General features: G+C 36.6%; 1 protein-coding gene and 2 pseudogenes across 1 annotated transcript; 1 reads left to right on the top strand and 2 right to left on the bottom strand.

The window, feature by feature from the left end:
• Positions 1 to 15,296: 15,296 nt before the first annotated feature.
• LOC105746582 (olfactory receptor 56B1-like) lies at positions 15,297 to 27,112 on the top strand (annotated as a pseudogene).
• An 11,197-nt stretch (positions 27,113 to 38,309) lies between these two features.
• LOC101419228 (FGFR1 oncogene partner 2-like) lies at positions 38,310 to 41,822 on the bottom strand (annotated as a pseudogene).
• A 13,315-nt stretch (positions 41,823 to 55,137) lies between these two features.
• LOC101419663 (olfactory receptor 52N2-like) lies at positions 55,138 to 56,100 on the bottom strand. The gene has a single exon (XM_004463189.1). The coding sequence runs from the start codon at positions 56,098 to 56,100 to the stop codon at positions 55,138 to 55,140; it is 963 nt and encodes a 320-aa protein (XP_004463246.1).
• Positions 56,101 to 72,089: the final 15,989 nt, after the last annotated feature.

Here is a 72,089-nt window from a genome sequence, read left to right as displayed (position 1 = left end):
CATTCCCTAGTAAGGGACCATGACATTATATTGGGCTTCAAATTTCGGGGAGTTCTGGATCACAGAGTGTTTCAACAATGGCAATGGAGGGATACTGGTATGGGATACCAATGACAGGTGATATATGGCTGATAGGGAGCTGTACATATGTTCTTAATCAGCATTTCATTTCTTTCATCTTTTTTGTACTGACCTCTGTTTTTGGCTTTATGATAATCCCAATATTATAAAATGAGTTCTAAAGTTTTTTCCTTTATTTTTTCCATTTCCTAAAGTTGTATTATAAAGTATTCCTCAAAGGTTAGAAATTTTATGACTAGTCTAGGACTTAAACTCTATTAGAGCACCCGCCAACTTTTTTGAGAAGTCTTGACTTGCAAAGACTAAAGTAGACTCTTTTATAGGAAAAAGTGGTCAGGGAAGGGTGAGATGAATAATAGGTCAACTCCTACAATCAAGGCAATTTCTGTAGCAATGACTTAGTAGTAATGACTTAGCCTTAATGGGTCTGAGAAAAGAGATAAAACAAAAGAGAGTTACTGTAATACAAAATTGTGTGGGATGGAATATAAACTATAATGTAACCTATACTCCAGGTTGGTGGCAATGCTTCAATGTAAGTTCATCCGTTGTAACAGATATACCACATTAATGAAGGATGTTTTTAATGTGTGAAGCTCGGGGAGGGGGATGGGCAGGAATATATGTAAATATCCTATTTTTTTATGTAACATTTATGTTAAATAAAGCTTTTTTTAAAAAAATTAATTATAAAAAAGAAAAAAGAAACAAAATGAAAAAAGAGAGAGTTTCTATAGCATATAGTGAAGAGATTTAAAATGGAGTTGGGATCCATTCAAGAAGTTAGTATTATAACTGAAAAGGTATGCAGAACTAAAATCAATAGGGTTTCAAGGAAATCTAGTCACCATGAACCAATTACAAGATGAAGATATCAGTAAACTGTCTAACCTGAAGGACAACTGGAAAGCCCCAAATATCCACCAATCGTAATTCTTTACAAACAACTTAAGTAATCTTTTTCTTTAAAATATTTTGCTTAAGTGTCCCAAGACAGGATATTAGTTTGTGATGCTACCCAGAATTGTAATTCTAAAACCTCAGCTCAGTTTATTCCTTGATCAACAGGTCAAAATTCTGCAGCTAAGAGGAATATACTTTTTAAAATATTTCAGTTAATTTATTCCTTATTGAACAAATAAATTCTTCCCTATTTCTTGCATTTTTAAAAATTTTAATTAACATTTATCATTCATACATGAGCATACATAAACAATAAGTGTATATTAAAAGTTTTGAGCTTACAAAATAAATGTGTATATTATCATAAAAGGCACAATAAACATTGTGAAGACGTTAATTTTATCCAAATTGATTCAAAGATTCATCATGGTACCAGTAAAAATTTCAAAAGCGTATTTTACAGAAATAGAAAAGCTAATTACCAAATTGAAAGGGAAAGGGTCCCGAATAGTCAAAAACATCGTAAAAAAAAAAGCATAAGGTTAGAGGACTCACACTTCCTGATCTGTAACAGTACTATAAAGATGCAGTGGTCTAAACAGCATGGAACTTGCATAAAGATGGACACATGGATCAATGGAATCTAATTGAGAATTGAAAAATAGGCCCTCATCTCTATGGTCAACTGATTTTTGATAAGGCTACCAAGTCCACTTTTCTTGGACAGAACAGTCTTTTCAATAAATGGTGATGGGACAACTGGATATGCATAACAAAAAGAATGAAAGAAGATCCCTGTCTCACAACCTATACTGAATCAACTCAAAATGAATCAAAGATCTAAATGTAAGTTGGGACCATAAAACTTTCAGAGGATAATGTAGGGAAATATTTACAAGACATTGAAAAAGGCAGAGATCTCTTAAACCTTACACCCAAAGCCTAAGCAACAAAAGAAGAAACATCTTGAGTGGACTTGGACAAAATGTAATATAGTTGAAACTACATTATTACCCTTTCTATTTATTTTTTCTTTGTTTCCTGTAGCTTCTGATTATGAGTGGATGCTGTCTTTATATGTGGATGAATTATTTTATCTTAAATTGTAAAGCATTGTATAATAACCGCCTTTACATCTTTTATTGCTGTTGGTGAAAACATAAACAAAACCTTACTTTTCATTTTGACATATATATTTGTATATACAAATATTTATTTTCTGAAAAACCAATTCCAATACTCTATTTTTGTTCTGTGATGTTCATCTTTATTCTGCTTTTATTATTTGTGATATTTTATTTCTACTTCACATATGAAAATGCATTAAAGTTTAATTAAATAAAAATCTGATATTTTACAAGGCCACCAAGCCCACACAATTTGGAGAGAATGGCCCATACAACAAATGATGCCTGGAGAACTGGATATCCATATCAAAAAGAACAAAAGAGGATTACCAACTCACACCTTATACAAAAATCAACTCAAGATGGATCAAAGACCTAAATATAAGAGCCAAGACCATAAAGACTTTGGAAAGCAGTGTAGGGAAGCATCTACAGGACCTTGTAATAGGAAATGGCTTCACGAACTTCACACCAAAAGCACGAGCAGCAAAAGAACAAATAGATAAATGGGACTTCCTCAAAATTAAAGCCTTCTGCACCTCAAAGGAGTTTGTCAAGAAATTGAAAAGAGAGTTTACACAATGGGAGAAAATATTTGGTAACCATAATCTGATAGGAGACTTATAACCTGCATATATAAAGAACGCCTATACTTCGAAAATAAAAAGACAAACAACCCATTTAAAAAAATGGGGAAAAGATTTAAACAAACACTTCTCCAAAGAAGAAATGCAAATGGCTAAAAAGCACATGAAATAAATGCTCCAAATCTCTAGCTATCAGGTAAATGCAAATCAAAACTACAATGAGATACCATCTTACTCCCATAAGATTGGCAGTTATGAAAAAAACAGAAGAGTACAAATGCTGGAGAGGATGTGGAGGAATGGGAACACTCATCCACTGCTGGTGGGAATGCAGAAGTTCCAGCCATTCTGGAGGACAGTTTGTCGGTTTCTCAAAAAACTAGCTATAGATTTGCCATATGACCCAGCAATTCCACTGCTGGGTATATACCCAGTAGAACCAAAAACAAGGACACAAACTGATATATGCACACCAATGTTCATAGCAGCATTATTCACCATTGTCAAAAGTTGGAATCAATCCAAATGCCCGTCAACAGATGAGTGGATCAATAAAATGTGGTATATACATACAATGGAATACTACTCGGCTGTAAGAACAAATACACTACAAACACACATGATAACATGGATGAATCTTGAGAACCCTATGTTGAGTGAAGCAACCCAGGCATTGAAGGACACATACTACATGACCTCAATGATATGAAATAAGTAAACCAAGTTGCCTCAGAGAGCTAGAGACTGGATGATAGGCTTAAAGGAAATTGGGGGGTAATATTGCCCAAGAAATTGGGGGGAGGTTGGGGCAACATACGAAGATAGGAGATTGTCTGGTATTTGGTTGAGAGTATAATGCTGAGAAAACTTCTTCAAAAATATAATAAGGAAGGTCACCTGTTTAAGATGCTGAAAGGGGATAATCCAATGCAGGACAGGCTTGTAGGGAGTATGTGAGTGCTCATTTTGCCATAGTGAGTGATATCATTGGATAAAGACCCATATAATGAGACTGAAGGTATACCCACATCCTGGGGGAGGACTGATGTTCTCAAATAGAGGTAATTGTATGTCTTGAGAGAAATGGTGGCTCCAAGTGCATTAGGAGAGTTGAGCATGTCAAGCCCTCAACACTGTTGCAAGTATTTCTGAACATGGCCCTTCAAGCAATGAAGATTGACTGTCACTGTGGGCCCTAAGGGGAGGGGGAAAGAGGTATTGAATAAATGGAACCAATGTAACTGTGTGGGCAATAGAACTGTTCCACACAAGATTGCTCAACGATGGATATAAGACATGTTAAATTACACCAAAAATGTATAGGGACTGATAGGCTAAAATGTAAATCATAGGGTAAAACATTACTAAAAATTTAGAAAATTGTATAGTCCAAAATATAAACCACAATGTAAACACAAATGTTACCTTGTTTGAAAGCTATTGTCTCAATATCTGTACATCAGTTTCAGTAAATATAGTATGAATATGTAAAAAGATTATTGCTGTGGAAGGGAAAAAGTTTTTATGTTTGATATGTGGGAGTACTGTATATTGTATATATGAATTACTGTGATCTAAAACTTTTGTGAAGATAAGCTTAATAATTAGGAAAAGAAAAAAGAAAAAGAAAGGACGTAGACACTGAGGAAAAGACGGAAGTAGTTACCTTGCCAATTTGCATACAGGGCAACACTTATTGCAGCCATGGAAGGCAAAATGTCAAAAACAAAGCTTTTGCATTTTTAAATTTTTTGATACCCCAATTTATTTTTACCTTATTTTTTATAAATTAATATGTATTCTATAGCTAACCTTTAAACTAATCACTATATTCCATTTTACTATTAATGAAACCTGATAATATATTGGGCCTCATTTTTGAAGAAGTTTTGGATCACAGAGAGGTTCAACAATGGTGGGCGAGGAATACTGGTGTGGGATGTTATTGACAGGAGACACATGGTTGGTAGGGCATTTATCCAGAGTACATAAAAATGATTGGATATTTTGATAGTGGTTACAATTAAAAACAACAACTGAGGGAGTGCTGAGTTCCTAGCCAGGGGAGCTCTATCACAGTCCCTAAAGGAACAGCAACAATCCCCCAAGTGCAACAGCAAAGAACAAAAAGGAAGGAAGGTCCAACAATGAGCCCTTGATACTACTGACTATGCTTGTAAGCCTGTGCACCTGAAATAAGAAGGCTTAGAGCTGCAGGGTGCCTAACAGTTACTTCCTGAGAACCTCTGTGTTGCTCAAATGTGGTCAGTCTCGAAGCCAAACTCAGCATGTAAATGTGTTGCCTTCCCCACAGTGTGGGACTTGACTCCTGGGGATGAGCCTCCCTGGCGCCAAGGGATTACTACCAAGTACCAGCTGATGATGTAACTAGAAAATGACCTTGAATAAAAGGGCCAACTTGGATCAGCAGAATACCTTAGTCTACATATAATACCAGGAGTTAAAAATGCTTATTGTCCTGAATAAAAGGGGGAAATGGAAAGGACAAATGTGTTTATATGGCTATGAGTCTCCAAAAAGAGCTGGGAGGTTGTCAGAGGGGTTGCCTTTATGCACACCTCAGCAGAGTCCCAGAGACAGATAAAGTAGGAATTGGTTCTTCTGAGGGCTACAGAGATCCCCAGGTTCTATGGTCATGGCAGATAGAGTTCAGTGCCATCTCAGTTGGCCCTACTTTGGAGTTTGCATTTCTGTGTGATGGAGCTGGACTCAGATGTGATCTTTGTCCACAAGACTCTCCTGTTACTTTTACTGGAACTGTAGTTGGTGCTGGGGTTTAATGTATACCCAGGGGACCTGAATCTCTGTACTGACCAGATAGCCAGGCCCTGAGCTTCAACAGACTTGGAACTCCTACACTCTGGTTTATTGGACTTACCCCACTCATCTAACATGGAGGTGAAGAAGGTCAACCACCACACTAGGGAGCCAAGAGTGCCTACAACTGAAAGCAGGAGGATTTCATCCAGCATCCATGTGGAATCTAAGTCCCCTCTTGATATAGATGTGGAGTGGACACAACCATTCTAAGATCCACAGGATGGAAGAATGGAGTATGGATTAGATTGGACTTACTGATATTCAATTCATGAACTGCTGTGATTAGTAATCGAAGAATATGTGGCATTGGTGTGGAGAAAGTGGCCATGGTGGCTGCTGGGAGTATGGAGTGGGAGGAAGAGATGTGGTGTGGGGGCATATTACAGACTTGGAGTTGTCCTGGGTGGTGCTGCAGGGACAGTTACCAGATATTGTATGTCCTCCCATGGCCCAATGGGTGGACTGTGGGATAGTGTGGGCTATGATGTGGACCATTGACCATGAGGTACAGTGGTGCTCAGAGATGTATTCACCAAATGCAATGAATGTCTCATGATGATTGATGAGGTTGTTGTTATAGGGGGAGGAGTGGGGTGAGGGGAGTGGGGGGTATATGGGGGGCCTCATATGTTTTAATGTAACATAAAAAAATAAAGACAACAACAAAAAACACTAAAAAAAAAAAAAAAGAAATAGGGAAAAGAAGGTTGTGAGTCAATGCCCATATGGGCAAAGTATATGATAAAGTGGAAATGAGTAGCTGTGCAGTGAAGGAATATAACAAGATATAGTGATACATTGGGTTGGGTGGTGCAAGTTTAACAGGAGGTTAGGGTGGGGAGGGTGGGTTGGATCATCTATGAAACTAGGGAGAGGACTGGGAGAGGGAGCATGTGAACACTGGGTATTGGCAGGTACTTCGTTGAAACTACAATGTTGGGAAAGCTCTCTTGGCAATATGACAGGGAAGGGTAACTGGTTTTGGATGTTGGATGGGGGGCATTTGGAATGGGGCACCCATGGGGCAGTCTTCTAGAGAATGAGCAAGGGATTATTTTGTCCTAGTGTTTTGTTTTGGTAGATGGAGACCCACATGGTGAGCAGGGTTTATTTGGACTCCCATCCTGGGGTGGCCTGATTTGTTCTCAAGTGGGGGGGGGGGGGGCGGGAGTGTCTTTTGAGAGCATGAGTGGTTCCTAATGGGGGAGAACAAACTTGTGTGTCAATTCCTTAGTGTTGTTGCAGTTATCTATGAACCTTGTCCTTCAAGGAATTAAACCTGGTGGTTGCCATGAGCCCCAGGGAGAAGAAGAGGGAGAAATGGAATAGATGGAAGAGGGGGTATTTAGAGGGCAATGTAGGTGTTCCGCATGATCCTGCAGTGATGGATACAGGACATGTTAAATTTTATCAAAAATTTTATCAAAGTGTATGGTCTAAAGTATAAACCATAATGTGAACCATTGACCATTGTTGGTAGCTATGTATCAATATTTGTGCACCGGTTATGGCAAGTGTACCATTCACATGTAAAAAAGATGTTGATTCAAAAACAGGGAAAGGGGAAAGGATATTCAGTGTATGGGAGTCTCCCATATACTGTATGTGACTTTACCATAATCTAAAACTTGTTTGAAGACAAATTGAAAAAAACAATAGGACACTGGAGAAGAAATGGAAGAAAATCACCCTGTACAAACAGGATGACAGATATTATGGGGATGAAATGCAAAATGTCAAAAAAATTTTAATATGTTATTTTTTAAAAGCCCAATTTTTTCTTACTTTATTTTAATTTCAGTTTTTGAAAATTATTACATATTTTGTTTCTTGTTTTGGACCTGTTATTGCTGTTTCATTTTCCTAATAATTGTATTTGGTGATATTCTGGGCTTCACTTTTGAGGTTTTGGATCACAGAAAGGTTTTAGCTGTGGCAGGGAAAGATCATTGGTGTGGGTGTTGGTAATGAGGAATGAACTGGAGGAGGTTCACCTGGGCATACATGTAGGGTATGTGCATGTGTTCAGGTGTTCATGCGGCATTGCCACAGTGGGTAGAAATTCACACAACTGAAAGAATATTGAATTCCTATCTGGGGAGATCTGCCACATTCTCTAATGGAACAGTAACAATCAGCCAAGTACAGCGACAATGACTAGTGCCCATTGATGGGCCCTTGATATTAATGACTATCCATATGAGTCTTTGACCTTGAAGTTGCAAAGCTGCCTGGTGTTGTAGGGTGCCTAAGAGTTGCTTCCTGGGACCCTCCTTATTGCTTGAATGTGGTCTTTCTCTGAGCCAAACTCAGCCTATAAATGCATTACCTTTCCCCAAGCATGGTACAAGTAACACCTGGGGATAGCCTCCCTGGCACTGAGGGATTACTACTAAACAGTAGCAAGCAATGCAACTGGAAAAAACCCTTGAATATAAGGGGGAAAAGGTAAAGACAAATGAGTTTATAGCGACTTCAAAATGAGTCAGGTGGTTTCCCAGAGGTAGTGCTTATGCACATCTCAGCAGGATCTCATAGGTAGCCAAAGTACATACCACCCCAGGTAGTGGGGCTCCTGAGTGCTCTGGAGACACTCAGGTCCTACAGTCATGGCAGTATCTCTGGTGGTTTGTGCCTTGTCAGTGGGCACTACTTTGGAGTTTATGCTCCTTGGTGTGGCAGATTTGGACTCATATGACTTCTCTACACACATCACTTCTGTCCCCTTTATTAGAACCTATAGTTGGTGCTGGAGTTTGTAGGTGTACGTCCAAGAGACTTGAATCTCTGAGTGGTTCAAGTACCAGCTGGGCCTTGAATCTCAATGGAGTTGCAACACCTACTCTCCAGTTCATTGTACTCACCCAGGATGACTAACAATGAGGTGAGGATGGACAAATACCATACCAAGAACCAAGAGTGTCTACAACTGCAAGCAGGAGACTCCCATCCATCAGCCATAAAGGACTGAATCTCCCTCTCAATTAGAGGTAGAGTGGGCATCACCATCCCAGAATCCTCAGGACTGGGTAATAAAAAAGAGTGGACTTACTGGTATTCTACTGTAGAATTATTGGGATTCCTGCAGTGGAGGAAATTACATCATTGATGTGGAGACAGTGGCTACTGGAGGTGCTAGAGTTAGGAAGAGGTTCAGAGAAGTATAATACGGAGGCAATTTCAGGATTCAGAGTTGCTGTGAGTGACAATGTAATGACAGATATGGATCATTACATATACGGCCATAACCTACAGAATTGAGTGTGAGAGAGTGTAAATTACAATGTAAAACATAATCCATGATTGGTGGACATGTTGCAAAATGTGTTCATCAATTGTGATGAAGGCATCACACAAATGAAAGAAGTTGTTGCTGTGAGGAAGGGTGAGAGGTGTGGGAATGGGAAATATAGGAATCCCTTATTTTTTTTTTTATGTAACATTTTATGTAATATAAGTATCTGTTAAAAATAAATAAAAATATATATTTAAAAATAAAATAAACTAAAGGAAAATAGTGGAAAATTAATTTTAGGTATAAAATATTCTAAACATGAACTTTTTAAAAAAATTATGAGAGCATACATATATTCAGAGACATTTATACCATAAAAGAAACGCATGAGAAGGACAATTTTAATACATAGAAATCAAATGAAGGCAAGGAGTTTTGTCTGTTTTGTTCATTTTGTTTTCTTAGTATCTAACAAGTGTTTGGAATAGGAGCTTTAAAAATATTGATTGGAATGATATTATATAATAAGTATTTACGATGTTTTTGAGGGGTGGCAAACTGAACATGTATGATCATATGGGTAGTGCATTACTTTTTCTGCCCTCCTCCAATTTTAGAATTATAGGTGAAAAATGAGATGTTACTAAAAGTCCTTTCCAAGCTATAATTGTACTACCACAGTAATTAATGTACATAGTCCATTCCATTCTTTTTCTCTTTCTTCTACCATACAGTTAATCACCTTTTTTCAGTATATTTTATTAGAGAAGTTTGGAGCTTACCCAAAATTCCAGCTAATCATTTGAGTTTGAACTTGACTGGCCCCTGTGTGACAAACTGAGAAAAGAATAATACAGACCCACTAGTTATTTCTTTTCTTCATTTTCTTAGGTAAAAATCACTGCATACTATAGTAATAGCTATCTTTGTAATTAACATATTAAAAACATTCATATTATTTTACTCAACAACCCAATAGGACAGCTCAACAGGAAAGATATTATGCACATTTTGCATGACAGGAAAATTGATGTATATAATATAGGCATACAGTCATTAAGTAACAAATGTGAATTTTAACCCCAATCAATCTAATTTATAATCATGAAGTATTGCTTCTATTAATATCTTATGTCAAAGCCATTGATAATGAAACAAAAGAATCAATTATTCTAATATAGGAATTATTATTCATTAGTGAATTCTGTGAATGTTTTGTTCTATTGTCTACTCAGTGGGTTGTATATTAGAAATATCTCTAATCACAAAGTCAGAAAATGTGATTTTAATCCAACCATATCTCTTCTAATTATGTATTTTAAATACATTATTGAAGATTATTAATCTCAATTCATTCTTCAAGTCAAGACGAATATGTTAAGTATATTCAACAAATATTTATTAAAATAATGTTCCAGATATTAACTAGTATTTGGAGATGCAGCATAAAAATAATAATAGATTAGAAGTTGGTGCAGTGTTCCATAATTCATTATACAAGAAGTACTCATACCAGAATTACTTGGAATATTTGCTTGAAATGCATATTCCTAGGGAAGTGAACAGATAAATGCACACCAATGTTAATCGTGGCATTATTTGCAATTGCCAAAAGTTGAAATCAACTCAAGTGTCCATCAAGAGATGAGTGGATAGACAAAATGTGGTATATACATATGATGTAATGTTACTAATCTGTAAAAGTACTGACACATGCAACAACATGGATGAATCTTGAAGACTTTATGTTGAGTGAAGTAAGCCAGTCTCTAAAGGACAAATATTGCCTGATCTCACTGATATGAACCAAGGATATTGAACACACACACACACAGAATCTGGAAAATAGGTTACCAGGAGACAGAGAAGGAATAGAGAATGGTGAGCTGATATTCGATTTGGGTGGAATTACCTGAAATGTTTCATAATTACCTGAAATGCTTATTTGAAATGCATATTCCTGCGGAAGTGAACAGATATATGCATATCAATGATAATTGTTGCATTATTCACAAATACCAAAATTTGGAAGCAACCCAGATGTCCAATTTAGAGGTTTCTCCCTTAAAAGGTTTGTAATGATTAACTGATCGCAAAGGTTACAATGATTAACAAACAGTGACTTTCATTCCCATGACATAGAACAGTCCCCCATCCAGAGCCTATGTGTTCAGAAATAGCTCATTTCCTCACAAAAATAGACAAAGGAGCCACATGGCACCACCAGCACCACCCTCTCCCCGCATTCCTAGAATTCACTACCCTTAGCCCAGCACCCCCTAGCCATACAAGGGGAAAACAGTGTCTCTACATTTCCTTACTGCCCCTCAGCTCTTACACAAGCCCCGAACCCCTCCTGCTGACAAATCATTTTCCAGCCAATAGATGTGCTGTATAAATTCATGACCACCTCTGCCAAGGGCAGACTGACAGACCCTGGCCATGCTGGCAGGGAGCCTGAAGTCTATTCTTCAGACCCCATCCATTCCATTGGGAGAGCTTCCCCATAAACTTTCTGCCTGCAATCATTCATCTCCATTTTCCAGTGAGGCCTTTTTTCTCCTACATTTGATGCTGAAATCCATGACTGGGATAACATTCAGAAAGATTCATTGGTTAAGAATCTTTACCCTGCCACTGCCGAGAACCCGTCCAACACTGGACACAGAATCATACCTGGGTGAGTCAAAGATTTCTCCAGCAGAGGATCCTGCTCTACATCAGTGATCCTCACCATCCCCAAGGGCCATGGCAGGCAGGAGGCTGTTGTCCTCATGTGAATAGACCCCTTGGCTCTACAGACATCCATTCCCAAGTGTGGTCTCTCATTTCCTTGGGTGATTTCCAACTGATTTGGGGATGCCTATCTCACTCAGAATCTCCCCTGTTCTTTTCTAGAAATCCTTAGTCTCACTCAGCACCATAAAACAGAATTCAATTTTGGCCCCTCCAAAAACTACACCTCTGGACTGTCTCCTTCACAACCTTAAAATTCTATCCTGAGAAGGCGACATCAGACCTAAAAAACTCATTTTCCATTCAACCGCTCTGTGGCCACAGTGACAAATTGAACAGTGAAAGTCAATGGCCAGAACACAGTACTTTCAATTTTCGGATTCTCCAAAACTTAGAAAACTACATCCAGGGCTGTGGTGGATGATCTGAGGTTCCTTAAGTTTAGGCTTTCTCTTTCCTTCTTTTCTGCCTTCAACCTCAGGGAATGAACAGCCCCCCTCCCTCTGCCAGTCCTGTTCTTCTTATGAAATTCTTCTTTTATACCAGAAATGACCTCAAAAACATTCATCTCCTTCCCACCCACCTCCCAAGTCTCCTGAAAATCTTGACTTTAATCCAGCAAACCAAGCTCCTCCTGCACCCTCTTCCTATGTGCTTCCAACTTCATCTCCATCCTCACCCTCGCTGCCACCTTCTACCTATCAACCCTCCTCCCTGCCATCTTCTGCCCATCCTTTCTCCCTTCTTCATGCCCATTCACAAGGACTATGTCCCCTCCCACTTGCTGTCCCCCTCCACCTCCATAAACACAAAAGTTAATCCCTCTACACCTCTTAATTCTACACAAACATCAATATCCCTCTTACCTTTCAGAGAAATAGCAGAAGCTGAGAAATAGTTACAGTACACACTCCCTTCTCATTCAGATTTAATTCAGGTAGAAAACCGGTGAAGCTAGTTCTCTAAAAATCCTGCCACATACATCAAAGAATTCCAACTCTACCCACTCTTATGATCTCACATATCAGAACACATATATTATCCTTATCTCTTCAACTACACCTGAAGAAAAAAAAACACATTTGAATTGTTCCTATTGCTTTTTCAGATTCCATGCACATTCAAGACCCCAATTGATACTCAGCAGGCTCCAGCACACACTCCAACCACTAATTCCACCCCAGGACTGTCAGCCAGTGTCCACTGACCTTGCCCACATGACCCACTTTTTAACTTGTATAATAGAAGGCATGAAAAAGACTGCCCCTGAGGCAGTTAATTATGATAAAATTAGAGATTTCACAAAGGCTTAAAGAAAATCCAGCCACTTTTATAAATAAATTATTTATTTATTTTATAAATAATAAATTAACCGAGTCCTTCCTTAAGTATACCAATTTAGATCCTGAGTCAGACTCTGATCAGCTATACCTGCACACCCACTATCACACAATCTTATCCAGAAGTTACAGAAATTAGAAGGCCCTCAAAGCCCTCAGAAAAATCTGACTGAAGAAGCTTTCAAGGTCTTTAACAATAAAGAGAAAGCCAAAGTAGAAAAACACGAGATCTGGCTAAAGCCTCCCTTCTAGCTGCTGCCCTCAGGTCTAATTTTCAGAAACCTAATCACTCTTCTTCTCATCAGCCACCTCCAGAATCCTATTTTAAGTGCAGAAAGGAAGGGCACTGGGCACACTTCTGCCCCAATCCCCGGCCTCCACCAGGGCATTGCCCCGTATGTCATCATAAAGGTCGTTAGAAATTGGACTGTCCTGAAAATCCTGTTTCCAGGAAAGTTCCTCCAGCACACCCTACCAGCCCAGAGCTGGAATCCTCCTTTCCAGACCTCCTCAGATTAACAACAAATGACCAACAGGTCCCTGGTACTAGAAGTCCCTCATCTCCATCAGTAAATCCAAGCTGAGGATTAGCATCAAAGTTAGAAGTAAACTGATCTTTTTAATTGACATGGGGGCCACATATTGAGTCTTCCTAGAATATTCAGAACCTTTATCCACTTCCTCAATCTCTATTGTTGGAGTTAATGGCACCCCCCCCCCCATTCTCCTTTAACCATCAAATCAGTAATATGCTCATTAGAGAATTTTACATTTTTTCATCAGTTCCTTGTAATCTCTACTTGCCCTTCACTTCTTTTATATCATGAAATACTGTACAAACTCCATTCCTCCATCTCCTTTACTCTCCTGTCCTCTCAAACCAACTTTCTTCTCCTTTTGTCCATCACACCCATACCTTCCCCACTTTCCTTCTGATATCCCTCCCATATTGCAAACGAAAGTACATCCCCATGTCTGGAACACTAGTTCCCCTTCAGTCACAACACACCACCTCCCTTATCAGATTAATCTTTAAAAACCTCTACTTTTTAACAAACTTTCCTCAGTATCCCCTTTCCATTAGCACCTAACAAAGCTTAAAACCCACTATCTATAAACTCCCTGCTGCAAGCCTCCTACAACCAACCAACTCACCTTTTAACATCTTAATTCTGGCAGTGAAAATACCAACTGGTAGCTGCAAAACCTTAAATCCATTCATGAACCACACAGCCTATCATTCCTTTAGTTCCTAACCCATAGTCTTGTCTCACATAACCCCCAAAACTACACATTACACTGCAAAAAATCTCAAAAACACCTTTTATACTATTCCTCTAGATGAAACTTCCCAAGACTTCTTTGTTTTTATGTACATAGGCCCCCAAACCCCATGAACCCTTAACAACTAACCTGGACAGTCTGAGATTTAGAGATAGTTCTCACATCTTTAAACAGTCCCTGCATCGAAATCTCTCTAACCTCCAGCTCCCCTCTAGTACCCTCCTCCAATATTTTGATAACTTACTCTTCTGTAGCCCCTCTTTAAAAACCTCTGTAGCTCACACTATCATTCTGCTTAACTTTCTCAGAGATAAGGGATATTGTGTCTCCCCAAGCAAAGGGCAATTTTTCAAAACTGAAGTAACCTATCTAGGTCTCTACCTCTCTCCTTCACATAAGCATCAATCCATGGATTGAATCCAACTCGTCAGAAACTATCCTCTCCCACAAACAAAAGCAGACCTCCTTTCTTTCTTAAGGCTTATCAATATTTTCTGCCTCTGGGTCCCAAGACTTTGAGTCTATTTCTAAGCCCCTCTACCAAGCCACTTCTGACCACCCACATGAACCACTCGATTGCCCTCTATCAATCAAACATTTCATCTGTAAACTTAAAAAAGCCTTAGTATCTACACCTGCCCTAGTCTTTCCTAACCCCACTAAATCCTTCTCCCTCTATGTAGATGCTCAACACAAATATATTCTAGAAATCCTAATGCAACCTTATGGCCCCAATAACCAAGAGTTACTACCTATTTCTCCAAGCAGTTAAATCCTGTCACTCTTAGCTGGCCTACTTAGCTTAAAGTCCTCACTGCTGTCACAGAGGCACCTGTGCACTCATAAATGAAACCTGTAGCTTCTATATTAACAGAACAAAACAAGAAGAAAAAATCACAAATTTTAAAAGAAAACATAAAAATCATGCAGAGGGTCTGAGATAATAGCTATGGAAATCAATTATGGCTATCCTCATTCCTTTCTTATTTCTCTTCACCATGAAATCAATTCTTTCACCCCTCATAACACCACTACTGATATTACTGTTGCTTCTTCTCTTTAGTCCTTGTCTCTTATAGCTTCTTGTCTGATTCACATGCCAAATCGTATAATAAAAAACTCAAGAATGTGTAAATGGTATCTTTCCGCTGTGTGAACAATAATGCCAGCTTCTTCAGAACCAGACATCAGAACCCATGAGGTAAGATGGAAAGAAACCCCTTGCCACCCCTTAACAGCAAGAAGTAGCTAGATGGAGTGAACACCCCCTCACATTTCTGTCCAGCCTAGCACCTTACACCCCTACTTAGGTCCCTTTATACATACACACACACACACACACGCACACACACGTATCTGTAAACATCTTATCCTTCTTTCCTGATATTAAATGACAAGTCCATTTTGCTGAGGTAGATTCCTGCATGTCTGCATTTGAGTTGTGGAAGGTGGCTCTTGTCACACCTCGTTTTTTCTAGGCACGTGTCTAGGGTAATTCATACATCTCTCACTTTATTATTACCAATCTCTTTTTCTGTCTTCCAAATAGCTTATAGCAGTATCTAAAAATGCATTATTTTTCTACAACTTTACAATAAGCAAAAAAGATTTAAAAATTAAACAAACAAAACCCCAACTCTAAATGCCAAGAACTCATCCAACTTCTATCCTATATTTGCTTTGTTTTATATTTAAACATCCCTGAAGTCATTCTCTGTGTTGATTTCTTCCTTTAATAGTCTCTCCTTTCTTCTTTAACCAAAAGTATGACTTTTTTGGCACATGTACTACAAAAATAAATGGTACTCTCAAAAAAGTCATTTATAACTTCCAGGAAACTGAACACATTAAATACAACTTAATTAACTAACTGAATAAATTTTAACTTCTTCTTTGTCCTCAGTAGTTCAAGGTATAGTCATAGCTCCTTGGATGGCTGTGGTAGCTGCCTATCTGATTTACTTATATTTATTCTTGCTACTTTTTATTGGATCTCTGAATTGTTTCTGTCTTAATTCTCTTTAAAACCTTTTGGTGTCCTCTTATTATTTTAGAATAAATTTGCTGATATTTCTATGTCCCATGTTACCTCAACAGATTCATCTTATATCACATCCCATTTCCACCAAATCTAGGGAATCCAGCAGCATTTATCCTCTTTTATTATATTGAATATGCCATGACTCTTCTCATTTCAGCATCTGCAAATTCCTGAAATTTTGCCGCACACACACAGTAGTTAACTACTACACAGGTATTTGGATTAGTGCATACCAGTATTTCTTCAGGCAATCCACCAATGACACCAAGACTAGATTAATATCCCTCATTCTATGATCTCATACCTCTCTGCACTTTTGCTTTAAAATGCACACGCCAAACTATGTTGTTTGATTATTTATTTAGTATTTAGTATTTTACTCCTTTCTCATTAGAACACATTTTCCATGATAGCAAGAAATATGACTGTTTTATTTATTGTTTTATGCCTACCACATTTTCTAAACACTGCAGGAGCTCGAGATATATTTTTGAATGTATAAATATTTACACTTTAAGAATATTTAAAGACACATCTTAACCATATATGTCTTATACGTTAGAACAAACACTGTAATAAAATTGTCCACATGACATAGGCGCATCACAGTTTCATAATGATGACATTTTTTTCCTCATGTAAATTCTCAGATTACTTTCAAAGAAATCATGTCTGAGGTTATTTCCTTTCTTATCTTTTGATGAGATTTTGGGATTAACATTTTAGGAATTCAGATTTTTCTGTTGGCCTCTCCCTCCAAAAGTCTCCAAAGAAGGTATGTTATCCTTAAGTCATTGAACTCTTTATTACTCATAAATTCCAGAGACCCATAATTTCTTTGTTCTATATTAGCTGAGAACTTGTCATTGCAAGTGGAAACCCCTTTCTCAGAAATTTCTGTTTTCACCTAATACCAAACCTCTACCAGTAACAGGACTTCAGAATGTGAGTTTCTGCTCATAATCACAGTAAGTACCAAAAGCTTGGCATTTTCACAAAATAAACCCCAGAGCATCCACTGGCTCATCCTAAACTTTTTCTTGTGTTTTTTGGGGAACATTTTGCAACAGGGACTGGCACAAAAGGGCATTGATCTACAATTTGAAAATATGAGTAATATAATGTTCTAGAAATTACCTTATCTATAAAACAACTGACTAGTGGTTATTTAGTCTCTGCTGTCTTACCTCAGTGTTAATATAATAAGTTTTACATAACAGAACCTCATTTTATTTGTGGCTCACCACAAATGTTAAGAAATTTTTTAAAAAATTCATTTTCCTTCTGTGCAATATTATCTGCTCTTTCTCTTAACAGTTTCACATAAAATATTAAGCAGAGAATGACATTTAAAATAAAGTGGAGAAAACATCAAAGATACAGCTGTGTGTTTTATACAAGGATATGTAATGATAAGTGAATGTTTGGCAGAAACACCTGGGCTTATTCAGTTAAATGGCTTATGTACTTTCAAGCTCTCTAAATGGAACTACTATGCTGAACTTCTTCAGAACTCATATTTAAATGTCCAAAATAAAATTAGCTTCATTTCCAAGTCTTTTTGTGCTTGTTATACACTAAATTTTCCTGTGGATACATTTGGCTTTAGCTCAATTTGCATCAACCGTTAACAAAGAATGATTAAATCAATTGTGAAGGGGTATATGTTTATACAAACATAAAGAAAGCAAGAAATATTAAAAGGAAATGCATCTAGTTGTTAATAAGAATATCCTTTGGTTGGCTATATCACAGGATCACAGGGGACTTTTCCTTTCTTTCAGATTTTTTTCCTGTATTTAAAACTAATTATACCGAGAATACACCTACAATAAATTTAAATAAAATTGCTAACAATCCTAATTTTCATATGTCTTTTTAACTTTGGTACCTACTTTCCACCTTGTTTTTACTTATTAATAAACCTTTAATAGTATCCACTATGGCAAAGTTTTTGAGAATGAAACAACTTGCAGAATCAATAATTTTAATAGCAAATATATGTGTATGTGAAGTGTAGGATACAAAGAGGTTTATACCAAGAGATGGAACTCAGTGGGTTTGTATCATATTTGTTTGTGTCATATGCCACAAAGGAGTTTGAACTTTATTTGAAGGAAAATGTGAAGGTATGAATATATTTTAAGCAAGGAAATACTAGTTTTAGAAAGATCAAACTGCTGGCAAAAAAGAAATGTGTGGTGAAATAAGAGACAAGTGTGACCAGGCAACATGAGAGGTATTTACAGTGTGAATTCCTTCTCCGTTGTTGTTTAAAAGTTTGAATTCCATCGGAAGTAGTAGTACCATAGAGAAAATGTGCACAACTTTTTCTCAAATTATTTCCACAAGCTACAGAATCAATTGTTTGTGAGGGGTAAGGAAAGTGAGCAGCTGATTTTCTTATTTAGGCTAGGCTGTATGATTGCCTGGGCCATTGTGCAAGTTAAAAAGTATATGAATGTACATATCCAAGAAGCACAGCACACTCCACTGGTCATAAACCCCATTAGGCCCACCCCAACACATATACTTGTCAAATTATCCAATGCTCAAGACAAAGAGAAAATTCTAAAAGCAGCAAGAGAAAAGAAAACCATCACATACAAGGGAAGCTCCATAAGATTAAGTGCTGATTTCTCATCTAAAATGATGGAGGCAAGAAGGCAGTGGTATGATATAGTCAAGGTACTAAAGGAAAAAAAATTCCAACCAAGAATACTCTATCCAGCTAAACTAGCATTCAAAAATGATGGAGAGTTCAAAATATTCGCAGATAAACAGAAACTAAAAGAGTATGTGAAAAAGAAACCTCCCCTTCAAGAAATTCTAAAGGGAGTTCGCAGGAAGAAAGGAAAAAAACAGGACAGGCAGAGTTGGAGGAAAGTATAAGAGCAACAAAAAAAGACAAAAATAGAAGGAAAAAAATACAAACAAAATATGACAAACACAAATCCAATCAAAATATGGCTAACACAAATAATTCCTTGAAAGTAATAACACTGAATGTCAATGATTAAACTCACCTATCAAAAGATTCAGACTGGGACATTGGATAAGGAAATATGACCCATCCATATGCTGTCTACAAGAGACACATCTTAGACCCAGAGACTCATGGAGGTTGAAAGTGAATGGCTGGAAAACAATCATACAAGCAAACAATAACCAAAAAAAGGCAGGAGTAGCTATATTAATATCAGACAAAATAGACTTTAAATGCGAAACAATTGTGAGAGACAAAGAAGGATACTACATTTTAGTGAAAGGGACAATCTGTCAAGAAGATCAAACGATCATAAATATTTATGCTCCTAACAAGGGTGCCTCTAAATACGTGAGGCAAATGCTGAAAAAACTAAGTGAAAAAATAGATGCATCTACAATTATAGTGGGGAATTTTAATACACCACTATCTACTCTGGACAGAACATCTCAAAAGAGAATCACTAAAGAAACAAAACATTTGAACAGTATATTAGAAGAGCTGGATCTAAGAGACATATATAGATCATTACACCCAAACACAGCAGGATATACATTTTTCTCAAGTGCACATGGATCATTCTCTAAGATAGACCATATGCTACGCCACAAAGAAAGGCTGAATGAATTCAGAAAGATCGAAATCATACAAAACAATATCTCTGACCACAGTGGAGTCAAGCTGGAAATTTGCAAGGGACAGAGACCCAGACTTCACACGACAATTTGGAAATTAAACAGCACACTCTTAGAAAAAGAGTGGGTCAAAGAGGAAATCTCAAAAGAAATCAATGACTACCTCGAAACAAATGATAATGATAACACAACATACCAAAATTTATGGGATGCAGCAAAAGCAGTACTGAGAGGGAAATTTATAGCCATAAATTCATATATCAAAAAAGAAGAAAGAGCAAAAATTGAAGAACTAACTGCACATTGGAAGGAAGTAGAAAAACAACAAAAAAGTAACCCAACAGGAAGAAGAAGGAAGGAAATAAAGATAAGAGCAGAACTAAATGAAATAGAAAATAAGAAAGCACTTGAAAAGATAAACAAGACCAAGAGCTGGTTTTTTGAGAAGATCAACAAAATTGACAAACTTTTAGTGAGACTAACAAAGAAAAAAAGAGAGAAGATGCAAATACACAAAATAAGAAATGAGAAAGGCGATATCACCACTGACCCCACAGAAATAAAGACTATCATAAGAGGATACTTTGAAAAACTATATTCCAACAAAAATGACAATTTAGAGGAAATGGACAAATTCCTAGACACACATAAGCAGCCCATATTGATGAAAGAAGAAATTGATGATCTTAACAAACCAATCATAAGCAAAGAGATAGAATCAGTCATTAAAAATCTCCCAACTAAGAAGAGCCCAGGGCCAGACGGCTTCACAAGTGAATTCTACAAAACATTCTGGAAAGAACTAACACCAATCCTGCTGAAACTCTTCCAAAAAATCGAAACAGAAGGAAAATTGCCGAACTCCTTCTATGATGCCAACATTACCCTAGTACCAAAGACAAACAAAGACACCACAAGAAAGGAAAATTACAGACCAATTTCTCTAATGAACCTAGACGCAAAAATACTTAACAAAATACTTGCTAATCGTATTCAACAACACATTAAACAAATTACACACCACAACCAAGTGGGATTTATTCCAGGTATGCAAGGATGGTTCAACATAAGAAAATCAATCAATGTAATACCCCATATAAACAGATTGAAGGAAAAAAATCACATGATTATAATTATAGATGCAGAAAAAGCATTTGACAAAATACAGCACCCTTTCTTGATAAAAACACTCCAAAAGATCGGACTACAAGGAAAATTTTTGAACATGATAAAGAGTATATACGAAAAACCTACAGACAACATTGTTTACAATGGAAAAATCCTAAAATCCTTCCCTCTAAACTCAGGAACAAGACAAGAATGCCCATTGTCTTCCCTTCTATTTAACATTGTCTTAGAAGTACTTGCTCGAGCACTGAGGCAAGAACCAGATATAAAAGGCATTCAAATTGGAATGGAAGAAGTCAAAATTTCATTATTTGCAGATGAAATGATCCTATACATAGAAAACCCTGAGAGATCTACAACAAAGCTTCTAGAACTCATAAATGAGTTTAGTAAAGTCACAGGTTATAAGATCAATGCTCAAAAATCAGTAGCATTTCTGTACACCAATAATGAGCAATATCAGGAGGAAATCAAGAAACAAATACCATTCACAATAGTAAATTAAAAAATCAAATACTTAGGAATAAATTTAACTAAAAAGGTAAAAAACTTATACACCAAGAACTATACAAGACTGTTGAAGGAAATCAAAGAAGACCTAAATAAATGGAAGAAAATTCCTTGTTCATGGATAGGAAGACTGAATATCATTAAGATGTCTATCCTACCAAAACTGATCTACATATTCAATGCAATCCCAATAAAAATCAACACAGCCTTCTTTAAGGAACTAGAAAAACTAACTATGAGATTTATTTGGAAAGGAAAGAGACCCCGAATAGCCAAAGACATATTGAAAAAGAAAAATGAAATAGGAGGAATCACACTTCCTGACTTCAAAACATACTACAAAGCTACAGTAGTGAAAACAGCATGGTATTGGCATAAGGAGAGGCACACAGAACAATGGAATCAAATTGAAAGTTCTGATATAGAACCTCATATATATAGCCATATAATATTCGATAAAGCCACCAAACCCTCTCAACTGGGAGAGAATGGCCTATTCAACAAATGGTGCCTGGAGAACTGGATAGCCATATGTAGAAGAATGAAAGAGGATTACCATCTCACACCTTATACAAAGATCAACTCAAGATGGATCAAAGACCTAAATATAAGAGCCACGACCATAAAGATCTTGGAAAGCAGTGTAGGGAAACATCTACAGGACCTTGTAATAGGAAATGGCTTCATGAATATCACACCAAAAGCATGAGCAGCAAAAGAACTAATAGATAAATGGCACTTCCTCAAAATTAAAGCTTTCTGCACCTCAAAGGAGTTTGTCAAGAAAGTAAAAAGGGAACCCACACAATGGGAGAAAATATTTGGCAACCATATATCTGATAAGAGACTTATAACTTGCATATATAAAGAACTCATATGTCTTGAAAATAAAAAGATAAACAACTCATTTAAAAAATGGGAAAAAGATTTAAACAGACACTTCTCCAAAGAAGAAATACAAATAGCTAAAAAGCACATGAAAAAATGCTCCAAATCTCTAGCTATCAGGGAAATGTAAATCAAAACTACAATGAGATACCATCTTACTCCCATAAGATTGGCAGCAATGAAAAAACAGAAGAATACAAATGCTGGAGAAGATGTGAAGAAAGGGGAACACTCATCCACTGCTGGTGGGAATGCAGAAGTATCCAACCATTCTGGAGGACAGTTTGGTGGTTTCTCAAAAAACTAACCATAGATTTGCCATATGACCCAGCAATACCTCTGCTGGGTATATACCCAGCAGAATTGAAAACAAGGACACAAACCGATATATGTACACCAATGTTCTTAGCATCATTGTTCACTATCTCCAAAAGTTGGAATCAACCCAAATGCCCATCAACAGATGAGTGGATCAATAAAATGTGGTATATACACACAATGGAATGCTACTCAGTTGTAAGAACAAATACACTACAAACACACGTGATAACATGGATGAATCTTGAGAACCTTATGTTGAGTGAAGCAATCCAGGCATTGAAGGACAAATACTACATGACCTCAATGATATGAAATAAGCAAGCTGCCTCAGAGAGCTAGAGCCTGGAAAATAGGCTTACAGGAAATCCGGGGGTGGAGGAAGTATGTGAGCCGATGTCTGCAGGGGCGGAATCTATGATGAGTTGGCGTAAGTATGAGCACAAAGAAGAGATAAAATGGGGGCAAGGGGTTGCCTTTGGGTGGGGCTTTGCGGGTTTGAGGGGGGCTGGGGATGGGCGGATGGGTAATATTGCCCACAAAATTGGGGGGAGGGAGGGGCAACATACGAACATAGGAGAGTTTCAGGTGTTGGTTGAGAGTAAAATGCTGAGAAAATTGTATCAAAATATAATTAGGAGGGTTACCTGTTTAGGATGCTCGGAGGGGATGGTCTGATGCGGGATGGGCCCCTGGGGAATGTCTGAAGTCTCATTTTGCCAGGATGGGTTGTACCATTGTGTAGAGACCCAAGAAGTGAGAGTTGGGGTGGACCCACATCCTGGGGAGGACTAATGCCATCAAATAGAGAGAACTGTATCTCTCGAGAGAAAGGGTGGCTCCCGGGGCATTAGGTCAGTTGAGCAAGTCAGGCCCTGAACACTGTTGCAAGTATCTCTGGATGTGGCTCCTCGGGAAATGGAGATTGGCTGTCGCTGTGGGCCCCAAGGGGAGGGGAAAATGGATGTTGAATGGATGGAACCAAGGTAAATGTGGGGGCAAGAGAGTAGTTTCACGAGAGTACACGAGGATGAATATAAAACATGTAATATTACACCAAAAACATAAAGGGGATGACAGACTAATAATGTAAACCATAATGTAAAACATAGGATAACTAAAAAATTTAGAAAACTGTATATCCTAAAGTATGGACCACATTGTAAGCATAGATGTCACCTTGTTTGAAAGCTATTGTTTCGCAGTCTGTACATCAGTCTCAGTAAATATGATATGAATAAGTTAAAAGATTATCGCTGTGGAAGGGAAAACGTTTTATGGTGGATGTGTGGGAGTACTGTATATTGTATATATGAATTACTTTGATCTAAGACTCTTGTGAAGAGAAGCTCAATAATTAGGAAAATGAAAAGAAAAAGATAGGATGTAGAAATTTTTCCAAATCAATATGTACTCTAGATCTAACCTTTAAACTCATCGCTATATTCCATTGTACTAGTAAGGGACCCTGACATTATTTGGGAGACACTTTACGGAAAGTTTTGGATCACAGAGTGGTTCAACAATGGCGGCGGAGGAATACTGGTATGGGAAGTTATTGACAGGCTATATATGGTTGACAGGGAGTTATACAGGGCATATATCCAGGGTGCATGGTAATGTTTAGATATACTCATAGTGGAAACAGTTAAAAACAACAGCTGGGGGGGTACTGGGTTCTTGGCTGGGGGGGTTCTGTCGTGGTCCCTAGGGGAGCAGCGGCAGTCCCCCAGGTGCAATGGTAAGAACCAGGAAGGAATGAGGGTCTAACAGTGGGCTCCTGATACTAATGACTATGCTTGTGAGCCTATATGCCTGCAATAAGAACAAGGCCTATAGCAGCATTGTGCCTGGGAGTTTCCTCCTGACAGCCTTCATGTTACTCAAATGTGGCCAGTCTCAAAGCCAAACTCAGGATGTAGATGCAGTGCATCTACATGTCCCCCAGCGTGGGACATGACACCCGGGGATGAGCCTCCCTTGCACCAAGGGATCACTACCAAATACCAGCTGAAGATGCAACTAGAAAATGACCTTGAATTAAAGGTTCAATGTGGATCAGCAGAATATCCCTGTCTACATATAATAACATGACTTTAAAATGTTGTTTGACCTAATGTAAGGGGAAAATGGAAAGGAGAAATTAGTTTATATGGCTACGAGTCTCTAAAAAAGAGTCTGGAGGTTGTCAGAAGAATTGCCCTTATGCACAACTGAGCAGAGTTTAAGAGACAGACAAAGTAGATACAACCCCAGGTATTGGTTCTTTTGAGGGATAAAGAGAACCACGGGTTCTATGGTCATGGCAGATGGGGTTCACTGCCATGTCAGATGGCCCTTCTTTGGAGCTGGTGTTTCTGCATGATGGAACTGGACTCAGATGGGATCTCTTTTCACAAGACTTTCATGCTACTTTACTGGAATTGTAGTTGGTGGTGGGGTTTAAGATCTATTTAGGGGATTTGAATCTCTGGACTGACAATATGATAGCCAGGCCCTGAGCCTCAACAGACTTCAGTTCCTACACTCTGATTTATTGGACTTACCCCACTCAGCTAACATGGAGTTGAAGAAGGTCAACCACCACAACATGGAGCCTAGAGTGCCTACAACTGAAAGCAGGAGGATTGCATCCAGTATCCATGTGGAATCTCAGCCCCCACCTGACATAGATGTGCAATGGACTCAACTAATCCAATGTCCACAGAGAAAATGTGGCATTGGTGTGGGAAGGGTGGCCATGGTGGCTGCTGGGTGTGGGGAATGGGAGGAAGAGATGAGATGTGGAGGCATTTTCGGGACTTGGAGTAGTCCTTGGTGGTGCTTCACGGACAACTACGGGACATTGTAGATCCCCCCAGGGCCCACTGGATGGAATGTGGGAGAATGTGGACTATGATGTGGACCATTGACTATGGGGCCAGTGATGCCCAGAGATGTACTTACCAGGTGCAATGGATGTGTCATGATGACGGGAGAGAGTGTTGCTGTGGGGGGAGTGGGGGGTGGGAGGGGTGGGGTTAAATGGGACCTCATAATTTTTGAATGTAATATTTTTTTAAAAAAATGAATTAAAAAAAATTAAAAAAAGAGGCATTAAAAAAAGATCTCTGATTTAAAAAAAAAAGAAAATTAGATCTTCTCAGATAAGCTGTAACTTCTGAAGTATCCAATCTGGAGAAACAGAGGAAGGGCTTGGATGCTAGCTTAGGGCTATAAATTGTATCATTATTCTTTGCTTGTTGCACCAGCCACGTTTTCTGGTTGTGCACCCCTTCTTGCAAGATTGAGAATAAATTCTTTTGTTCTCCAAAAAAAAAAAAGTATATGAAAAGCAAAAAAATTTGAAGAAAGACAATGAGTCTAGTTTTGAACATAATTCTGAGCATTCCATCGCAGTTATTTCAAGTAATTCTTGTTTCTTGCATATAAAGCATCTTATTACTTGTACCTAAATGCTTTATTTCCATGTTTATTTAGGTTCTCTAAGACTCAACCAGGAATAAACATAAATATACTTACTATAATTGTCACCATTGTATGACTCTTTAAATTTACAAATTCAGCCAGGATGGCTTATCTTCTTTAAAGCTATTCTTTTGTAACCTGTTCAGAAGTCCTCACAAAGTATAATATTCAAGAAAAACTTCTCCCCCAATCTGCAACAAGGTTTATGTTTGCCAGATTTCTACTCTACAGCAAGCCTTGAATTATTTCTTAGGCATATTCTCTGTGGTGGATATGGACCTGCCTACAACCATCATGCCCAAGATCCTGGCCATCTTTTGGTTTGATGCCAAGGTCATTAGTCTACCTGAGTGTTATCTCAGATTTATGCAATTCACTGCTTTCTTGGAATGGAGTCTGGCATCTTCCTCTGCATGGATTTGATAGATATGTGGCTATTTGTCACCTTCTTTGCTACTCATCAATTTTCATCAATGCCTTATTCTTAAAAGCTACCACTGTTCATGATGTTTAGAAATGGGTTGTTTGTCTTTCCAGTCCTGTGCTTGCAGCCCAACGCAATTATTGCTCCAAAACTGAGACTGCACATTGCCAATGCTCTAACCTTGGGGTCACATGCCTAACTTGTGATGACAGGAGGCCAAAGAGCATTTGTTGACTAGTTCTGGCTTGGCTTGGCATGGGAAGTGATCTATCCTTATAATATTGTGATATATTTTCATTCTGCACTCTGGCCTTAGACTGAACTTGGCTGAAGGTGCATTGAAGGCTTTGAGCACTTGTAGCTCCCACCTCATCCTCATCTTTTTTTTTTTCTCTAAGCCATTGCTGTGGTTTGGGTCCCTCACCTGGCATAGACTAATGCTACTTTGATTCCAATTTTACTCAATGTGCTCCACAACATCATCCCCCCTGCCCTAAACCCTGTGGTCTATGCACTTAGGACAAAAGAGCTTAGGGCAGTTTTCCAAAAAATGTTTTGTTTGGGTCTAAAAAACAAATAAAACATGGAAACATTCTCCATGGACTTCAGTTTCCTCTAAGTGGACAGTAGAACTTAAAGGAGGATGGAAAGGTAAGTGCCTTTAGAACCTTTTTCTCATTTTTAAAATAATGATTGAAAAAGTATCTGACAGTAGCATTCTGTACACCAATAATGAGCAAGATCAGGAGGAAATCAAGAAACAAATACCATTCACAATAGTAAATAAAAAAATCAAATACTTAGGAATAAATTTAACTAAAGAGGTAAAACTTATACATCGAGAACTATACAAGACTGTTCAAGGAAATCAAAGAAGACCTAAATAAATGGAAGAATATTCCCCGTTCATGGATAGGAAGACTGAATATTATTAAGATGTCTATTCTACCAAAACTGATCTACACATTCAATGCAATCCCAATAAAAATCAACACAGCCTTCTTTAAGGAACTAGAAAAACTAACTATGAAATTTATTTGGAATAGAAAGAGGCCCCGAATAGTTAAAGACATATTGAAAAAGAAAAACGAAATAGGAGGAATCACACTTCCTGACTTCAAAACATACTACAAAGCTACAGTGGTGAAAACAGCATGGTATTGGCATAAGGAGAGACACACAGACCAATGGAATCGAATTGAAAGTTCAGATATAGAACCTCATGTATATAGCCATATAATATTCGATAAAGCCACCAAACCCTCTCAACTGGGAGAGAATGGCCTATTCAACAAATGGTGCCTGGAGAACTGGATAGCCATATGTAGAAGAATGAAAGAGGATTACCATCTCACACTTTATACAAAGATCAACTCAAGATGGATCAAAGACCTAAATATAAGAGCCAAGACCATAAAGACCTTAGAAAGCAGTGTAGGAAAACATCTACAGGACCTTGTAATAGGAAATGGCTTCATGAATATCATACCAAAAACACGAGCAGCAAAAGAACAAATAGATAAATGGGACTACCTCAAAATTAAAGCCTTCTGCACCTCAAAGGAGTTTGTCAAGAAAGTAAAAAGGGAACCCACACAATGGGAGAAAATATTTGGCAACCATATATCTGATAAGAGACTTATAACTTGCATATATAAAGAACTCATATATCTTGAAAACAAAAAGATAAACAACCCATTTAAAAAATGGGAAAAAGATTTAAATAGACACTTCTCCAAAAAAGAAATACAAATGGCTAAAAAGCACATGAAAAAATGCTCCAAATCTCTAGCTATCAGGGAAATGCAAATCAAAACTACAATGAGATACCATCTTACTCCCATAAGATTGGCAGCCATGAAAAAAACAGTAGAATACAAATGCTGGAGAGGATGTGAAGAAAGGGGAACACTCATCCATTGCTGGTGGGAATGCAGAAGTATCCAACCATTCTGGAGGACAGTTTGGTGGTTTCTCAAAAAACTATCCATAGATTTGCCATATGACCCAGCAATACCACTGCTGGGTATATACCCATCAGATCTGAAAACAAGGACACAAACCAATATATGTACACCAATGTTCATAGCAGCATTGTTCACTATCGCCAAAAGTTGGAATCAATCCAGATGTCCATCAACAGATGAGTGGATCAATAAAATGTGGTATATACACACAATGGAATACTACTCAGCTGTAAGAACCAATACACTACAATCACACGTGATAACATGGATGAACCTTGAGAATCTTATGTTGAGTGAAGCAACCCAGGCATTGAAGGACAAATACTACATGACCTCAATGATATGAAGTAAGTTAACTGCCTCAGAGAGCTAGAGTCTGGAAAAGTGGCTTACAGGAAATCAGGGGGTGGAGGAAGGATGTAAGTTAATGTCTGCAGGGGTGGAATCTGTGAAGAGCTGGCGGTAAGTATGAGCACAAAGAAGGGACAAAATGGGGGCAAGGGGTTACCTTCGGGTGGGGTTTTCTGGGTTTGAGGGGAGCTGGGGATGGGCAGAGGGGTAATATTGTCCAAGAAATAGGGGGGAGGGAGGGGCAACATACGAACATGGGAGAGTGTCAGATGTTCGTTGAGAACAAAATGTTGAGTAAAACGTATCAAAGTATAAGAAGGTGGGTTACCTGGTTAGGACGCTCAGGGGGTATGGTCTGATGCATGACGGACTCCGGAGGGAATAGCTGAAGGCTCATTTTGCCAAGGTGGGTTCTACCATTGGGTGGGGTGGACCCATATCCTGGGGAAGACTAATGCCGTCGAATAGAGAGAACTGTATCTGTCGTGAGAAAGGACAGCTCCCAGGGCATTAGATTGGCAGGCGTTGTGGGCCCTAAGGGGAGGGGAAAATGGATGTGGAATGGATGGAACAAAGGTAAATAAGGGGGCAAGAGAGGAGTTATGTGAGAGTATACGAGGATGAATATAAAACAGCTAATATTACACCAAAAACATATAGGGGACGACAGACTAATAATGAAAACCATAAGACAAAACATAGGATAACTAAAAAATTTAGAAAACTGTACAACCTAAAGTATGGACCACGTAGTAAGCACAGATGTCACCTTGTTTGAAAACTATTGTTTCGGAATCTGTACATCAGTTTCAGGAAATATGATATGAATAAGTTAAAAGATTATTGCTGTGGAAGGGAAAAGGTTTTATGGTGGATCTGGGGAAGTACTGTATATTGTATATATGAATTTCGGTGATCTAAGACTCTTCTGAAGCTGACATTATGTTGGGATTCACTTTACGGGAAGTTTTGGATCACAGAGTGGTTCAACAATGTCAGTGGAGGAATACTGATATGGGATGTTATTGACAGGATATATATGGTTGACAGGGAGTTATACAGGGCATATGCCCAGGGTATATGGTAATGTCTATATATACTCATAGTGGAAACAATTAAAAACAACAGCTGGGGAGGTACTGGGCTCCTGGCCGGGGGGTCACTGTTGTGGGTCCTGGGAGAGCAGCGGCAATCCTCCAGGTGCAACGGCAAGAACCAGGAAGGAAGGAGGGCCCAACAGTGGGATCTTGATACTAATGGCTACACTTTTGAGCCTATACACCTGCAATAAGAACAAGGCCTAGAGTAGCATTGTGCCTGGGGGTTTCCTCCTGACAGCCTTCATGTTACTCAAATGTGGCCACTCTCACAGCCAATCTCAGCATGTAGATGTGATGCTTTCCCCCCAGCGTGGGACATGACACCCGGGGATGAGCCTCCCTGGCACCGAGGGACCACTACCACATACCAGCTGAAGATGCAACTAGAAAATGACCTTGAATTAAAGGTTCAATGCGGATCAGCAGAATATCCCTGTCTACATATAATAACATGACTTCGGGAAGCTGTTTGACCTAATGTAAGGGGGAAATGGAAAGGAGAAATGAGATTATAAGGCTGTGAGTCTCTAAAAAAGAGTCTGGAGGTTGTCAGAAGGAATACCCCTATGTACAACTGAACAGAGTCTAAGACAGATAAGGCAGATACAACCCAGGTATTGGTTCTTTTGAGGGATAAAGAGACCCACGGGTTCTATGGTCATGGCAGAAGGGGTTCACTGCCATGACAGATGGCTCTTCTTTGGAGCTGGTGTTTCAGCGTGATGGAATTGGACTCAGAGGGGATCTCTTTTCACAAGACTTGCATGCTACTTTATTGGAATTGTAGTTGGTGCTGGGTTTAAGATATATGTAGGGGATTTGAATCTCTGGACTGATAATATGACACCCAGGCCCAGAGCCTCAACAGACTTCAGCTCCTACACTTTGATTTATTGGATTTACTCCACTCAGATAACATGGAGTTGAAGAAGGTCAACCACCACAACATGGAGCCTAGAGTGTCTACAACTGGAAGTGGGAGGAGTGCATCCAGTACCCATGTGGAATCTAAGCCCTCACTTGACATAGGTGTGCAATGGACACAACCAATCCAATGTCCACAGAGAAAATGTGGAATGGGCATGGGAAGGGTAGCCATGGTGGCTGCTGGGTTTGGGGAACGGGAGGAAGAGATGAGATGTGGAGGCGTTTTCGGGACGTGGAGTTGTCCTGGATGGTGCTTCACGGACAATTATGGGACATTGTAGATCCCCCCAGGGCCCACTGGATGGAAAGTGAGAGAGTCTGGGCTATGATGTGGACCATTGACTATGGGGTGCAGTGATGCTCAGAGATGAACTTACCAGGTGCAATGGATGTGTCATGATGATGGTAGAGAGTGTTGCTGTGAGGGGAGTGGGGGGCGGGGGCGGTGGGGTTGAATGGGACCTCATATTTTTTTAATGTTATTTTTAAAAAAATAAATAATTAAAAAAAAACTTGTTGATATTAATTTCTGGTTGCACTGAGATCCATTTTTTTCCAACATCCATTTTTTTCCCCTTAAACCCACTTACATTTGCATCACCATTCCAGAATCCTCAGGACAGGGAAATAAAATATGGACTAGGGTGGACTTACTGGTATTCTACTATGGACCTATTGTGATTCTAGCAATGAAAGAAATTATGTCATTGATGTGGAGACAGTAGACACTGAAGTTGTTGAAGGGTAGGGAAAGGGAAAAAGAGGTATAATATGGGGTCATTTTCAGGATTTGGAATTGTCCTGAATGACATTGCAAAGACAGATACAGGACATTATATATCCTGCCATAACCTACAGAATAGAGTGGAGAGAGTGTAAACTACAATATAAACTATAATCTGTGCTGTGTGGCAATGCATCAAAATGTGTTCATCAATTGCAATGGATGTACCATACTAACGAAGAAGGTTGTTCCTGTGCGAAAGTGGGAGGTGTGGGGTGTGGGGCATATGGGAATCCCCTATAATTTTTACATAATATTTTATGTAATCTATGTATCTTTTAAAAATAAATAGAAAATAAAATAACATCTATTTGTCTGGAAAATAAAGTAACTCATTAAAATTCTCTTTAGACGTATTTCTGTCTGCCTTTTTGTTTTCGTGGTGGTACTCTCACCGAGTCACCAGCTTTATCTATACCAGGGGTTCCTATCAAGGGGTCTGTAAGCTTGAATTGAAATTCAAAAAAGCATTATTCTTGTGGGTACATGTTGGTGTAGGTGTGACATATTTATTAAATAACACAAAGTATAATGTAGACTTAGGAAGGGGCCTGTGGTTTTCCCCTGACATGTGAAAGAGTTCCTGGAACAGAAAAGGTTAACAACTCCTAGTCTATACCATCACCACTTCCCCCAACTGCTACAACAGCCACAATGGGATGTAGGCTGCTTAAGGAGGTGCCAGGAGATCTTTTAATGAATACAAATACAAATACAAATACATTTAATGCAGGAGGCAGATAGAGAATTTTTGCCTCAGTATAAAATCTAGTCCTGAAAGCTTTTCTTCTCTTTTTAAATAATCTTTAAACAGAAATAAGGATTAGTCTATTATTAGCATGTATTTCATTCTGATTTTCATGTACTTCCATTGTCCCCATGGTGAGAATGTTTAATTAGCTATGTGGACTATTTTATGGGATATATTTTGCACATTGAATTTGAGATGCAGCTTGCTAAATGCTAGTTACTAAGTAACACATTTTGTACTGCTACTTGCCTTCCAGTTAGAAGTAAAAGGCAAATTCTATCAACTCTCATGTATAATGAAAATAATGGAAGGATCTTTCTCAAAAATGCTGTGTATCCAAACATAATAATTTATTATTTCATTTAAAGACTTAAAAAGAAAAAAGTAGACACATCAAAGAAATTTCTTTAAAAACAATCAGTTCTAGGAAATAAAAGAAATAATGCAACAAAGTATATATTTGAAATTTCAATAAAGATATAATGGTGTTTCTATAGAATAAGAATGACCATGAAAAGAAAGAATTGCATTGAAATAAAACAGAAATAACATGCTATTCCAGCAGAAATAACATACACATTGTGATTGTGGTCTAGCAGACTTGAAAATGTCAGCAATTTATTCAAGAGTCACCTAATTAAAACATGCAATTAGAAAAGAAATGAAAAGAAGAAAATTCTGAGAATTGGTAAGGAATATAAACCACAGAGTTATAAAATAAGCTAATAAATGCTATTAAGAAAAGAAAATCAAAGAAATGGAAAAGGAATGATCATTTAAGATACAAATAAAGGAGCATGGATTCTATTCAAATATTGACCCTTGAGTCTGGAAATCAAGAGTCAAATTCTGGTTTTAAGATAATCCATTTAAATCAATGTTAACTAACAGTGTGCTATTTAATACAAATATAGAGAGGAATTCACAGAAGCTAGGTGGAAGAGAAACTGGATTTCCTGATATCAGAAATTTGATGAAACAAATTTTTTTCTTGTTTTTATATGCATGTATGTGTGAACTGGCATCATCTTTCTCAGTTTATGTAGGCCATTTTTTTCTATTTCTCCATATACAGGCCAGGTGCATATTCAAGTTTTCTAGGGTCTGATGCAGAAAAATAATTTAAAATTAACTAATAAATATTTAAGATATTAAGAAGAAAAAACTAATACATTTAAAAGCAGACAAAATCCACTAACATCACAATTTCCTGAAAAATAACATAATATTTTCATTAATTTACTGCCTGGTATATATTTGTCACAAAATTTAAAGTGTTTGAAACCTGATATAATTTCAAGCTTACAGAAATGTTGCAATACTAGGAAAATCAATGCTGCATGAACATCCTTTACACTGTTCCACCACATTTTTACATTTTGCCTCATTTGCTTTACAATTTTTCTATTTCTTCCAATACATATGTATATACTATTTTTGTGAAAGATTTGAGAGGTAAGTTGAAGACACTATCCTGTTTACACCTAAATGCTCATGTATTTAATTGTATTTTCTAGAAAAAATACATTGATTTTCATAACCACAAAACAGTCATCAATGCCAGGGAAATTATGTTGATACAAACTTAATCCACGTTTCATACTCAAATTTTGTCAAAGCTCTCTACAATGTCCTTTATAGCAATTTTTTTATAGGTTTGGGATCCAATCCATGATCAGGCATTGCATATGGTTGTCATGTCTCTTTATTCTACTTTAATATGTGACTTTTTCTCATATTTCTATTATTTTGATTTTTTAAAATACTACATGGCAGTTATTTTTTCTAGTGTCCCACAATCTGGGATTGTCTGATGTTTCCTCATGATGAGTATGGTGGTCATTCACATGCTCCTTTCACTTGTCCCTTCAAGAGAACCCAAAGTGGGTTACAGAGTTGACCGACAGCCCCTTGTTGCTGCACCTTTGGGTGTACCATGGCACTCACACAAAATTCACACTTCTCTTGGCTGCTCTGAGCCAATGACTGTACACAACAAAGGATCTAGACCTGGACCATTCCTGCCAGAAGTGGGAGTTATTAAATGGACAACCTTTGCTGGGAATTCCCCAAGGGCCTGTCTGAGACATTCTCAGAGCTGCACTGAGGGCTGATGCTATTAGTCTTTCTGTCCCTTTACCACTTTACAAGTAGCAGTCCCGTATCATAGTCTAAGGCCTCACAGAATCACTCCTCATTCCTTACACTTAATACTTCACAGGAATTCCCCAATAAATCTAATGTATATCTAATCCCATTTGCTTCTTGGAGAACTAGAACCAACAGAAATGCTAAAGGGAGTGGAATTGTCCAAGGAAACATGTGGGAAAAGGTTTTGATCACACACCTCACAGCTAGCAATACAACCCCATCCTAGCAGAATATGGACACTGTTAGTGTCTGTCACAAAAGTGTTGGCCCAATTGCTGAATATTTCACCAATGGTGTGGAAAAACATATTTGTGGTGGGAACCGTCCCTCTGAATGCAATGATTTCAAGTATTTGAAAGATATGGGAAACAATGACCAGAAGAACAATATAGCTTCCTTGTTATTACTATATTGTATTGCCACCATGCAGAGAGATAATGAGAAACTTAAGGGTGCTAACAGATAGTAAAAACTAAGAGTGACAGTTGGCAAAGAGACCCTTACATCATGCAGTAAAATAGAGGACATAGCTGAGGAGCAAACTCTGGGCTTGATAATTGAATCACACACTCAATAATCATTTAGTACTCAGCAAAAGAGTCTGTTATATGTAGGCCTAGGCCTTGATTGGGAAAGCCTGGGCCCCTGAAACATGTGACAGAAATACATGGATGAATGGCTCTGATGCTTTGATTCTGCATACTGCCTGAAACTCTCATAGTTTGCAAAGAGGTACATGTCTCCATTTTAAGATATAAAACTAATCTTTTGCAAGAAGACACTGAAGAGATCTCTCCCATTCAAGACTATGATTTTCACTCTCAGGCACTTCCCCCATCTCCTCTACAGATTGCAAAGCTACTATCTTGGGATAAATCCCAGTGAGTACTACATCCCATATGAGCTTCAAGAAATGGACAGAATGCCCTGGCAGGATTCAGAGAGTTAGAATTTAAGGGCAATTAATCAAGGGGAACAGAACATATGAGAAGATAAGAAAGAATTTCTTGACTTGTGATACTATACTTAACACCCTGTAGAACTCCAGAGATAGGCCACACTATAACTAGAGTAGCTCTTCAAAGCCTGGAGAAACTGATGACCCATGCTAAGTTAAGTGGAAATTCCTGAATTTCTCTAGTAGTTGATAGAAATAGCAATAAAAAGGCTGAAGGAAGTGGGTAAGTTTGAATATATATGTGATGTAAGGCCAGAAGAGTCATTAAAGGATTACGTTGTTTGGAAGTGACTGGAGGACATAACATTTGCTAAGAAATTCACTGATCAAAGGGGCATCAGCATCATTAGAATGTTCTGATGCATCTTTCCTCATATCTGACAGTAGAAGTGGCAGTGAGAGAGCTAGAGTGATTGGTATCTATACAGATGATGGAGCCTTGAAGTAATATAGGACTCATTACAAAGAGGCAGGAGGAATAAATTACTTTAACAACAAGCATGGTCAGAGGTGAAAGTAAAAGGACTTCACCTGCAGGGAGATATGGAGATAGTTAATAGAAAATGATGACAGTAGGAGAAAAAGAGAGACACCCATCAATGGCTCTGCTTAACATCTATAACTAGAAGAAATCAAGAATGGAGTTAAATTTTATTGATCTTTTCAAAGCACAATCCTTTGGTTTTGTTGAATTTTTCCATTTTTTCCCCTCAATTTCATTTATTTCTGCTGTAATATAATATCTGTTTTTGTTTTGTTTTTTTCTTCTGCTTGCTTTGTTGCTTTGGGATTAGTTTACTGCCTTTTTTTTTAGTTCTTTCAGTTGCGCAGTTAGGTCTTTGATTTCAACTATTTTTTTCTTTTTTTTTAATCACTTATCTTTACTGATAAAATAAGTTCCCATGCACACATACTCCCGCACATAAATTTAAGCTTCTACTTAAAAAAAAAAAGTATTAGATGGAGAACTGTCACAATAGAACAAAGTAAATATTTTTAAGCACCAAGACCTTTAAATTATATCCAAGCACGAAGACTAACTATAAATTAACTCAACTTAATTGTTTATAAATATAATCATCAAGTATTGTTTTATAACAGAGCTGCCTCAATGAATTGCCTCAAACTTAATGTCACCTGTGTAGCTTATTTTCTTTAATTCTTATTTGGAATAAGAGCATTTTAAGTAAATATGCCATCAAATTAAGGAATAGTTTCCCCAAAACCAGTAGCAAAGCTTAAAAATAAAGACTCATTTATTTATAAAATATAAATTAAGGCTTTCGAATGTGGAAAAAAATCTGTTTAAAGTTTGGACCATTGGTGTTTTTCTATTCATTCAGCAATGCCATGCCCTTTCCCCAAAACTTAAGATAGAAAAATTCTGAAGTGAAATGTTGAAACAGAATTTTAGCAATATACAAAATTATAAATGAGTTACCATGTGAAGTCACATTTTTAAACAAATTATATACTAAAAGACAGAATTTTCTAATTGTGCTAATTTTACTATGTATTCGATATAAATGAGTATATTACATTTAATTTTGTCATTCTTTGATCCTTCTATAATCATCACAAATTAAGAAAAACTTACATTTCAAGTGGTCTTAAAGAACATTTTGTTCTGGTGGCCTTCAAAAATTTATATACTGGATTTTTTGTTTAAAAAACAAAAGAAACCAAATACTTATAAATCCACAGATTTTTTTCTTCTTCTTTCACCTGAATGGTTATACAGAAAAACTTACACGTTATAAGCATCCAGAGTGAGCTCAAGAACTGATACAGAAAAAAAACCTGAAATTGTAATTTACTTTTTACTATATGTCTTAAGAGTAATTACTTAAAAAAGAGTCAAGGCCTAGGGAAGTCCCAATTTACTTTGAAATGACCATACCTGGCTTACCATATCAAACATTTCAATTCGGCTAAATGATCTATATATTATTCTTAAAGATCAACCAGAGAAGAGAAAAATTTCATCTTCATTATTGATTCAGAACCAAAACATATCCTTTCAGAGTAGTTTAACCTACTAAATATATCTCTTAGAAGATCTTCTTTCTTAGAACGTAGTATTCCTTCTCTTTCATTCCTGAAATATTTCATATATTTGAGCAATATATATTAGCAATATATATTGAGCATATATATTAGCTAATGTTAATTACTGTTAAGTTAGCAAAAATTAAATAACCTCTTTTTTAATGGTGATACAGAACATTGACAGTCTTTAAAACTGAATTTTAACAAAAATTCAAATTAATGGGAACATAGATAGGCAATCACGGAAGCTGAAATTTCATGCTGCATAAGCCATTTGTTAACTTTGACACCAAAGAGGATGGATAAAATTTAGTATGAAGATCTTCAATTCACAAAACAGTGGCAAAATTTGTATTTTTAACATGGTATAATTCTATAAATATCCAAATACTTATTGGGAATATTTAAGTTTATCCAAGTATTCAGAATGCCAACAGCACTGCTCAAAATTCTTGATATATTTAGGAGTAACTGTGAAAACATTTTCTCTCTTCACCAGCTAACAAGGGCTGGGTTTCTACTTTTCACTTATGTTGCGGAATAAAGTTTATGTCCATTAAGTACACATTTTTTGTTGCTATTTCTTAAAAATGTCATTGCCAGTGTTCTGTACATATTATATATAAAAAATAAAACAAAGCGTTAATAGAGACTGACTTTCTTATTAATTCATTCCTTTAGTAGGCAAGTACTAGTGACCATTTGAGCTCAATGAGAAGCTCAAAGACTCAGAGGCTGTTCAGCTCTTCCTCAGACTCAGGTCACTATTGGTCACTAATGCAGACAAAGACGTAGTTTCTGATGCATTATCTTTCCTCAGGTTCAAAAAGTATTCTCGAGTTATTTGAGGGATCTCTCTCAAACCTTTGTTTTCTTGTTCAAGTTTAAATATTCGTTCCTGTTCCTTGCAACCTTGCTGTTCATCAATTTCAATGACTTTCCTCGTGAATGTTGCCATTTCAGTTATTTGGTCAATGTGTGCTTGTAATTCTCTTTATTTGTAAAAGGATTTGAACAGGAACTCCCAAAAGCACGAAACCAGTAAAATTGTGATTTGCTTCCAAGTGTCTTCTCTCCAGTTCCTGTTGAGGTGCTTCAAGGATGTGTCGAGATGCATTAAGAAAGAATCCTTCAGAGTTGTTATGATGTACCATGCCAATTTTAGACTGCTGCTCTTTTAACTTCATTATTATACCTGGATCATCTTTTTTGCTAGCCATTAACAATCTAAACATTTCTTCTCGATACTTGCTCATTGTAAGTTCCAAGGCAGACTGATGTTCTTCCAGGGAGGACGCAATTCTTTATTCTCTTGCTGCAATTTTCTGATTTGTCTGTTTTCTTGCTGGATACCCATGACTAATGTGGACGTTGGCCAATGTCTTGAAACTTCATTAAGTTCTTGAATTTCTTCCTGATACTGTTTCATGACTTCTACTCGCTTGTTGAGAGCGGTGGTTTGTTCAATAAGAGATTCTGCTACATCGTCGTGATCTCACAATCTTTCAACAAGAGCTTTAGCATCGGCAAGAGCCTTCACAACTGTGCAACTCGTTTCTAAAGGAATACCTGGGAAGGAGAAGGAGCCGCCGTCAAAGGTTCTTAGCTTCCAGGAAAGAAGCTTTGTCACACTGATCTGGTCTGTGTTGCAGCAAACACACTCCAACCAGACCTGAATTTAGAGGTCTGTCAAAGCGCGCCATACGTTCTCCCCGGAGCTCAGCGCTGAACACAGCAGCGGAAGTACATCGGCCTCCGCGAGCTGGCGGGAACTCCCGCCTTCCTCCCTCTGTCCAGTCCCTCAGTTTACTCCACTTCCTCGGGTTTCAGGCCCTTGCTCTGTCAGCTGTGGCTATGAACACTCACCACCTAAACTGCACGGAACTAAGCCCCCCAGGAAGAGACTCAGCCGGCCCACAGCGCCTGCAGCGGCCGGACGGGGAAGAGAGCAGAGCCGGTGGCGGGCACCAGACGGGCTTGCCCTCAGCTCATCCCTTGGGGAAACCTCTGCCGCTCGCCTCTGCCAAGACTCGCCAATTTTTTTTCTTTTTTAATGTGAACATGGAGGGCTATACATTTCCCTCTCTGTATTGCCCTCATTGCATTTAATAAGTTTTGGTGTGTTCTCTTTTTCATTCATCTGAGATATTTCATAATTTCTCTTGACATTTCTTCTTTGGCCTACTCAGTGTTTAAGAGTGTGTTGTTTATCCTCCATATTTTTATGAATTTTCCCATTTTCCACTTATTATTCATTTCTTCATTTCTTCACAACTCCAAGGCACATAATCCTGTGCAGAACTTGTAGTAAATCTTGTAGGCTGTGTCTTCTGTTGACAATCTCTCACAGTTTCTGTTTACCTGTGAATATTTTAACCTCAACTTCATATTTGAAGGACAGTTTGGCCAGATAAAGAATTCTTGTCTGGCAGTTTTTCTCTTTCAGTACCTTAATTATATCTTAGCACTGCCTTCTCACCTCCATGGTTTCTGGTGAGAAATTGGCATTTAGTTTTATTGTGGATCTCTTGAGTGTGATGAATTGCTTTTCTTTTGTTTCTTTCAGAATATTCTCTTAACTTAGGCATTTGATATTCTGGTAAGTATGGTGTGGGTCTATTTGAATGAGTTCTTTTAAGAGTATCCCAGAATTCTTGGATGTATATTTTCATGTCTTTCATCAGCATTGGAAAATTATTGACCGATATCTCTTCAAGTATTTATTCCTCCACTTCCACTCTCTTCTCCTTCTGGAACTCCCATGTCATGTACATTGTGGTATTATTCAATTCAAAGAGCCTCTGATGAATTTTTTCCATTCTTTTCTCTATGACTTTTTCTGACTCAGCTAGACTGAAAAAGAAAAAAAGAGAGAAGATGCATATAAATAAAATTGAGAATGCAAGAGGGGACATTACTACTGACCTCAAAGAAATCTAAAGGATCATAAGATGATATATACAAACTTATATGCCAACAAATTAGACAACCTATATGAAATGGAATAATTCCTAAAAACACAAAAACAACCAACACTGTCTCTAGAAGGAATACAAGACCTCAACAAATTATTCAAGAGTAAAGTGATTGTACCAGTTATCAAAAATAGCTTAGTATTTTATGTTGCCTCAGAAGGTTCCGGGATACCTTCTGAGGGCCTCCTTGTTTAAATATGGCCTCTCTCTAAGCCAAACTCAGCATATAAACATACTCCCTTACCTCTCCATCCTCCTTTCCCCAGGCATGGGAATTGACTTCTGCGGATAAGTCCACCTGGCTCCGAGGGAGTACTCCAAGTACCAGCAAGCAAGGCAACTGGAAAAAGACTTTAACCGAAAAAGGAAAAGGGTAAAGTCAAATTAGTTTATATGACTAAGAGAATTCACAGTGAAATGGGAGGTCATTCCAAAGGTTACCCTTTGTATCCTGTCTCAGCAGGATCTCATTGAGTGTCAAAGTAAATATTGCCTCAAATAGCAGGGCTCTTGAGGGCTCTGAAGATATCCAGACACTATAGGCAGAGCTGACAGTTCAGGAGTTTTGTGCCCTGCCAGTGGATCTTTCCTTGGAATTTATGCTCCCCAGGGTGACAGAGTTGGGCTCATTTGTGGTTTCTCTACACAGTCCTTCTACCCCATCTATTTGAACCTATAGTAAGTACTATATTTGATAGGTGTATGTCCAATAGACTTAAATTTGGTTAAATGGTTACCAAGTATTATCTCCCATTGAGTAGGATGCTTTTTCACTTTCTTCATGAACTCCTTTGAAGCACAAAAGCTTTTAATTTTGAAGAGGGCCCATTTATCTATTTTATCTTTCATTGCTCATGCTTTGGGTATAAAGTTTATGAAACCATTTCTTATTACAAGTTCCCACAGATGCTTCCCTATATTATATTCTAGGAGTTTATGGTCTTGGCTTTTATATTTAGGTGTTTGATCCATCTTAAGTTAATTTTTTATAGGACTTGAGCTAATGCTCCTCTCTCAGTCTTTTGGATATGGATATCCAGTTCTACAAGTACCATTTGTTGAAGTGGCCATTCTGTCCCAATTGAGTGGACTTGGTGGTCTTACTACATATAAGTTGTCTGAAATATGAGACACTATATCAGAACTCTCATTTCAGTTCCATTGGTCAGTATGTCTATCATTGTGCAATACCATGCTGTTTTGACCACTCTAGCTTTGCAGTGTGCTTTAAATTCATTTAGCATGATTCTTCCAGTTTTGTTTTTCTTTTTCAACATGTTTTTGACTATTCAGGGCCCCATGGTCATCCAAATAAATTTCATAATTATCTTTTCCAATTCAGTAAAAAATGCTTTGTAATTTTTACTGGGATTGCATTAAATCTGTAAATCAATTTGTATAGGACAGACATCTTAATTATGTTTAGTATTCTAATCCATGAACATGGAATATTCTTCCAATTGTTTAGGTCTTCTTTGATTTACTTGAACAATGTTGTGTAGTTTTCTGTGTATAAGTCCTTTACATATTTATCTAAGTTTCTTCCTCGGTATTTGATTCTTTCAGTTGCTGCCATAAATGGAAGTTTTTTCTTGATTTTCTCCTCAAATTGCTCAGATGGTGCAAAGAAATGCTACTGGTTTTTGCAGGTTAATCTTATATTTTGCCACTTTACTGAACATGTTTATCAGCTCTAGAAGTTTTGTTGTAGATTTCTCAGGGCTTTCTAAGTTTTGGATCATTTCACATTCAAAGAGTGAAGTTTTTACTTCTTTCTTACCAATCTGGATGTCTTTTATATATTTTTCTTGCTTAAGAGTTCAAGCAAGTATTTCTAAAACAATGTTAAATAAGACTGATGCCAGTAGGCATCCTTGTCTTGTTCCAGTTCATTGAGGGAAAGACTTCAGCATCTCACAATTGAAAATAAGTTAGCTATGGATTTTTTTCAAATATCTCCTTTATCATGTTGAGGAAGTTTCCTTCTATTCCTATCTTTTAAAGTATTTTTATCTAGAAAATATGTTATTTTTCATCAAATGTTTTTTCTACGTCAACAAAGATGTGATTTTTAAAATTTTTGATCAGTTAATATGGTGTATTACATTGCTTTTCTTTCTTTCTTTTTTTTTTTTTACTTCTCTCCCCTTCCCTGTCTGTCCCCAACAGTTGTCTGCTCTGTGTCCATTCACTGTGTGTTGTGTGTCTGCTTGTATTCTTGTCAGCGACACCGGGAATCTGTGTCTTGTTTTGTTTCATCATCTTGCTGCATCAGCTCTCCCTGTGTGAGGTGCCATTCCTGGGCAGGCTGCAATTTTTCATGCTGGGTGGCTCTCCTTACAGGGCACACTCCTTGTGTGGGTGGCACGCCAATGCTGGGGACACCTCTGCATGGCATGGCAGTCCTTGCACACCTCAGCACTGCCTGTGGGCCAGCTCATCAAATGGGTCAGGAGGCCCTGGGTTTGAACTGTGGACCTCCCATGTGGTAGGCAGATTCCCTATCCATTGGGCCAAATCCACTTCCCACATTGATTTTCTTATATTGAACCATCCTTGTTCATAGTGTATAATTCTTTGATGTGCTGTTGAATATGATTAGCAAGTATTTTGTTGAGGATTTTAGCATTCAGGTTCATGAGACAGATTAGTCTATAATTTTCCTTTTTTGTGGTGTCTTTATGTTGCTTTGGTATTAAGATAATGCTGGTATCATAGAATGAGTTAGGTAATATTCCCTCCCCTTCTATTTTTTTGGTAAGAGTTTAAGCAGGATTGGTACTAGTTCTTTCCAGAGTGTTTGGTAGAGTTCATCTATGAAGCCATCTGGTCCTGGACTCTTTTTAGCTGGGAAATTTTTGATAATTGATTACATCTCATTACTTGTGATTGGTCTGTTGAGTTCATTGAGTCCTTTTTATGGCCAATGTCATCTGCTTTGTGTTATGCTAGGAATTTGTCTATTTCATCTCTGTTACTCGTCTTGTTGGCATAAAACTTTTCAAATTATATTCTTATGATAGTCTTTATTTCTGTGGGATCAGTGGTGATATCCTGACTCAGATTTTTTATTTTATATATTTGCCTCTTCTATTTTTCTTCATTAGTCTACCTAAGGTTTTGTCAATTTTATTAATTCTCAAAGAACCAGCTTTAAATTTCATTAATTTTTTGTAATTTATTTTTTTAGTCTGAATTTCATTTATTCCTTCTTTCTGCATGCTTTGGATTGACTTTGTTTTCTTTCCCTAGTTACTCCACGTGTGCAGTTAGGTCTTTGACTTCACTCTTTCTTCTTTTTTAATGTAGGAATTTATGGTTATAAACATTCCCTTTCAATATTACTTTTGCTGCATCCCATCAGTATTAATATGTTGTATTGTCATTTTCATTTGTTTCAAGGTAGTTACTAAGCTATTTAAGCTATTTTGCAATTTCCTCCTTCACCCATTGATTGTTTAAGAGTGTGTTGTTTAACTTCCATATCTTTGTGCCTATTGTGGTTATTGCCACTTTTTGCATTCCAGTTTCCTTCCATTGCTGCCTAAGAAGTTAATTTGTATAATTTCAATCTTTCTGAATTTGTTGATACTTGTTCTGTGACCTAGCATGTGGATGTGGTCTATTCTGGAGAATTATCCACGTGTGCTTGAGAAGAATGTACATCCCACTGTATTGAGGTGTAATGTTCTGTGTATGTCTATTAGTTCTAGATCCATTAATGTATTATTCAAGATCTCTGTTTCTTTTTTTTTGACCCTCTGTGGAGATGTTCTGTCCAATGGTGAAAATGGAGTTTTAAAGTCTCCCCTATAATTGCAGAGTAATAGCTGGTTGGTGCTTGTGAATAATTCCTTGATTCCATGGAGGATAATCCCTGGGAGTCATATACCATGCCAGGGGGAAAGTAATGCACTTATATGTTGAGTTTGGCTTAGCAAGACCAAATGTTTACTATTTTATGATTCAAAGCTGGGAAAATAAGTCCTTAGGTCTTCAGCTGGAAAAAAAAAAAAAAAGGACTTGTTAACAATTTACCTCCAGTTGAGACCAACTTGTTCATCCAGCCACTAGCCTACACAAATGCAAAACTCTCCAAGAGGGGTGGTCACTGACTATGTCCATGTTGTTCTCAGACTTCAGAAATAAACATCATTAAATACTGAAGTCTGGCACATATATGTTCAGAAGTGTCCTATATGACAGAAGGGGAGTTAGTCCAAAGAAATTCTTATACTTGATACTTGAAGTAATGAGAAGAGAATAATTGTACCTCCCAGAATATCTCCTCTTCCTTTTCTAAAAATTATTTGTTTTTACTCATAGATGCCACACATGTTCAATAATCAAGCTGTGTTAACCTGTCCCAAAACTTTGTTTTCTCTCTTCTCCTTCTTCACTTTTATCTCTACCTCTTTTTTTTTCTTTATTTTATTCTCTCAGATGCTAAAATTTCCTGTATTAACTGCAACCAGTTAATTTAACTCAACTCCGTTCTCAGTACTTTTTTCTAGGGAACAGTTGTTTAAAAATACTCCATTCCACATACACACCAACTCTTCCTCCACATAGTCCCAGCACTGCTTTGCAAGCCTAGCCACACACACATTTGTGTACAAACACTTCATGTACTAAAGCTATCTAGAGTTTTGCAGGGGTTCTAAACTAGGGGTCTGTGAGCTTGAATTGAAGTTCAACAAAATATTATGAGTGACTGTGGGAATATTGTGTTAGATAAGGCAGATAAGGCTCAGTGCTCTCAAAAAGCAATGAAGAAAGTGTCAAAGGCTGCCTCAGGGAGCTGCTTTGGGGTTCAGCAAATCAAGACAGTGTTTCACAAATACTAGGAAGGTAAGAGACAGAGAGGCAATGAAAATATGAGTTACTAACCTCCTGGTCACTGGGAAGGTTTCCCCTCACGAATCCCCCAGATATCAGCTGGGGTAAAACCTATGGAACTTTGAAGCTTAGTGAGAGGGTAGCAGATGTTTCCCTCCCTGCCAACTATTACAAGATAAAATTGAGGGGAAGTTGGGGGACTTTACTTCAGCAAATTCTGCCAGCAGAGCACTCATTGAATGTCAGCTCTAGCCAGACTAAAACAAAGGAAAATCAAGAGAGATATACCTCCATAGCAAGATGCACTAACAAGTGTCATCTGCTTGCAGATCTGGAAACTAACTGGACAAAAACAGCTTTTAGAAATCTCTATGCCCCAACCCTGGGAGAAAGCATGCACACCAATAGTGAGTCCTTGGCATGCTTTGGTAACTTAAGCTGGGCCATTTTAAAGACTTTGGGTAAGTTGAACCAAATATCAAAGAGCTGTGAAAATGTAATAACAATAGGCAAGAGAGAAATTGCCTGTTGGGGTAAATACACCAATATATCAAATGTCTAGGCATTACAAGCCATACTAGGAAATAGGAAGAGATGATCCAGCAAAAGGAACAACCAAATATCCTGAAGAGAGACAGGATTTAAGAAAATTAATCAATGATCATCACACAGCTCTCCTAAGTCAATTTAAAGAATTGAAAGAAAATATGACTAAAGAGGTAAGGGATATTGAAAAGATACTGGATGAGCATAAAGAACAATTTGAAAGTCTGCAAAGAAAAGTAACAGCCTTTAGGGAATGAAAGACACGGTGGATGAGATTAAAAATACATTAGAGTTACATAAGAACAGATTTGAAATACTTGAAGACAGAATTAATTATTTTAAAGACAGAACATCTGAATTGGAAAAGACAGGGCAACAGAAAGAGAAGAGTATGAAAAAAATGGAACAGGGTCTTGGGGAATTGAATGGCAATGCAAAATGTAAAAACATATGCATTCTCCAGAAGGAGAAGAAAATGGAAAAGGAGCAGAAAGAATATATGAGTAAATAATGACTGAAAACTTCCCTACACTTATGAAAGACATAAATATCAATATCCAAGAAGTAAAATGCACTCCAAGCAGAATAAACACAAAAAAGCCTACCCTAAGAAACATACTATTAAGAATGACAAAAATCAGAGAAAAAGAGAAGATTTTTAAAACAGCAAGAGAAAAGCAAAGCATCACATAAAAGGAAATGCAATAAGATTAAGTGCTGACCTCTCATCAGAAACTATGGAGGAGAGAAGAAAGTGGTATGATGTATGTAAGGTATTGAAAGAAAAACTGCAGGCCAATAATTCTGTATCTGGCAAAGTTGTCCTTCAAAAATAAAAGGGAGTTTATATTCTTCACAGACAAACAAAAGCTGATAGGATATGTTACCAAAGGAACAGAATTACCAGAATTACAAGAGACACTAAAGGGAGTGCTGGAGCCTGAAAGGAAAAAGCAAGGATGAGACATGGAGAAGAGTGTATAAATGAAGACTATTACAAAGCATAAAAAGATAAACTATAGTATGATACAACAAATGAAATACAATGTCATAATGGGCGAAATAAGTAATGTTTTTACAATTATATCAGAGAATGTTAATAGCTTGAACTCCCCAATCAAAAGACACAGACTGATAGAATGGATTAAAAAATATCACCCATCTATATGTTGTTTACAAGAGATTCACCTCAGATGTAAGGACACAACCAGGTTAAAGTGAAAACTAGCAAAAAGATTCCATGCAAATTGTAACCATAATGAGCTGGAGTAGTGGTACTAATATCAGACATATAGATTTTAAATGCAAAACAGTAATAAGGGACAAAGATGGTCATCACCTATAAAAAAGGATAATTCAAAAAGAAGAAATAATTACTCTAAATATTTATGCACCTAACTTAAGTGCCTCAAGATACATGAAGCACAAACTGGCAAAGCTGAAGGGAGAAATAGATGTCCTTACAATAATAGTTGGAGACCTCAATACACCATTCTCAGGATTAGATAGATCATCTTGACAGAGGACAAATAAAGAAACAGAGGGAGTTTTTGAGCTGGAGCCCACAAGTAAGCACACAACAGACAACAGAGGAACAAAGACCAGATAGAAGAGAACCCTGGGGAGAGATACAGAGCCATTTACTTATAATCTACAGCTGGCCTTGTGGAGAAAGAGGAGCAGCTAAGCCCAGAGAGAAATGGGCCCTAGGAAGAGAGAAATCCAGGAAGCATGAACACTTGCAGATGTCAGCAGTCATCTTACTCCAACACATGCAACAGACATTGGTAAGGAATTACCTTATGCTTTGTGACCTGGTAACCATGGGCTTCTACCCCAAATAAGTACCCTCTATAAAAGAAAAAAAAAAGAAACAAAGATTTGAATAATACGATAAATGAAGTATACCTAAGAGACATCAATAGAGTATTACACCCCGAAACAGCAGGATATACAATCTTTTCAAATGCTCATCGATCCTCCTCCAAGAGAGAACATATGTTGGGTCACAAGATAAGTTTCAATAAATTTAAAAAGTTTGAAGTCATACAAAACACTTTCTCTGATCATTATGGAATGAAGCTGGAAATCAAGAGAATCAGAAAAAGGGAAAATACATAAATATATGGAGTTTAAACACACTCTCTTAATCAGTAGGTCCAAGAAGAAATTGCAAGAGAATTCAACAAATACCTTGAGATGAATGAAAATGAGATCACAGCATATCATATCAAAATCTATGGGACTCAGCAAAGGCTGTGTTGAGAGGGAAATTCCTAGTCCTAAATACTTACATTAAAAAAGAAGAAAGAGTTAAATTTGATGATCTAACTGCACATGCAAAAGAACTAGAAAAGAACAGAAAACTAATCCCAAAACAAACCAAAGGAAAGAAATAGTAAAGTTCAGAGCAGAAAAAAATGAAATTGAGAATAACAACAACAACAACAACAAAAACAATAGAGAGAATCAACAAACCAAAAGTTGGTTCTTTGAGAAGATCAACAAAATCAACAAACCCATAGCTAGAATGAAAAAGAAAAAAAGAAAGAAGACACAAATAAATGAAATCAGAAATGAGAGGGGGGACATTATCATGGACCCTGTAGAAATAATAGACACTATAAAAGGATACTATAAAAAACTATACAAACAACAACAACGACAACAACAAAAAAAAACCCAGAAAATATAGAGGAGATGGACAAATTCCAGGAAAAACATGAACCACGTACACTGACATTACAAGAAGTAGAAGACCTCAACAAACCAATCACAAGTGAAGGGACTGAAATAGTCTTCAAAAACACCTCCCAAAGATTAAAAGCCCAGGACCAGATGGCTACACAGGAGAATTCTACCAATCATTCAAAGATAGACTAATATCAATCTTACTGTTGTGGAATTAGAGAGAAGTTCAATTATTTGAGTATAGAAAGGCCAGGTCTCAGGAATGATTTTGAAAAGGAAAAATGGTTTATTGATGGCTGGCTGGACTTGGGAGCTTTCTGTTTGAATCCTGAGCTCTGAACAAGATTTTCAAATGTCTTTTATACCACGAGGAAAGGCCAAATGGTCGCTTTGTTTCAGTTCTCAATAGGCTTCAATTAGCATATATATCTTCCACATCTTAGGTAAGCTTTTAGCATGGACTCCAGACATTCTAGATAAGCTTTTAGCATATTTACTTTTTGCATTTCCCCTAAATACTTAAAGTTTATAGCCCTTGCATTGTTAAACTGTTTCCTGGGACTGGAGCCTGTTGCCATTGTCCCTAAGGGCAGGACTGCAGCCTCTTACCGTTCTACACTCACAGCCTTCAGCTTAGGTTATCTCTGAAGAGAAAAAGAGCCTTCCACCCATAGCCCACATCTTTACCAAAACTCTTCCAAAAAATTGAACAGGAAAGAATTCTACCAAACTCATTCTATAAAGCCAACATATCCCTAATACTAAAACCAGATACAGAAGCTATGAAGAAGGAAAATTACATAACAATGTCTCTAATGAATATAGATGCAAAAATCCTCAACAAAATACTTGCAAACAGAATCTAAAAACACATTAAAAGAAATATGCAACATGATCAAGTGGGTTTTATCCCATGTATGCAAGGGTGGTTTAACACAAGAAAATCAATTAGTGTCATAAACCACATTGATATATTGAAGAAGAAAAATTGCATGATCCTCTTGATTGATGCAGAGAAGGCATTTGACAAAATGCAGCACCATTTTTAGATAAAAACACTCCAAAAGACAGGAATAGAAGGAAGCTTTCTCAATATGGTAAAGTGCATATATGAAAAAACTACAGCTATCATTGTACTCAATGGTAAAAGACTAAAAGCTTTCCTCCTTAGATCAGGAACAAGACAAGGATGTCCACTGTCACCAGTATTATTCAATAATGTGCTAGAAGTAGTAGCTAGAGCAATTAGGCTAGGCAAAGAAATGAAAAGCACACAAATAGAAAAGGAAGAAGTAAAACTTTTACTATTCACTGATTACATGGTCTTGTATCTAGAAATCCTGAAAAATCCACAACAAAGCTACTAGAAATTATAAACAAGTTCAGTGAAGTGGCGGGGTACAAGGTTAATATGCAAAATTCAATAGCATTTATATACACTACTCTTGTGCAATCAGTACAAAAAAAAATTCCATTTATAATAATGACTAAAGCAATCAAATACTTAGGAATAAATTTAAGCAAGGACATAAAAGTTTCTATATTCATAAAATTACAGAACAGTGCTAAAAGAAACCAAAGAAGACTTAAATAATTGGAAGGACATTCTGTGTTCATGTATAGGAAGACTAGGCATCATTAAGATGTCATTCTATCCAAAATGATATATATATCCGACAACCTTTTTTGCAGAAATAAAAAAGCTAATAATCAAATTTATTTGAAAGTGTAAGGGATCACCAATACCAAAAATATCATTAAAAAGAACAAAGTTGGAGGACTCTCACTTCCTGACTTTAAAGCATATTGCTTATCTGCAGGGGTAAAAACAGTTGGTACTGGCATAAAGATAGGCACTGTAGATCAATAGAACTGAATTGAGAACTCAGAAATTGACCTTCACATCTACAGTGAAGCAATTTTTGACAGGACTTTTAAGACCATCCAGTTGGGCCAGAACACTTAATTCAACAATTAGCGCTAGGAGTACTGGGTAGTCCTATCCAAAAGAAAGAAAGAAGACTCCTATCTCACACCTTATATAAAAATTAACTCAAAATGGATTAAGGACTTAAATATAAAAACAACAACCATAAAAGTCCTAGAAGAAAGTATTGGAAAACATTTTCAAGATCTTGTGGTAGGCAGTAGTTTCTTCAACTTTACTCTGAAAGCAAGTGAAACAAAGGGAAAAGTAGATAAATGGGACCTCCTCAAGATTCAACACTTTTGTACCTCAAAGGACTTTGTCAAAAGGTTGAAAAGGCAACTGATTCAATGGGAGAAAATATTTGGCAATCACATATCTGATAAGGTGTTAATATCTATGATATATAAAGAGATCATACAACTCAACAATAAAAAGACAAATTATCTGATTTTAAAAAAGGGCAAAGGGGAAAAGACTTGAAAAGACAACTGTCCAATGGGGAAAAAATGGCAAAAAGCACCTGAAAAAAATGTTCAACAACACTACCGATTAGGGAGATGCAAATCAATACTACAATGAGATATAATTTCACACCTGTTAGACTGGCCACTATTAAAAAGCCAGAAAACTAAATGTTGGAAAGGATGTGGACACATAGGAATGCTTATTCACCATTGGTGGGAATGTAGAATGGTGTACCCACTGTGGGGAACTGTTTGGCAGTTCCTAAGGAAGTTGAATATAGACTTGCCATGGGACCCTGCAATACCATTGCTGTGTATATAACCAGAAGAACTGAGAGCAGTGACACAAACAGATATCTGCACACTGATGTTCATAGCAGCATTATTCATAATAGCCAAAAATTGGAAACAAACCAGGTGTGCCTTCAACTGATGAGTGGATAAATAATTTGTGGAATATACACACGATTAAATATTATGAAGCAGTAAGAAGAAATTAAGTCTTGAAACATGACAACATGGATGAACCTGGAGGAAATTATGTTGAATGAAGCAAGCCAGACACAAAATTATAAATACTTGAATATGGGTAGAATTGCATATTAAGACCATTTTTCTTTGAAGCTGAACAAATGTAAGTTAATCGTACAAAATGTTAATATCAGACAAAAAAAAAAAACACACATTATACTAAGAGAAGGAGACCAGACACCTAGTACTACATATTGTGTGATTCCATTTATATAAAATGTAAATATAAATCAATATATAAACATGAAAGTAGGTTAGTGATTATGTGGGTCTGAGGAATAATTGCTAAAGGGTGTAGAGTCTTTCTGTTTGGATTAATGAAATTATTCTAAAATTTTTGAGATGATGAATGTATAATATTGTGATTACACTAAAAGCCATTGATTATGCACTTTGGATAGAATAGCTAGAAACAGCATCCATGTACAGTAGGGAAAGCATAGAGAGACTGAGATGTGAGGAATTTTCTTACTTGTCTATTTTTTGTCTATTATTATTATTATTGAAATAATGAAAATGCTCTAATAATGATTAAAGTGATGAGCTCACAACTACATGATTTTAGGAAATACTACTGATTGTACACTTTGGGTGAATTGTATGCTTTATTGATGTGTATCAACAAAATTGATTTTTTTTAAAAAAAAGAAAGCTGACATTGTAAATACCCTTTAAAAGACAATAAATTTTACCTGAGTACCTAAAAATATAAAATGCAATACAATAACATTTTATTGTGGGGATATGTGGGTGTAATATATTTATTAAATAAACACAGTATAGTATGAACTTAGAAAGGGGTGTATGATTTTCACCCAACTGAAAAAAGGGCTCATGGAATAAAAGCGATTAAGAGCCTCTGGTTCAAATTGTCCAGGTGCATAAAAATAACATGGTTTGGACAAATAAAGCTGTGCCTAACCATCTAAAATAAAATTCACTCACAAGTAGATAAGTGTGTCTACCCAATTATCTAATTTTTACAGATATCAATTGTTCCAAAGGAACCAGAAGAAATTCGAGAGCAATATCAATCCTCTTTTCATTTAAATGACCTTCACTCCTCATCTCTAAGATGGAAGACTTTAAACTCAGTGTTATCATCTCTAATCAGCCCACAAAATATTAATTTTCCTTGTGCAATCATTTTCATTTTTGAATTTTTTATAAAGTGGCTTTGGAAATAGTTTGATAAAGAATCCAAATCTGTGGTATTTTTACTTCAAAAAATGTAAATTTTTCATTCATTGATACTGAGAGACAGAGATCAGGGAAAAAATGAGATAAGATTTTAGTTATATTTTTGCCTGAATTTTGCCAGTTTGGTAAAACAGAATATAACTGTTAGTATGAACTTGACAAGGGAATGCCTGCAGTAAGCTCTGTAGTTTTTGTTTTGTTGTTTGTTCTGTATTCTTTATCTCTGAACATCCACATGTAAAACCAACCTATAGTGTGGGCCAAATTGTCCTGGAAATTCTTCAGGATAGATATGATTTTCACTTTTCTTTATACTACCTTATAATTTCCTCCCTCTGCCTTTCTTTGGGCAACTTTAGTAACTCTTAGAGTTGGGAAGGAAATGCAGTTCAAATAAATTGAAGTTTGATTGTATTTATGTATATGGTACATTTGTTCTAGATCTGATCAAACGACTTGGGGTTGAGTTAGGAGGCTTGGGTCTTTTCCATTAAGCCCAGGGAGCTCTGCCTCGCAACACTTGGCCTCTAGGGCAGGAAATGGAGTTTGGAACAAAGTGTTTTCTGTCATTTCTTTCTAGTCTTCTCCTCCTCTCTCCTTACCTTCCTTTCCCTTTCATCTGACCATCTAACTTGAACACCAAGCAGTATTATCTTACCTTACCATCTACTTTATAATTATTTTTAAATTCCCCAGAAATGCTGGCCTGCTTGTTTAATTCAGATGTGAAACTTCAGAGTTAGAATTTATCATGATCATCATAACTTTTTGAGCTTGTAAAGGGGAAATTGGCATAAAATGAATTGGAATTTTTAGGTGCCTCAAATAGACTTTATTTAATGAATTTTATTTCTCCAGATTTTTAATGTTATATTCTGGTTTTACTGCTTATTCATTATCCCCATTGTCATGGAATACCTCATCCCCACCCCACTACACAGGATTATTAATATTATTATTATTAAAATTGAATTGTTTGGGACTTTTCTAGTCTTACTGTTTCTATAGCTCATGTTCCTTATCTATAAAATTGAATAATTATATCTTTTCCATAGTTTTTATGTAAAAGTTCAATGAAATATTATATCTAATGTATGTGAAGCCTTAGTATAGAACTTGACAAATAATATGTTTAATAAATTGCATTTTAGGAAAACTAATTTCTTGGTCTGTTTGATATTGTTTTGGTATATAGTTTCAGTGAAAATACCTGGGGAACAAAATTTACCAAATCTTAAAATTTCTATTCCAAGATACAGTAATTTTAGTGATGACCTGCTTCTTATAATTTAGTTTCCATTATTGAGGATTGTTTTTATAATGTGAGTAGTTTAAAAATTCAGGTTTTGCTTCTAAACACATGAAATTTATATTGTAAAGTACATGGTGTAATCAATATATTTTGCAACCACCTGGCCATATATAACATTAAATTAGAATATAACATTCTTATTAGCAGATAATTTAAATTTCAGCTATGTAAATAATCTCTTACTGCCTTATCTAAATGCATTAATTTCCTGATCACATTCTATTTATTACTATTATTTTAGATTATACTCTTATTCTTTCTCTGTTTTCATGAATTTTAGCTATTTTTGAATGACAAGTTTATCCTTCTACTCCCACTTTTGAACTCTTCTAGTTCCAGAATCTAAATAAGGTATTCCTTTTCCTTTTGTACTTGACCACTCAATTACTTCTCCTTCTACAATTAAGACAGGAAAAGAAATCAAGCTCAGACATCCTTATTTGGCACACCTTATAGATTTTCTTAATGTCTCCTTTACTGTCCTCAAATAGTATCCTCTCTGTTTCAAAATTCTGCTTGATATTAATTCCAAGGAATGCTTCCTAGATTGTGATGAACTCTGGTGATCATATATACTCAACTTCTTTTGCGTATATACTGGCACATGTATGTGAATCCAAATAATTCTCTGGACAAGAAGTGTTTTACAGCTTTTTGTTATATTATACATATTGCACATAAATATGAAATAGAGAGGAGGATAAGTTCCCTGGAGTTCAGCATATATTTTGGGGGATGTGCTTCATGCTTTCCTATAACAGAGGAACCGGATTGCCTATGTGCTTTCCTCAATCTTCTAGAATTCTCTAAATTATCTAACATACTTTACTCTTTCCTGTATTTCCCCATGGTGCCTAGTTCAAAGTGCAGTAAGAGTGTTACTTGTATAACTAATCCAATCTGTTTGTCCACTTTGCAAAAATTTAAATTACGTTTGAAAAGTACTCTTGCTTTCTTTCTATTTGCTTTTCTAATATCAAATTTGCCTTTTATAGAAAGGCATTTTCATTGAATTTTTCATTTGCTCTCTTCTATGTATTTTTATCTTTTTGTTATATATGGGATTCTGTATCATACATTTATCTCTTATTAAAAATAACTTTCTCTCTAAGAAACAATTTGATCACTCCTTCACGGATCTGCTTGGTCTTCACTCCATAGACAATTGGATTCAAGGTGGGAGGCAGCAGCAGGTAGATGTTGGCAATAAAGATGTGGATGTGGTGAGGTATGGTGCGACCCCCAAAGCGGTGAGTGAAGAAGTTGAAGAAGGCTGGGACATAGGTGATGACAATAACACATATATGCGAGGTACAGGTGCTGAAGGCTTTTTGGCGAGCATCTGCAGAGGAGAGATTTACTACAGCACGGATAATCATAGTGTAAGACATGGAGATACAAAATGTATCAAATCCTGCAACTAACAAGGCAGCTACAAGACCATAGATAGCATTAATCTTGACATTGCCACAGGACAATTTGGCCACAGACATATGGTCACAATAAGTATGATGGATGAGGTTGCCCCTGCAGTAGGGAAGACGCTTTGCCAGGAAAGTGAATGGCATCATGAGTAACACACTTCGCATGAGGGTGGCAAGTCCAACTTTGGTAATTACGGTGTTGGTGAGGATGGTGGAATAACGTAAAGGGAAACAAATGGCCACATAGCGATCTAGAGCCATGAGCATGAGCACGCCAGACTCCATGGCTGTCAGCATGTGAATGAAAAACATCTGCACAAGGCATGCATTAAAGTCGATCTCCTTGAGACTGAACCAAAAGATACACAACATATTTGGGACAAATGCAGTACAGCCACTAAGATCTGTTAAGGACAGCAGGGCTAGGAAGTAATACATGGGCCTATGCAGGGCTTCCTCATGGCTAATGAGGTAGATAAGCCCACAGTTTCCTACCACAGCAATGATGTACATGAAGCAGAATGGCAGGGAGATCCAGACATGTGCAGCTTCCAGGCCAGGAATCCCATTGAGGACGAAGAATCTTGGTGTCAGACTGGAGCTATTGGCCCCATGCATGTTTGTCAACCAGAGGGCATCTTGTTTTCTAACTCATAAAAGTGTGCTATACAAGATGAGAGCAGCAAGGTTATTTTCAGCCAGACACAAAAGATTAACAAGTATTTTACACAATATAAAATAACTATTAAAAAATAATTGTTGTGAACCCAGACTATGTTCTTTCATTCTGAGTATTCCTAAGCCTGATACTGAATCATCAGAATGAAAACATAGTGGTAAAGCACTGGTCGGTCTTGCTCTTTTATTGTAAATTCTGTCTACATGCACCTGCTTATATACCCTGATCAGTTACAAATGCTTACTTTTGCTCCCTTATGCAGTTTCCAAACTTTGGATCCTATTTAAGAATAATAATTCTCTTGCCTCCCAAATAATTGCCCGTCCTCCAAAAGCCCTGTCATATATATCTATGAGCTATACTCAATTAAGTTATGTGAATACCTAATTTTTAGCAAATTATATTATGGTACTCAGGCTGATCTAGCTATAGGCCTATCCCTGACATGTCTGGATTTTCTAGGCAGAACTATCAGGTACAGAAATCTGTCTGTCCAGACTGTTATATGCTGCTACAACTTACAAAACATGGTCACCTGTATTTTACATTGTTTCTTTAATTGTTTATTGCTGGGAAACATGAACAACTTTGCAGTATTTAAACTTAACCCACGATATTTTTTATGTTCAAATTAATTCTCATGGTTTCTAGTGAGTCTCTACAAATTCCTATGTAGATAAACATGAAATCTATAAATGATCGTATATTTTCTTTTATTCCTAAGTATCTATGAAAAATTATATTCTTAAAATGGAGTATTTATTAATTTATTAGTTTGAATCATGACAGCAGTTAGTTTTCCACCTTTTTTCTGCTTTGGAACATGGCTTTATCCTGAAATCTTACCTGATGAAAAGTATGACTGCAGGGTTGAATTTTTTTTTAAGAAAATTCTTCATCACCTTATAATTTATAAATCCCTCCCTTCTTTATTGCTTGTTTTAGATTATCAACTTATTACTCATTTTCCTTCAGTATTGTACATTTTACTGCATTTCCACAAGTTCCACAAATCAACTTCTGTTATGTTTTTATCTCCGCCATATAACAGGCTCTTCTGAAGTTCTAATTTGATTAATTCTATTTTGTCTTTTTGGGGTGAGACTTAGCCTCAGGTTTTCCATATCAAATTTTTTAAACCATTTGTTTTAACCAGTGGAATATTTTTCAAATGAAGTTATAAAAACAAGCTCAATAAATAAAAACAAAAAAAGCAAATAGTTCTAGATGAAGCACAAGAAGTTATGAAAAGTGCCAATACTGAGAGCCAGGAAAAGCTTGAAAATCTTTGGTCAATATTCCTATTTGCCTGATGTGTCTTTTTTCCCATCAGAAATTTGTTTAAAAGTCATCAATTCTAATCTTTTCCTGTTTTATATTTATATACAAAAGTTTTATTGATATAATCTCCTTTCTCCTCTCTATGAAATTTTCTTCGTTGTTTTATAGAACATCCGAGGCTAAATTATTATTTTATTTCTTCCTAAAAACATGAACCAATTGCAATTTGTTATCTCAAAAATAACATTGCACACATGCCATATCCAATATTGAGCTTTTTTATGGTATCTAAAATAGCATATTTCTTCCTTTTTTTCTTCTCCCACCCTCCCTCCCTTCCTTCTTTCTTTCCTTTGTTTCTTTCACCGTGTAGCATTCTTTATGATGTAGCATTAACCAAATGGGATAAGCTTATGAAGCTGTGAGGGCACAGACTTTTGTGCAGTTTTGAGCAAGTCAACCTCTCTGGTGTTCTAAAACATGGCACTACTTCTATGCTACTATTCTTTTTGACTGGAGTGCATAGAGGAAACCAGAGTGAGGAAAAGCGAAAACACAGTAGGGGCATAGAACACAAGTCATATCCAGTTTCACCTATAAAAACCTCTTAAGAAAATATCCCCCTGCTTTCCAGAGTTTTTCAATAGAAGAAACATATTAAAATCTCTGCTGATGTGAGAATGCATTAAAGAATACAACAATCACGCTATAATTCTAGAAACAGAAACTCTGAGCAACATTCTTTTTGTTTGGCATATGGAGTAAAAAATACAGACTGGAATCAAGCAGATTCATGTTCAGATCTTGGCTCTACCAGATACTAGTTCTGTGAATTTAATACCTAAAAATTTCAGTTTGTTTGACCATAAGATAATTTACTATTAATTAAATTAAAACATGGACATTTCAGCTTAACCTGGAGCATAATATGCAAAATATATAGTGCCATGACAATTATTATTATTTTGCTTGATAAAATAGATTAAGTAAAAGTATGGCTTACCATCCCTAAAAACCTCCAATGTCTTGCCATCTCACACAAAGCAAAAAGCCAACGCCCTTACCATTGCTTAAAATCCCTGCTCATTTAGTGACCTTTTAAATCTCTGACTGAGTCTCCTACAACTCTGAGTCTCTCAATTCATCCAAAACTATTGGAGGTTTTTCAAACTCAATCAGCATGTGTTCAACTCAGGGCCATACTTGTGATTTCCAATGCCTGTGTTCTTCCCCAGCTATTACCCTGGTGAGTTCCTTCAACAGTTTCAGGTCTCTATTGAGGATCTATCCCAAAGTGAAGCTTTCCCTCACCTCCTGATTTAGAACTGCCCCTCCCCTGCAAAACTTGACATTACCCATCTCCATCTCTAACTTTTCTTTTCTCTATGGCATTATTATAGTCTGATATCCCTTACTAGAATATAAAATCTATGTTATAGATTTTATAGTGGGGTTTTTGCCTATTTTGTTCATTTATCTTAAAATAGTGACTGCTTCAAGAAAAAGGTATGTAATGAATGAATAATTAAATGGATAAATACATTCCAAAATTTCCTTCTTGGTGGTCCTAATGTTTGTAAGAATCTTAACAAATTAGTGTACATATTATAAAATAAGAGTGTATCAAGAAGAAGACAAACATGATTTCAAGATTCTGCATTCTTAAAGGTTTTTAAAATGAAGTTACAGATATTTAGAACTAGGAAACATATATGGAAACGATTCCAGCTACATTATCACTGGTATTCCTTACAACACTTTACTAATTCATTTTCAGTGGTAGAGGTCTTTTCTCTTCCTAAGGATGTCTCCTCCATCTATGAAGAATAGAGAAGATGTTCTATTATTATACACAAATTTGCTTGCCTGAAACTATATCTTTGGTCCTTGTTGTTGCATCAACCTCATGGAGTCTTCTTCCTCTAGTGCTAAAGCAATGTTTAATTTTTTCCTTACTTCTCCTTCTCTTTCCTCAAGGCAATTTGTAAATATCTCTAAATATTGGAGTCTAAAAAATAAGATGATTCAGAGCCTTTGTACTTTAACCACACTCTGACTTGAGTCCATCTTAATTAATAGCAGAATTGTTTATGCATCTTACATAATTTTTTTCTGTAGAATCATACAAACTCACCCTGGTACCAGATATTTTCAAATCCTTGATTGTAGCTTATATTGATCAGAAACAACTGCACTGCATTTATTAAGAACCCTAAATAATGGCTTCTCTGGGGATTTTCCATGGAAAATGATATAATTTGTTTTTTGGTAGCACAGACAGAGTTCCCATAGGTCTCTGATGGGAAAACAAATAAATTTGGCTTTACTGAAAGTAGAACTATAACTAGAATATATTTGAAAAGGAGAAAAAAACCCTCAATAACAAACTTCAAATTTTAGCAACTCTTCTCTGATGGGATATGTGACCATAGGGGTTGGAATTCATTGAATTGTAAACATGGAATTACATCTGATTTCCCAGATGACTTTAATTCCAACTTCATAATTTTATGAATGTTTATCAATATGTATCAGTTTTTATATTTTCTCAAAAATATTGAGTAAACAATTTCAGAATTTTCTATTCTAAGAATTCATTAAGATACATTTTTGCATTAAAGTGAGATTGCATATTTATTTTAAGTCCTGCATAATAAATCCAACAATTAAAAATCTGATAAATAATTCTTTCATTCTAGAGCAGGCAGCTACGATAATGAAAACCACAGGAGGCAAGGCTTCCTGTTAAAATATGCTGAGTTGCAAAATTAAAAGCATGAGGTGAAATAATTTTTAAATAACATAGATAGTAAACTAGCATGTGGAAGACATCCTCCAACCTGTGGTTCTCCTAGAAAGTTTCTCAAGTTAGGAAAATTTTGAATGGAAATCTATTTGCCTAAAGTTATTTTTGCTTGTGTGTTTGCTTTTCCAATTAAAAACTCTATTCAGTAAACATACCTGCTTATAAGTGTTATGTATTTAACATATAGTATAAATAATGCATAGGTGTGAAAGGTTAAAACAAAGTCTGTTTATCCATATCTATTTTATCATATCTTAATTTGGGGAAATGGTATGACATATGTGATAAACTATCCAGGTAAGCTTCTGAGTCTTCTGTTTATGGGTGGAATTAGAAGATAAAACATTGATAAGAAAGCCAGTTAATATGACAGTATTAGAAGATTCTGTTTTGTTTTTTGTTTTTTTTTTTTTAATTTTTTAATTTTTTATTGACTTTGTAATAATATTACATTAAAAATATATATGTGAGGTCCCATTCAACCCCACCCCCCCACCCCCCCTCTCCGCCCCCCCAACAACACTCGTTCCCATCATCATGACACATCCATTGGATTTGGTAAGTACATCTTTGGGCACCTCTGCACCTCATATACATTGGTTCACATCATGGCCCATACTCTCCTCTATTCCATCATGTAGGCCCTGTGAGGATTTACAATGTCCGGTGATTACCTCTGAAGCACCATCCAGGGCAGCTCCATGTCCCGAAGACGCCTCCACCTCTCATCTCTTCCTGCCTTTCCCCATACCCTTTGTCCATTATGTCCACTTTTCCCAATCCAATGCCACCTCTTCTATGTGGACACTGGATTGGTTGTGTCCATTGCTACCTGTTTAGAAGATTCTGTTTTTATCATCATATGAAAGTCAAAGTTTCAGCATGAGAGGGTGTAGGAATTTTTAATATTGCTTTCTTTGAGAAAACCTCTGATTCAAGCTTGGTCAGAGCTATTGTCTTATTACCTTTGTTTAAGACATGCCAAGTAACCAAGTATGTCTCCTAAGATTTTTCAAATAAAAATTTCCATGGTTCCTAAGGCCATGGCTTGAGAATTTGATAATGGGGGTTTAGTTTCAGGTACAATGTATTTTGCTGAAGTATTCGAAAGCTGATGTGTAAAAGCATAATGCAGTTGCCCAACACACAGTCTTTGGCAAAAGATAAATCTGGATTTGAATCCTTCTATTCCATTTAATAGCTGTAGGGCTACTGTTAAATTTGTTATCTACAAGCTTTAATAGGTACTAACCCACTTTCCTCTCTGTAAGATTATAGTAAGAGTGTCAATCTCTTGTTTTGAGTTTTGAATGAAAAATTCATCTAAAGATGAACAGATGAAACCCAGGGCCTATGGTCAGGGCAGATAGGTCTGGAGTTTGGTGCCTTACCAGTGGGCTCTACTTTGGAGTTTGTACCCCTGAGAGTGACAGAGTTGGACTCAGTTATGGCTTCCCTGTACAGGGCTCCTTTGTCTCTTCTATTTGAACCTATAGCTGGTGCTGGAGTTGGTAGGTGTACATTCAGGAGACAAATCTTTGGACTGTCCATGTGCCAGCTGGGTCCTGAATCTCAATAGAGATATAACACATACTCTCCACTTCTTTGGTCTCAACTAGGAAAACTAACAAGAGGGTGAGGATGGACAATCCCCCCACCAAGGACATGAGAGAGCCTACAACTTCATCAGCTATATGGGATCCAAAGCCCACTCTCAATTACAGGTGAAATAGACATCACCATCCCAGAATCTTCAGGATTGGGGAATGAACTATGGACTAGAGTGGACTTACTAGTTATTCTACTATGGACTTTCTGTAATTCTAGCAATGGAAGAAATTACAACATTGATGTGGAGGCAGTGGCCACTGGAGGCAGTGAGGGAAAAGAGAGGGCAAAACAAATGTAATAGAGGGACATTTTCGGGCCTTGGGAATCTTCCTGAATGACATTGCAACAACAGATATAGGCCACTATATATCTTGCCATTATCTATATAATTTTGTGGGGGAGAGTGTAAACTACAATGTAAACTATAATCCATGCTCAGTGGCAGTGCAAACACATTTATCAATTGCAATGATGTACTACACTAATGAAAGATGTTGTTTATGTGGGAAATGTGGAAGGTATGGTGAGTGGGGCATATGGGATTCCCCATATTTTCTATGTAACATTTATGTAATCTAAGTATCTTTAAAGAAAATAAAAAAGAATTTAAAAAGATGAGCATATGGTTTGTCTCTTTTATTCTGCTACTAAGAAAATCATTGACTGAAGTGTTAATATTAGTCCAACATTATATTTCTGGACTAAGTCCCAATTTTTTATTAAGCATTTTCTTTTTAATATATTTGAGGTTCAATATTTAATATTAATTAATCAATATTATTAACTTAAATAATAATATTAGTTTTTCTTTTAGAAATTTCACATATTTCTAAGACATATTGGTCTGCAAATTTTCTTTCTTACAATGTCTTTGTAAGGGTTTATTGTTTAGGTATGTGGACTCATTAGCAAGTTGGAAAGTATTCCATGTTTCTCTACTTAATGAGTTTATTCTTTCTTTCTTAAGTATTGGAAGAATTCACCATTAATGTCATTTGGGGCTGGAGATTTCCTTATGGAAAAGATGTAATTAAATATTCAATTTTATTAGCAAATATAAGTCTCTTTATATTTTTATATTTTCCCCTTTCAGTTTTGGTAATTGTATATTTAAAGGAATTTGTCCATTTCATGTAACTTATCAAATCTGACATTTTTAGTTAATTTGTAAAAATTATGCCCTTAAGAACAGAAATTGCTAGAAATGGGAGAAAAAACAACTCTAATTATTGAAAATCAGCTAAAAATCCTTTTATTACCACTAAAAGAACCCTGTTTATGAAATAAAAATAAGTAACTCAATTATTTTACACAAAATTTAAAGAAAAATGCTAATACACAGAAGAAAGTGACCCAGAACAGTTAAAGCCATGTTGAAAAAGAAAAATGAATTTGGAGAACTCACATTTCACAAACTTTAATCTTGTAACAAAGCCACATTATTCTGAACAGTATGGTACTGGCAAAAGGACGGATATATAGAGCAACTGAACAGAACTGAGGGCTCAGAAATCAAGCCTGACATTATAGCCAAATGATTTGGACAAGGGGTCACAGGTCACTCAATTGGGAAAGAATAGTCTCTCCACAAATGGTGCTGGACAAAATGGATCTCTATTTGCTAAAACAAAACAAAACAAACAAACAAACAAAAACACACCAGGTGGATCCTTACCTTACACCTTACACAAAAATCACTCAATTGGGAATAAGGACCTCAATAAAATAGTCAGAACTATCAAATTTCTAGAAGAAAACACAGAGAAACAGTTTCATGATCTTGTGTTAAGCAATGGATTCTTAGACTTTATACCCAAAGTACAAGAAACAAGAACCAAAAAGAGATAAATGGAACCTCATCAAAATTTAAAACTTTTGAGTCTCAAAGGACTTTATTATGAAAGTAAAATGGTTACTTACACAGTGGGAGAAAACATTTGGAAACTGCATATCTGGTAAGGATTTAATATCCAAATATGTAGAAATCCTTCAACTCAACATCAAAAAGACAAACAACCTTATTGAAAATTAGGCGAAAGACTCTAATAGACATCTCTAGGGAAGATATACAAGTGACCACAAAGCATGTGAAAAGACTCTCAACATCATTAGCCATCAAGGAAATGCAAATCAAAACCAAACTGAAATACCATGTCCTACCTACTAGAAGGCTGCTATTAAAAAACCAAACAAACAGAAAATAACAAGTTTGGAGAGGATGTGGAGAAATAGGAATAAACATTCACTGCTGGTAGAAATGTAAATGGTGAAGCCTCTGTTGAAAATACTTTGGTGGCTCCTCAGAGAGCCAAGTGTAGAACTACCATATGATCTGGCAATCCCACATCTAGGTATACATCCAAAATTATTTAAAGCAGAGACTTGAACTGATATTTGCACACCATTGTTCATAGCATGGTAGTCACAAGTGCCAAAAGATGGAAGCAACCCAAGTATATATAAAGTGTGACTGGATAAATAAAATTGGAATATACATGCAAAGGAATATTATTCAGCAGTAAAAAGGAGTGCAATTAATCTATACAACCTTGAAGTTATCAAGCTGAGTGAAATAAGTCAGACTAATAAGGCAAACATTGTGTGATCTCAATGATCTGAAATAATTAGAATACCCATACTCAGAGTAAAAATCTAGAATATAGGTTACCAGGAGAAGAAGTGGGCATAGGAAATGGGAAGTCAAGACTGAAAATACACAGAGTTCCTATTTGGCATGATGGAAATATTTTGGTAATTGATGGTGGTGATGGTAGCACAACATTGTGAATTTAATTAGCTGTACTGAAATATATATCTGAATGTGATTAAAAGTGAAAATGTAGGTTGTATATATGGTAACAAAATAAATTTTTAAAAAATATTCCATGGAACACAGCTAACCCTAGGTTAAACCATGGATTATAGTTAATTTTGTAATTATAAAATGCACTATTATCAATTTCCAATTAAATGTTTCACCCAAATACAAGGTATTAATAATAGGATGGCATATGGGAATTCTGTATTTTATGCATGATTTTTTCTGTAAACCCACTACATCTCTAATAAATATCTCTTCTCAAAATAGATATATCTTAAACTTCTAAGTAACTGTTGGTCAAAGAACTTACACATAAAATTAGCATATTTTATCCAAATAATAATGAAAGCACAACATCTCATAATTTGAGGGATACAGATAAAGCATTGCTTAGGGAGAACATTTGCAGATAAAAATATAATAGAGAACTTCCAGGAAGATGGTGGCAGAGTAGGCAGACAGGGCTCATGTCTCTTACAAAATCAATGAATGAAGGGCAAAAGCTATCTGAGGGAGCTGCTTTGGACATTTGCAGACCAGGAGAGTGCTGCATGTCATCCAGGAGGGAGAGGGATGGAGAGACAAAGAGGCCAAAGGAAAGCATGTGTTATTTGCCCTTGTGGCTGGGAACAGCACATATACCCCACCCTCCAGTAGAATAGCCTGGGTAAAACCTAGGCCCACTGTAGTCAACTGAGTGGGAGAAGGAGGCGCTCCTCCCTGGGAAGAGCTGGGGTCTGGTAAAGAGCATAGAGTGGCTTCTCTTCAGTGAGTTTGGCCAGCTGAGCCACTTTTGAATACTTAAACAAAACAAAACAAAACAAAAAACCCAGCCAGCACTGGAGCGTCCTGAGGGAGAGGGAAGAAGAGATCTCTTTAAGTAGGCTGTCATATCCAACTGCCCTGGGAGAGAGATGAATTAGGTCAGTGAGGGGCAAATGGTGCCTAACCAGACCTGGGGAGAAGGGAGCCAGGGAAGATAGCACACTGTTAGAAGCCCAAATTGCCTGAGGGAAAAGAGGATGGGGAGAGCCACAGAAGCTTCCAGAAGCCTACCTAACCTGTGGAGTGTGGAATGGGTGTAGCTTAGTGGATAAACACTGGCTTCACATATATTAGGTCCCTGGTTCAAATACTAGTACCTCCTAAGAGAAAATTTCCAGAGAGTGGTCCAGCAGAGCCAGTACATATGTGACAGGGAACTTATAGACAGAGATATTTTTTAACAAATCAATTTTATTGATACATATTAATAAACGTACAATTCATCCAAAATGTACAATCAATATTATTTGCATTCATTACTTCAATCATTATTTGAGCATTTTCAGTATTTCAATAACAATAAACAAAAAACAAACAAGAAAATTCATTACCTCACAATTTCTCTATGCTCCCCCCACTGTAGCTTCTGTTTCTAGCTATTCTATCCAAAGTGTATAATAAATGGTTTTTAGTATAATCACAATGTGTACCTTTGCATCTCAAAAATTTTAGAACAACTTCCTTAGGAATTGCCAACAGTCTTCCACAGTGGCTGTGCCATTCTACATTCTCACCAACAATGAATAAGCATTCCTATCACTCCTCTTCAGCATTCACAGTTTTCCAATTTTTTAATAGCAGCCAGTCTAATAGGTGTGAAATTGTTTGACCCATTTTTAAATCAGATAATTTATATATTTGTTGTAGAGTTGTATGATCTTCTTATACATCATGGTTATTAAACCTTTCTCAAATATATGATTGCCAAATATTTTCTCCCATTGAGTTGGCCGCCTTTTCACCATTTTAACAAAGTCCTTTGAGGTACAAAAGCATTGAAATTTTAGGGGGTCCCATATTTCTATTTTTTCTTCTGTTGCTTGTGTTCAGGCATAAAGTTTAAGAAACTACCACCTACCACAAGATCCTGAAGATGTTTTCCTACATTTTCTTCTAGGAGTTTTATGGTTGCTCTTTTTATATTTACATCCTTGATCCATTTTGAGTAAATTTTTGTTTAAGGTGTGAGATAGGGGTCTTCTTTCTCCCTTTTGGATATGGCTATTCATTGAATAAGATTTTTTTATGATCTGCCATTTTATATTTTTATTTTATTTACTTATTTTCATTTTTAAATTCTTTATTTTGTTCTCTAAAACTGGTTATCTTATCTGTGGAGGGCAGGCTACAGGATGATTGATAAGTATTAGCAGGCTGAGATGGTTCCTGGGGACCTAAGAGAGAAGCTCATTTTTCCCGGTTTGTTGTGTTTTCTTTTTTGTTTTTGTCTTTTCTTTGTGATTAGTATATTTCTTTTTTTCTTTTTTTCATTTCCCCCCTACATTGCTTTTTCTCACCCCACCTTCTCTTATTTGGTCTTCATTTCCTTCTTCATCTCTTCTCATCTTTCCTGTCTTTTATTCTATTTTTTCTTATTTTATTTCTTTATTCCACCTTTTTTATTCTTAGTCATTTGCATTTTTATGATTTTCACTTATTACTTTTTTCCTGGCTCTTTAATGATTCCCTTTTTTCTTATTTTATTATTACTATTAATTTTTTTCTTCTTCTTTCTTTCCTTTACTTAATATTATTTTCATGCAACATGGACAATTACAAGTGGAACCAAACACAAAACCAAACAAAGCAAAATTAAACCTTAGAGTAGAAAGAGAAACTAACATCTGATTAATCCCATCAAAGTAACCAGATGCCTAGACCAACAAAAAATTACAAGCCATACAAAGAAACAGGAAGACATGGCCCCGGCTAATAAAAAAGCAAAAAAAAAAAAAAAACACACAAAAAAAAACAAACCCTGGAAGTGATGCAGAATGGGGAACATCTAATCAAGGATATCCAAGCAAAAATTATGAATAAACTTAATGAAGCAGAGGAAGACATAAGAATATTAAGAAGACACTGGAAGAACATACTGAAGAAGTCATAAACATACATAAAAAGACAATGGATCTGATGGGGATGAATGGCACAATGCAAGGAATAAAAAAAAAACATGCTGGGAGCACATAAAAGCAGATTTGAACAGGCAGAGGAAAGAATGAATGATGTCAAAAATAGTACATCTGAAATTGGACAAATTGTACAACAGATAGATCGAAAGATAGAAACAATTCAGTAGGGACTCAGGGAATTGAATAACAACACAAAACACACAAACATATGCATTATAGGCATCCCAGAGGGATAAGAGACAGTAAAGGAGGCAGAAGGGGTGCAGGAGGAAATAGTGGCTGAAAATTTCCCAACTCTTTTGAGGGACATGGATGTACATGTCCAGGAAGCACAGCACACTTCAAACAGTATAAATCCTAACTGCCTTACCCTGAGACATATATACTCATCAAATTGTCAAACACTCAAGACAAAGTGAGAATACTGAATGTAGGAAGAATAAAGAGATCCATCACATAAAAGGGAAGCTCAAAAAGATTAAGTACAGATATCTCATCTGAAACCATGAAGGCAAGAAGGCAGTGGTATGACATAGTTAAGGTACTGAATAGAAAAAAAAATAACCTGCCAGTCAATAATTCTCATAATCTGTATCTAGCAAAGCTCACACTGAAAATGAGGAAAAGTTCAAAATATTCACAAACAGAAATTAAGAAAGTTTGTCAACAAGAAACCTTCTCCTCAAGAAAAACTAAAGGGAGTTCTGCAGGTTGAAAAGGAAAAACAGGAGAGAAAGGTTGGAGGAAAGTGTAGAAAGGAAAGATATTAGTAAGAATAACTAAAAAGAGAAATTAAAACAAAATATGACATACATAAACAAATAAAAAATGGTTAATGTAGGTACTGCCTTAACAGCAACAACATTGAATGTTACAGATTAAACTCTCCAATCAGGAGACACAGATTGGGGATGGTGGACTTGGCCCAGTGGTTAGGGCATCCGTCTACCACATGGGAGGTCTGTGGTTCAAATCCCAGGCCTCCTTGACCTGTGTGGAACTGGCCCATGCACAGTGCTGATGTGCACAAGGAGTGCCCTGCCACACAGGGGTGTCCCCGCGTAGGGGAGCCCCATGCGCAAGGAGTGCACCTGTAAGGAGAGCCACCCAGCGCGAAAGAAAGTGCAGCCTGCCCAGGAATGGTGCTGCACACACAGAAAACTGACACAACAAGATGATGCAACAAAAAGAAACACAGATTCCCGAGCCACTGACAACAACAGAAACAGACAAAGAAGATGCAGCAAGTAGACACAGAGAACAGACAACCAGGGTGGGGGTGAGTGGGGGGGGGAGAGAAATAAATAAATAAATCTTTAAAAAAAAAAAGAGAGACACAGATTGGCAGAATGGATAAGAAAACATGTATACTGTCTATAAGAAACTCACCTTACACCCAGGAACAGAAGGAGGTTGCAAACAAATAGTTGGAAATGATTTTACGTGCAAACAATAATCAAAATAGACTTTAAATGCAAATCTATTGTAAGAAACAAAGGACAGTATATATTAATAAAATGATAATATAACCATAACCATGTATGTACTACCCAGGGTGTCCCAAGGTACATGAAGCAAACACTTGAAAAACTAATGGCAGAAATAGATGCCTTTACAAGTATAGTGAGGGAATTTAATACAACATTATCACCATTAGAAAGAACATCTTGACAGAGGTCAATAAAGAAACAGAGACCTTGAATAATACATTAGCAAATCTAGACTGATTAGACGTATTCAGAACACTACATCCAAATACAGCAGGGTATACACTTTTCTCTAGTGCACATGGATCATTCTCCAGGACAGACCACATGCTAGGTCACAGAAGTATCAGTGAATTCAGAAAGATTGAAATTATGCAAAGCAATTTCTCTGACCACAATGGAATAAAGCTAGAAATTAATAAGTGTCAGAAAAACAGTACAGACACAAAGATTTGGAAGTTAGACAGCACACATTTAACAATTAGTAGGTCAAGGAAGGAATTGCAAAAGGATACAGTAACTACCCTGAAACAAATGAAATGAAAATGCAACATAACAAAACCAATGGGATTCAGTAAAAATATTCCTGAGAATGAAATTTATGACATAAATGCTTATATTAAAAAGGAAGAGAGAGCTAAAATCGAAGACATAACTGCACACTTAGAGAAATTAGAGACAGAACAAAAAACTAATTTCAAACCAAGCAGAAAGAAAGAAATAACAAAGACTAGATCTAAACTAAATGAAATTGAGAATAAATTAACTAGGAAAAATGAACAAAAACAAAAGCTGGTTCTTTGAGAAGATTAATAAAATTGACAAAACATTAGCTAGACTAACAAAGAAAAAAAGGGAAGATGCAAAGACATAAAATAAAATATCTGAGAGATATATTACCATTGGTCCCACAGAAATAAAAGCTATCATAAGAATATAATTTGAAAAATTGTATGCCAACAAGATGAATAACTTAAATGAAATGGACAAATTTCTAGAATCACACAAGCAAACTACATTGATGAAAAAAGAATTTGATAAACTCAACAGACCAATCACAAGTAATAAGATTAAATTAGTCATCAGAAACCTCCCAAAAAGAAGAGCCCAGGACCAGATGGCTTCACAGGTGAATTCTATCAATCATTCTGAAAAGAACTAACACCAATCCTGCTTAAACTCTTCCAGGAAACAGAAGTGGAGGGAACATTGCCTAACTTATTCTATGATGCAAGCATCAGCCCAATACCAAAGCCACATAAAAGTGCCATGCAAAAAAACCCCAAACTATGGCCACTTTTGATATTCAATTTGGAAACTTATAGTGACCTATGTTTTGCCATCTCATTTTTGTGTTTCTTGCCCTTTTTCCCTTGCTGGTTGCATAGTTAGAACCGAGTTTGCAGTTGGTACTGTAAGCTGTGGAGGCTAAACCTGCCTGCATTGCCCCAGTGAAGCTGCTTCACCTTTCTCTGTCAGAGGCCAAGATGGAGCTGTAGTCATGTGAAGTAATCCAAGTCATGCAGGCCAAGATTGTGTGGTTGCTCATAGAGACTGATGAAGTTTCATGCTTCTCCCTCCCCTGCCTGGGACAGGGATGGAACTTCAGGTGTGGGCTTCAAGTTAAACTATGTGGGTCAAAACTGACTGCAGTTGTCCAGGTAGACTGATTTAGCACCAGTCCCCCTCTTTCCCTACCAGGGATGGGAATGGAGCTTTAGGAGTGCCCAGCCATATAATCTGTGTGGGCCCAAACACCTGCATTTGCTCTCAGAGTCTGAAGGAGAACTATCCTTTCTGACCTTTTAAGGCTGGGGATGGAAATGCAGGTAACCAAAAATCCAGTCCGTATGGGCTGAAAGGGGCTGCAGTTGCCTGAAAAGGTTGAGAGTGTACTGTCCTTTCTATCTTTTCAGTGTCAGGGATAGAGCCACAGGCACTTGACAGTCTAGTCTGTTGCTTCATTCACAAATTTTGACTATAGTCTTAAGAAATATTTCCTTAAATCTCTAATTGTATTATTATTCATTTGATTTCAATTTTATATATTCTCCCTCTTCTGAACCATCTCTATTTGTGCCATTATCAGTCATTATACACATTTTGCTCTTTCTTTTACTGCTGATAATTTTCCTCAAATTTATATGATGCTTAACTTTCCATTTCTAATGAACAATAATTACTGGGCCAATTAGATATGGCACATTCTTCATCTGTATATATCTCCCTGTTTTCCTGTTTTCCACACAAAAATTATCCTTGCAAAAATGGAACTTATATCAATACACATATTGACTGAACAGAATTGGGGTCATCAGTATATCCATGATAGGTTTTAAAAAAGTTTCTGGTATGTGCATTCTGAATAAAGAAACAGAGTGGAAATGTCTGTGGCCTAAAATACTTTTGAAAGTATCTCTCAACAAAGTGAAATTGGTATGCTCTGTATTACTCCAGAATCATTAGATGCAGTGGAGAAAAACAATGTTAGGTGGGGCTTACAAGAGGAAATAAATTGAAGTGTACGTATCTTTGATCTAGACAAATGCCTAAAATACCCCTGCTCATAAAAGTCCCAAGAGCCAGGTATTTATACACGGGTGGAAAATCTATTCCCTGGGAGACAAAATTTGAAGCAGAGAATAGAACCAGGAAAATTAATCAGCTGAATTCTGCAATGTCACTTCAAATTAAAGCCTTCTGCATTCCGTCAATTTGTGATTTCAAAGGCAAGTGTCTGTATCCCTCTTTATATTCTAACACAAAATGTGTCAATAGACAAGTCCTACTAAAACTTACGCACAGTCTCCAGGAAGCTTTTCTATTTTAGAATGAATGAAAATTTAGGGTCACCATATATTTGAGGGAAATTTGCAAAATAATAGCTAACACTAGTATCACAGGTGAAAATATTACTAAAAATTATAGCTAATTTAGGAAAACAAGAATGAACTAAAACAAT

The sequence above is a fragment of the Dasypus novemcinctus genome, chromosome 10 (genome assembly GCF_030445035.2).
Source record: "Dasypus novemcinctus isolate mDasNov1 chromosome 10, mDasNov1.1.hap2, whole genome shotgun sequence".
Taxonomy (NCBI): Eukaryota; Metazoa; Chordata; class Mammalia; order Cingulata; family Dasypodidae; genus Dasypus; species Dasypus novemcinctus.
This window is presented reverse-complemented; position numbering and strand designations above follow the sequence as displayed.

Coding starts and splice junctions, on each gene's coding strand:
- LOC101419663 (XM_004463189.1), bottom strand. CDS start 56,100: ATGCATGGGGCCAATAGCTCCAGTCTGACACCAAGATTCTTCGTCCTC.